The sequence below is a fragment of the Quercus suber genome, unplaced genomic scaffold, assembly GCF_002906115.3.
Source record: "Quercus suber isolate HL8 unplaced genomic scaffold, Cork oak 2.0 scaffold_212, whole genome shotgun sequence".
NCBI classification, from domain to species: domain Eukaryota; kingdom Viridiplantae; phylum Streptophyta; class Magnoliopsida; order Fagales; family Fagaceae; genus Quercus; species Quercus suber.
In genome coordinates, this window is record NW_027069670.1 from 1 (window position 1) to 72,089 (window position 72,089).

General features: G+C 38.6%; 2 protein-coding genes and 1 pseudogene across 2 annotated transcripts; all 3 read left to right on the top strand.

Annotated features, from left to right (window-relative positions):
* The first annotated feature begins 8,998 nt into the window (after positions 1 to 8,998).
* On the top strand, positions 8,999 to 9,961 carry LOC111986076 (uncharacterized; annotated as a pseudogene).
* A 15,444-nt stretch (positions 9,962 to 25,405) lies between these two features.
* LOC136070123 (uncharacterized) lies at positions 25,406 to 26,095 on the top strand. Its single transcript, XM_065779553.1, has one exon. It carries the CDS (start codon positions 25,406 to 25,408, stop codon positions 26,093 to 26,095), a length of 690 nt encoding a protein of 229 aa, XP_065635625.1.
* Positions 26,096 to 26,279: 184 nt separating this feature from the next.
* Positions 26,280 to 26,885, top strand: LOC136070124 (uncharacterized). The gene has a single exon (XM_065779554.1). It carries the CDS (start codon positions 26,280 to 26,282, stop codon positions 26,883 to 26,885), a length of 606 nt encoding a protein of 201 aa, XP_065635626.1.
* The last annotated feature ends 45,204 nt before the right edge of the window (positions 26,886 to 72,089 follow it).

Sequence of the window (72,089 nt, forward strand, 5' to 3'; positions counted from 1 at the left end):
ATTTGCCTTCACCACCTCCTTGAACTTAAAGTTCTTCTTCTACAAGGACGCAATAGCAACAAAAAAGAAGAAAAAGAGTTAAACCAACAAAGAAAGAAGCCAACAACAACAATAATAAGGGGGTTTGATTATGAAAAGACCTCATCAGTGTTGTACTTGTGGATTGCTTCCATAGAAAATTCACCAAGTTGTTTCTCATCATCATCATTAAGGACCCCTTGATTCCTATCGGCTCAATTCTACCACATGCGAAAGAGTGGGAGAAGTTGCCAACATCAAGGCCCAACGAATCAGAAAGACAAAGGAAAATGAGACAAGATTCATGGGCATCATCATGCATAAACTCAAACTCACTATATTTGATTGCTTACCCCACTCTCATCAACCTGTTGACACTGCAAAGCCAATTCAGCACAGGTCATCTTAGGGGCCTTACTTGGAAAACACTGAAGATCATCATTCTCATCGTCATTGTCACTAAGAAGTTCGTCATCCAATGGTATGCCAACTTTCTCATGATAGGGGACGTATTTTTCTTGATTTTCTTCATTTGTCTTCTTTGTGTAGCAGCCGCCATAGCCATTTTGCAATTGCAATCCTTTAACCATCAATCCTTTACCCTTAACTAAGAAATAAATCCATCTTTAAAATAAAATAAAATAAACACAAAAGACAAAAGATTCATTCTATGATACATACCTGGTTGACCCTCCCAGGTAGGAGCTTTTTACTTTATTTTATTTTTTATGATGATGAATAGATGATTTCATATGTTGTTTCTTTTATCCTTATTCCTATTTCTATTTATTTTACATTTTTACCCTTTGAGGCTTTGGCTCAAACCCAACCCATTTGTTGCATATGGCTTTAATTGCAAGGCACAAGCCCAAGTCAGCTTTGGTTGATAGCCCATTAGCCGACCTACCATACAAAAAAAGCTGCCTATAGTAGCATTTTTTTTTAGTGGCGTTTGCAAAAAACGCCACTATAAGCATATCTATGCTGCGTTCAGAGGACTTTATAATGGCGTTTTTAAACACTGGACTTATAGCAGCGTTTGTAAAACACCACTATAGATCCTAGTCCATAGTAGCATTTGTATAATGTTGCTATATATCCTTAAAAAAAAGCTAACTGAAAAAGAAAAAAAAATTAAAAAAATGAGGGGACCTATAGCAGCATTAAACGTCATTATAGGTCCTTTAAAAAAAAGCCGATTGAAAAAATTTTAAAAAGTATCCTCATATATATTTAGGACCTATAGCAGCGTTTTAGATACGCAACTATAGGTCTAGCAAAATTAAAAAAAAAAAAAACGTTAACAAAAAGTTTAGAACTAAACAAAAAAAAAATAAGGGACCTATAGCAGCGTTTGGAAACGCCACTATGGGTCCAAAAAAAAAAATTAAAAAGTTCGGAACTAAACGAAAAAAATTTAAAATAAAGGGTCTATAGCAACGTTTGCAAACGCCACTATAGGTTCTAGAAAAAAAAACCATTAGAAAAAAGTTCAAATAAGGGACCTATAGTAGCATTTGCAAATGCCACTATAGCAAACGCTACTATAGTGGCATTTTTAGGATCTATAGCTATAGTTTTTTTTTTTTTTTTTAATTTACAAGATAGAAATTTTACTCTAACCTAATCTAAGTGTATATGTGTATGAAACTCTCTCTTGGAAACTTGATTCTCGGCCCTCACACCTCACACCCCACAAGCACTTATACTTGTGGAGTGATCTATAATGTTTTTAACCCCTAATACAAATAGTAATTAAAAATTTCATTTAATAATGACTTAGTATATTCTTCTAATAATAATAATAAATAATGACTTTAGTATACTATAATAATAAATAATGACTTAGTATACTATAATAAACTCTCTAAAAAAGTCATTCTTTCTTGTGTGAATTTTGGTGAAATTCGTTTTCTGGTTGTATGTCTCATCATACTACTGCACTACTATCTATTTCGATCATTGGCAACTATTTAAAATTTATTGGACACATAAATCTCAAATTATGATAAAATATAAAATTTTAGTATTTAAAAAAATAAAATGAAAATTTTGGCCTAACATGGCTACTTTCATTTTTGATAACCTAATGAGGCTAGTTTCTATCAATGTTATGAATACTATTTCGATTTTTTTATTGGAATAGAATATTTCGGTACCAGTCTATTTTGGCATACCGTTTAGGAATTACCTATTGTATGATCCACGACTATCGGCTTGCAACGAGCTCATGACACAGTTCCTAAATGGGCTCCTCTCGCACTACTTACTAACTGAGCACCTAGCCCACTCCCTAGATGGGCTTAGCCTGAGCTCTCAACCCTTGCCAAACAACTCTACTATACTGAGGCCGAGGGATAATGCCTTGAGAAAATTCGCCTACCAAGCAATTATTGGGGCTTGGTGCAAGTTCCAAGAGTGTTATGTTAGTCATGAATAATGAGTCCCATCCAGTCAGGAATATAGCTCAGAAGGACTATCAACATGGGAAACCACCCTCTCATCATGATGACCCCACTAAGGAAGTCTATAAATATAGACTAATGGGTAGAGGGTGAAGGGCTGAAAAAATTGGGGAGAGAGTCACAAGAGTGGTAAGGAGAAAACAAATCCCAGAGAGAACGAAATCCTGCCCAAATTTCACTAATAAAGGTCATGTTCACTGAATCGCTTTGATAAGAGGAGGGCTACAAGGGAAGTAGTCTAAGACCCCTTGTCCTTTCCATCAGAAGTTGCAACACCATCTTTGTGGCCTCCCATTGTTGGATATTCCTTACCCCTACACAAATGAATTGGGCTACTCAACGAAAAGCCTTCTAACATTTGGGCCGAGCTTCCAAACCTATATAGTATATAATTATTATTATATATATATATGTGTGTGTGTACACTATAATAATGGTAATAAGATAAGAAGAGTGATTATCGAAAAATAATAATAAATATTATTATTATTGATCTAAAATATTCAAAATATTAAACTAATCCATAGATTAAATTTTTTTATTAAAAAAGAAATGGTATTTTTGTAAATAAGCAACTATGCAATGTCTTTCTAACTTATACCGCTTCCTATTTGCTTTTTGAAAAAATATACTACTCCACAATTCATGTTTACAAAGGGCATATATTAGTTTTACTTTTCCAACGTTCAATAGTTTTTACTTTGCTTCTGTTCTATCTATCTTCTTCTTTGTACTCTTTTTTCTCTCTCAAAAGGTTCTCTGCAACTCCCTCTATTCAACATTTGAATTAAGCATTTGGGGCATGTAAGGCACTTGTTTTTAACTCTTTTTTTTTTTTTTTTCCCCTCTTCAGTCAGAAGTCATTTTGGGTTTAATGGAAAAAAACTCATTCCAGACGAATCTTTCATTTTGGCCAGTATTCATTGAAATAACTCGTAACGGCCGAAACTCACTGGAATGAGCCAAAATTTTTTCCGAGGTAGAACTGGGGTGTTACCATTTTCGTTTGCATAATGGTATGAGATTTTTTGGCCATTTTGGCCAAAATGGAATGGTATTCATAACAATGGTTTCTATTAAAATACTTGAACTTTGCACATGCTCAAACCACTTACATTATTCAAAACTTACACATTCATCCAATACTATAACAACCATATAAAACAAAACTCCTAAATTTAACAATATTTTGACCAGAAAGACCAGAAAATTTATAACATATATATACATGCAGTCAAATTACATAATGCTTACAAATTTATATGCATACATCAACTGTGGAAAGTCTTGTTACTATAAGGACAAGTTGTAGCCTTATACTACAACTTTCTTTAAAAAACAAAAAACAAAATTAACATTGCTACATATGTTGAAAATCTAACAATTGGATTGCACGTTCTTTATACACTTAACACACATGTCAAATTTTGTATTAATTTGATGATATTTACTATATAATTTATAAAATTATTTTTAATGCATAATTTTAGATTACAAAAACTTGTAATTTAAAAAATTGATTGATAACTTAACTATTTATCTTTGATCTCTTGAAAAAATTTCAAGTATGGAGGATATAAGAAAATAATATAATTCAATAATAAATTTGTCAAAATTCACATTAAATAAAAAGATATTTAGTGAAGTTATAGTCTTAAATTACAACCAAGTTTGTGAACAAACTTTATTCTTATTATAACGATTTTCTTTCTTATAATGACTATTTTTTAAAATAATGATGGACACAGTAAGACAACAAAAATAAATATAAAGAAGTCCATTTAACTTGAGATACAATTATATGTAGGGTATATGAAGAGTGCCAAATATAGCATATTGTTTCTAAATCTTAATGATTATAAGCATGGTTTTAAAAATTGAACCGGTCAAAGAACTGAAAAGAGGATTGGTTCTCAGTTATCTGGTCTGACCAAGGTCAAACCGAAGGTTCAACCGGTGACGTCATAAATAATTTAATTAATAAAATTAAATAAATTTAAAATATTAATAACTTATCATATTTGATATATATATATATATATATCAAATATTTAAAAGAGTTTTTAACTATTCATGCCTTATACTAAATAAGTATAAACAATAAATAAACATTACAAAAATGATTTATTTTATAACAATTATCCCCCTATGATCCTTTACAATATAATTGAAAATTATAGATTTAATTGGACTCCCCTCAAATAAAATTTAATATGGTTTTAATTTTTTTTTTATAGATACTTTTATACTGTAAAATAAATGGTATACAATTAGATACTAGTGACTTATAAAGTTACAATTTAAAATATAGATATTATTTTATATTTATTTTGAAAAAAATAGTATTCTCGATAATGTTTGAACCACAAATCTTGCCACAATTTATTTATGAGGCAAGTTGTGAATAGTAGAGTTATGGACTCACCATTTTTACTCTACTATTTGCATCTTACCACATGAGCAAATTATGTAAAAAATTATAATCGTAACTTTTTTTCTAATATTTCACCCTGCACCATTAATATAAATTCAAGTGTAATAATATTATATATATATATATATATATATATGTAAAAAAAAAAAAGGGTAAATTTCAAGTGTAATAATATTATATATATATATATATATATATATGTAAAAAAAAAAAAGGGTAAATTCAGCAGCTGTCTCACTCACGATTTCCGACTTCCCACTGCTCACCTTAGTCACCTACCCTCTTAAAATTATACCACATTAATTATCCACCACTCATCTACCTCTCAAAAGAATACAACATTAATGATACAAAAACTACTACCATTAAGTCCTCTACTCCCCAATCCCAAAAAAAAAAAGTCCTCTACTCCCCTTGTTTTATTTTATTTACTTCTGACAAAAACAATTCAATTTAAAGTTCCAACTTCTCTCTTTGCATTTTGAAGAGTGGCGGAGATAGAGAGGACTGTCCTAAGAAATAGAAGAACATGCAATTTTTAATGATTTGATCCTTCTCTCTCTCTCTTTCTCCTTGCCTATCGTAGTTGTGGCTGTGCTCCTACAGTTTCAGATATAAGAAAAATGTAGCATTTTCTGTAGAAAAATTCACTGTTTAGCCCCTCTTCAAATATATGCAAAACCGGTTTAACCGACCGGTTTTGTGTTTCACGGTTAAACCAGCAGTTAACGATTTTTCCAGGCTAATTTTCAGTTTTTCTGAATAATTAAACCGATTGAACCGATCAGTCTGATTTTTAAAACTATGATTATAAGGACTAAGAGCATCCACTCAAAATCTTGTATAATAGAAAAAGACATCACTTTTACACATTTTGTTTCAAAATTGCTCAACATCAGTGCTTTCAAAATCTTGTATAATATTGTATATTTATCCACTAGCTATAGTAACCGTCTATATTTACATGGTTACTGCAGCTCGTCAATTTATTATTTTATTAATTTCATGTTCGCACCTTTTTTTATCTCTCTTTTCTTCGTGCACAACAAACTCAGTAACTTCTCTCCTCATCTTCTTTTTCCTCGGATGCACATAAACACACCCACACACAAACACATCCACACAGACAAATCAATACAGAGATACACAAACAAACCCACACGGACAAACCAACAAAGAGACAAATCGGTGCTTGACTAGAACGATCGGTGCTTGTGGGTCTTACTTGATCGGTGCTTGTGAGTCTTGCTTGATCGGTGCTTGATTGAGTTTGATCGAAGCTCGTGGGTCTTGCTTGATTGGAGCTCCTGGATCTTGCCTGATCGGAGCTAGGGAGATTTGACTGAGATGGGTATTGCCTGATCAGAGCTAGGGAGATCTAACCAAGAGGGTGTGTTCAAAAATGGGTATAGAGAGAGAGTAACAAATCAGAAAAAATGGGTAGAGAGAGAGAGAGAGAGAGAGAAAGCGCGTATGTAAAGGGGGTAGTTGAGATAAATAATAAAAAAAATTGAGAAAATTGATTATTTAAATAAAATTGATTGTAAAATAGATGATCTGATGTAGAGTATTTTGAGAAGTGGGTATGTAAAAAAAAAAAAAAAAGGTTTTTAGTGTAAAATAAACGGAAAATTATAGTCGAACGTATGTGAATGCTCTAAGAGGGTTTATTCTTGAAATAAGAAATGATAGAAAGCCGTTCTAAACAAAGTTACCTACCTTGCGCTATTATAATACGATTATAAAATCTCAGACTCCATTTCTTTTCCTTTTACAATCCAATATGACTAATATTCTCCAACCATCTGAACAGACCAAAGACAGTTATAACCAAACAAGTGAAGCTTGTGGAGTCCAAGAACAACAAATCAGTCTCCAGTGTCATATTAAAAAACTGCTTGTAAGTGGAGAGCCCAACCAGTGAATAAAATCATACTAAGACCATCATATCCTCCAAAGGAAATTTCTCTCACAAGACTGTTAGATACTCATTAGCAAACAGTGCTCACACTTAAGCAAACACAGAAGATTACATCAAATGAGACCAAGGTTGAAACTAAGATTTCAGCAGTCTTAACTAGAACAATACAGAGTTGCATACCAGGATGTCCCCCCACTTTTTGTGATGACATCAAACAACATTCTTGCATTAATTCCCAGTCGAGCTCCAAATGCCATTGCTTCAGCTCCTGAGGCTATATGAACTCCAGCATGCAATTGATTAACCATCTTTACACTGCTTCAGAACCAAAAAAAAAGTTCGTAATAAAAATTGACGTCCCCAGCATAACCAGATTACCGTGCCTCATGAAAATGAATAGGCAAATTACCTTTTTTTATTAGCATATATAAGGAAGCATGTGTCCACGGACTTATTATTAGATGAATGAAAATTTAATGTATGGAGACAAATATTGACCAATATGAGTCAGAAGTACCTTCCAGCCCCGCAACCTTCTCTGATAATATAAAGCTTCTCACTCAATGCTGTACAAAAAATCAGTCAAGTATTACTCACAAAGTTAATTCTGAGTCACTACACCCTCAATGAATTTCAAAAACATGCTTAGTACGTACCTGCAAGAACTAAACCAGAACTTTATGCTTGTAGGATTGATCTGTATTCCCCATAGTTCAGAATCTTCAGATCAAGATTATACTCCAATTATAGAAAAGTCTTTTGGAAACTCCAAAAAAAAAAAAAAACCTTCGTTTTATTTTGTGAGCTTAATTTTTGCTTAGAATTCTGCTTTTAAGGTAACTGAAAATTGACAAGTTCTATATTCATTGTAGTATGAATCATACTCTCTCTCCTTCTCCCTCTCTCTCACTAATGAAGTGGGTATGTAAAAAAAAAAAAAAAAGGTTTTTAGTGTAAAATAAACGGAAAATTATAGTCGAACGTATGTGAATGCTCTAAGAGGGTTTATTCTTGAAATAAGAAATGATAGAAAGCCGTTCTAAACAAAGTTACCTACCTTGCGCTATTATAATACGATTATAAAATCTCAGACTCCATTTCTTTTCCTTTTACAATCCAATATGACTAATATTCTCCAACCATCTGAACAGACCAAAGACAGTTATAACCAAACAAGTGAAGCTTGTGGAGTCCAAGAACAACAAATCAGTCTCCAGTGTCATATTAAAAAACTGCTTGTAAGTGGAGAGCCCAACCAGTGAATAAAATCATACTAAGACCATCATATCCTCCAAAGGAAATTTCTCTCACAAGACTGTTAGATACTCATTAGCAAACAGTGCTCACACTTAAGCAAACACAGAAGATTACATCAAATGAGACCAAGGTTGAAACTAAGATTTCAGCAGTCTTAACTAGAACAATACAGAGTTGCATACCAGGATGTCCCCCCACTTTTTGTGATGACATCAAACAACATTCTTGCATTAATTCCCAGTCGAGCTCCAAATGCCATTGCTTCAGCTCCTGAGGCTATATGAACTCCAGCATGCAATTGATTAACCATCTTTACACTGCTTCAGAACCAAAAAAAAAGTTCGTAATAAAAATTGACGTCCCCAGCATAACCAGATTACCGTGCCTCATGAAAATGAATAGGCAAATTACCTTTTTTTATTAGCATATATAAGGAAGCATGTGTCCACGGACTTATTATTAGATGAATGAAAATTTAATGTATGGAGACAAATATTGACCAATATGAGTCAGAAGTACCTTCCAGCCCCGCAACCTTCTCTGATAATATAAAGCTTCTCACTCAATGCTGTACAAAAAATCAGTCAAGTATTACTCACAAAGTTAATTCTGAGTCACTACACCCTCAATGAATTTCAAAAACATGCTTAGTACGTACCTGCAAGAACTAAACCAGAACTTTATGCTTGTAGGATTGATCTGTATTCCCCATAGTTCAGAATCTTCAGATCAAGATTATACTCCAATTATAGAAAAGTCTTTTGGAAACTCCAAAAAAAAAAAAAAACCTTCGTTTTATTTTGTGAGCTTAATTTTTGCTTAGAATTCTGCTTTTAAGGTAACTGAAAATTGACAAGTTCTATATTCATTGTAGTATGAATCATACTCTCTCTCCTTCTCCCTCTCTCTCACTAACTTTCCCCCCTTTCTTTAGGTGGGCACAAGGGATTTGATAAGAAGGTTTGGGAGGCAACTAATATTACGAAGGGCGAGAATCCATCCATCACTTTCAAATATCACAGTTCTGATGGGGAGGAAGGTAATTTGTCTCTCTTGCTCTTGCTCAATGTCTCTTATTCTCTCTCTCCTATTTGCTGTTCATATCTGTTTCTCCTGTCACTAGGTTACCCGGGTGATGTCTCTGTGACTGCGACTTACATGCTTACTTCAAGCACAACAATGAGATTGACATGGAAGCTGTGCCAAACAAGCCAACTGCAATCAGCTTAGCTCAGCATACATATTGGAATTTAGCTGGCCACAACTCTGGAAACATTCTTGACCATTCAATTCAGATTAGGGCAAACCATGTTACTCCTGTGGATCAGAACACAATCCCAACTGGTGAAATCATGCCAGTTAAGGGTACCCCCTTTGATTTCACTGCTGAGAAGAGGATAGGTGAGTCAATCCATGAGGTTGGTGTAGGGTATGACCACAACTATGTTCTAAACTGTGGGGAGGAAAAAGCGGGTTTTGAAACATGCTGCAAAAGTGAAGGACCCATCAAGCTGTAGGATCCTTAGCTTGTGGTGCAATGCCCCTGGGATGCAGTTTTACACTGGGAACTATGTGAATGGGGTTGTTGGTAAAGGAGGTGCCGTTTATGGAAAGCATGCCGGGCTATGTTTGGAGACTCAGGGATTCCCAAATGCCATAAACCAACCAAACTTCCCTTCTATTGTTGTTCAACCTGGTGAGAAGTATCAACACACAATGCTGTTTGAGTTTTCAGTTGAATAAAGTGGCAGTCTTTAAAGGAGCAGATGTCAGAATAAGGTTGACTTTCGGTTTTCTTGCTACCAATGAGTGTTAGAACCGGATGATGAGAACTATTCATATAATCTTTGCTTATAACAGATTTAGAGGCTGTTCTTTGTGTCGAAGTTCTGAAGAAAGCTTAATGTTATTAAAGAGTTGATTCTTTCAAAGAAATATCCACAAACCAAACCCTCCACCCCGCCCCTCCCCAAAGGGCGGGTGCTTTTCCCTCACTTTAGCTGTTTGACTGACAAAGATCACAACATAATTACTGCATTTTTCTATCAATTAGTAAAATGGTGTGGTATATGTGTTGCGTCCCTATTTTAAGGAAGCCATGAAAACAGTAATTAACTAATAATTTTGGGGCATGATATTCTTGTGTGTGTGAGTTGGGTGGGGGTGGACTGACTGAAACACTTTGCCCAACTAGGAAGAACTGTAGGATGACAAGTTCGTAAAAGTAATCTAGAATTATAGTTTTGATGTGGATAGGCTTTGATCTCCATTAGAATTAAGTGTATGGGTTTTGTTAGAGTGAATTCGGGCCATGTCTAGAGCATTTGAAGTTGAACCTGGAGCATGTATAGAGCCAGCCGACTTTGCAAAATAAGCAGTAATTTAAATAAAAAAAAAATAAAGAAAGGGAGGGGGGAGCATTTTTCAAATACCCCCCACCCCTCACAGAAGGGAAGTTTTATTTAGATATATACCTGTAGAGCACGCTCGTGCTGTGCCCAAGTATACAAGGCCCTAGACAAAACGGGACAAGTCTCATATTCTTCAACCTTGCTCTCTTGGTCGAGGCCTCTTTTTACCATAACGTCTGCATGTTAACATCACAAAAAAATTTGTCTGAGGTGGACGTTCTAGTCCCCATTTATCAAGGTCCTTCAATCAAATATCAAAATAGCAATATCCGGTACAAAAAACATAATTAGTCGTTAACTAATTAAGCACTATCTGATTGCCATTTAAGATTTAATTCATACCTTAGCAGCACACAATTGACAATTCAGCTAAATTATTTATGGCAAAACGCCAATACCTATATTGATAGAGAAGCCTTTTAGCCATTGACCTTTATTGTTTTAAATGACCCCACCTCCCCGGCTTGACATAAGAGTTAATAATGCTGTTGTTGGTGGTTAATTTCTATTTCATAAAGTATTCATCCATTCAAAAACATGTATAAATTTAAATCCTAAGTAATGTTTACACTAAATATAAGGAGTGTGAATATTGAATTTGTTAATTTTATTAGATAATAAACTAAATGTTCCATGATATATCATCATTTTAAGTAAATTTATAACTCCAATATTTAACAATAAAAAAATTCATCTCATACAACTCATTTGACTTAACATTTAAACCTTTAAATTCAGCAACCTCCTCAAAATCATAATATTAGTTAACCAAACATTTTTTTTTTGGTAAAGAAAAGATTTCATTAAAACTAAAACAACAAATCAGTCTCAGGGCAAAGCTTGTTTCCATACACCCCATTGAGGTCATTCTCATAAACAGCAAGTACATCCATAGGTGGATTGTCAAAAATAGTAAAATCGAAATTGTGACTTGATCCATTCTAGCTAGCTTATCTACACATTGATTCACTTCACGGTAGTAGTGCCTAATCCGAAATTGTGAGAAGTTTGATATCAATTGCCTGCAATCATCCAAGCTAGACTATATTATTTACATAATTAGAGTTGAGCAGCATAACGATTATAGCCTTAGCATCTAGTTCAATCTCAACACAATTAAAATTGCATCTACAGCAAATGAGGAGTCCATCCCTTAGACCCCACATCTCAGCAACAAAGCTATTCGTAATCCCTATTTTCCTGGTGAATCCCTTGATCCAACGACCCTGCTCATCCCTTAATACTCCACCACAACCAGCTACCCTCGGGTTCTCTATGGCAGACCCATCAGTATTCATTTTTATCCATCCATTTTGTGGTTTTTCCCATTTGATAGGCCTTATAGTTAAGCGAGCAGCACTCTTCGGCGAGTAGGCATAAAAGAAATACTCAACTGCTTGTTTCTTTATATCCCTTGCTAGAGTTGGGTTAGGACTTTTCCCCTTAAATACAAAATTGTTTCGACTTTTCCATGTGGTCCATATCGCAAAAAGGAAGATCACACTCCAAGGAGGCTTGCTAGCGTTGTGTGTATTTGTTGCTTGCCTATTACGCTCCAACCATTCATGAAGATTCCCAAACCAGAAGCAAGGATTTGTCCATAATATTCCAAGGTGATTCCAAATCGGTTTGATCTTTTCACAATCTCGTAAAGCATGTAGGATCGACTCAGCCCCCCTGTTGCATAGAGGACATTTTGCATCCTCCATCAGCCTCCTTCTTCAAAGACAATCCCGAACACCAATGCTATTATGGGCACACATCCAAACAAAAGTTTGAATTCTTGGCAGAATATCCAACTTCCAAATCTAGTTGACCGAAAAGCTAAGTGTTGGGTCATCCCCCATAGCCATCTTATACGCACTTTTTAAATCAAAATTTCCTTGGGGAGATTCTAACCATGCCAGTCTATCTTTTCCTACTGTTGCCAAGGCCAAAGGGGTAGCTTGAATAATGAGCTTCACATTTTGGGGTAAATCAAAATCTAGACAACTCCAATCCCACATATTATCCTTGAAGATATCTCGAATCTTCATGTTCAAATCTTCCTGTGAAAGAGGACCTATCACCAAACTTTGCAAAACTCCATGATTCGCCCAATGATCATACCAGAAGCTAAGATTGCTACTCTTTCCAACTGTTCATTTAACAGCTCTGTTGAAAACTTCTCTGCCTTTTTTCATAGCAGACCACGTTTGGGAGCATGGGAGCTTGTTTTGATTTCTCGAAGCTAACCTTCGGCTTGAGCAATTCTTGGATTTTAACATGTGCCAAAATGGAGTCTTTTTCTATATGAAAGTGCCAATTTAACTTCGCTAGAAGGGCTGTGTTTCTGCCCTTAGCTGCTTGTAAACCCAATCCTCTTTCCTTTTTGGGATTTGTTACCTTTTGCCAACCCACCTAGTGAACCTTCCTAGATGACTCTGAGGTACCCCATAGAAAATTCCTATTGACCCGATCCATTCCCTCAAGAATTCTCATACGAAGGTCAGAGCATTGCATCATGTATGATGGAATGGTTGATGAACAAGCCTGAATAAGAATAGTCCTGCCTGCTAGGGATAGTAAATTAGCCTTCCAGCCTGCAAGCTTTTGCTTTACTCTATCTAGGATGAAGTTAAAGTCTTGTGTGGAAGAGCCAGGTTGCTTAATAGGTATACCAAGGTACTTCCCTAACCCTTGAGTAGAAGCAAACTCGAGCATATCACTAAGCTCCTCCCTCGTGCCTTCATCCATATTCGGGGAAAAATAAACTTTGGACTTCACTTCACTTAATGTTTGGCCTGAAACTTCACAAAATTCATCAAGAACCTCTTTAATGGTGGAGCAATTCAAGTGATCAGCCTTTGCAAAAAGTACTAGATCATCAACAAACATTAAGTGAGAGAACACTGGCCCACTTTGAGACGCTTTAACTGGATTTCATAGATTGTTGTTGCATTTCTCTTCTATGAGCTGACCAAGGTACTCAATAGAAAGTATAAAGAGATAGGGAGAAAGGGGTCCCCTTGTCTAATTCCCCTAGATGGAAGAATTGGCTCTAGAGGTGCACCATTTAAGAGAATAGATGTGGAAACTAAGGTAACACAACTCTTGATAAGGTCTATGAGATTTCCAGGAAGATTTATTCTCAGCAGCATATTTCTGATGAAAGCCCACTCAAGCTTATCATAGGCTTTTTCCAAATCTATCTTGATGGCTATATAGCTCACCTTACCCTTCTTTTTACTGATGGAATGAATAAGCTCTTGCACTATGATAGCGTTGTCAATGCCCTTATGCCTTGGCACAAAAGCCATCTGAAGATGTGAAATAAGTTTCTCCAAATATGGTCTAAGTCTTGCTACTATTATTTTTGTAACCACCTTATAAATTGTGTTACACAAGCTAATAGGCCGATAATTCCCAATAGTCTCAGGACTTTGAATTTTTGGAATAAGAGCGATGTGGGTCTGATTTAGATACTCTAGGACTTTCTTCTCCATGAAAATTCTTTTAACTTCCCTAACTATCGAGTCACCCACCATTGGCCAAAAACTTTGGAAGAACCCTGCATGCAGCCCATCTGGACCCGGTGCCTTATAGGCTTTTAGTGACCAAAGGGCTGATCTGATCTCCTCCACAGTCACTTGCCCTCCAATGCTCTCTTTTTCCTCTTCATTAAGCCAGCCTTGCCATTGAGAAATCGCTAGCATTGCTCTTGACGAAGCTATCAGTGAAGAAGTATAAATATCCCCAAAACCATTCCTGATAAAGTTTGCAATTTCCTTCTCCTCTTGGATCCATTCCCCAACAGAGTTTTTAATTGCTAGGATTTGGTTTCTTTTTCTTTTGACCAGGGTTGACACATGATAGAACGTTGTGTTCCGATCTCCCGGTAGCATCCAATTAACCTGAGACTTTAACATCCAAAGATACTTTTCTTGCCCCATGATCACATCCAGCTCCCAAAGAAGCTCATTTTCAAGGTTAATAAGAAAGGCCGAAGGTCTGATGGATTTTTCATGTTGAATTCCATTAAGTAGGGCCATAATTATCTTTTTCTTTATAAAAATGTTACCAAAATGATTCTTATTCCACAGCGAAGCATCCTTTTGAAATTTCTCAATTACACTTTTAAGTAGAAGGGCTTGATTCCAAACATTTGCTACTAACCTAGCAAAGGTCGGATCAGAGAGCCAACACTTTTGAAATTTGAAGAGCTTAACTCAACAAGACTAAACTTTAGGCTGCATCTCCAAGAGGATCGGGCAATGATCTGAGTGACATCTAGTAAGATGGGTTACTCTCGCATCTAGATAGAGTAGGCATCAGCTGGAATTAACAAACAATTTATCAATTCTCTCTTGTATAAGCCCCTGAATATCTCTTTGGTTGATCCATGTGTATCTTGGACCCGAAAAGCCCTAATCCACCATGTTGCATTTATCCAAACATTCTTTTAAAAGAAGGGATCTATTAATACTCACAAGTTTGCCTCTAAACTTATCCTCATTTCATTAAAGTCACCCGCCATAATCCAAGATAAATTGTGCATGTCTGCAACTTGTGACAGGTTATTCCATAATATGTGCCTTTCAGCACTCCTAGAACTAGCATAAACAGCTGAGAGAAGCCATGAGGAGGTAGAGTTACATACCTTAATGGATACATGAATTTCTTGCTTTGTTTTGGTGAGTGGGGCTACCTCCATCTTATCAGAATTCCATAGCACCCAAAGGCCACCAGCGTATCCATTTGTGTCAGTATGGATCGCTCCATCAAAAGTAATCTTCTCAATAATCTCCGCCGCCCTGTCTCCACCAATCCTAGTCTCCATAACTATGAGAATCGCTAGATCATGATTGCGCACCAAATCCCTAACATGCTTTTGGAAAGAGGGCTTCAAAACATCTCTACAGTTCCAGATGATAATATTCATGATTAATGAGTGGTAAGGGGTGGGACACTCATAAACTAAAGTTAGTGACTTCGCCTCCTCTCTTAAGTTCCATCCTATCTTTCTCATCATCTCCGTTGTCTGAACTTTCCCCGGAATTAGAGTCAGATTGTGTTGCAAAAATCCTATCTCCATTTCCTACACCATTACATGGAGATTGAATTCTTCCGTGGGTTTGAGCACTTGAAACAGCTTTATTATGGGTTTGTTCCCTATGATGAATGATGCAATCAGTCTGTCCACCAGCATACACTTCTCCAATAAATCTTCGCTCGAGTCCACCTTGCATAGAAGAGGCGCTAGTGATATCTGTGGCAATTTCACCCACCTCATTCTTCGCTTTTCCATTGAGGCTGGGACATTGACGACAAAGTGCCACCATGGATTGAGAGCTTCTTGCCATGCTGGGTCCAATCGTTGACATCGTGTCTTCTTTGGCACTCGTCATCGTCAATGGAGAAACAAACTTCCACGCAATTTCTGCCCTTACCACTTCTGGTATCTTCACCACCATGCCCTCCAAATTTATAGCCCACCTCTGGCCAGGGCCCGGTTGTGAGCTGAAACTCCACAGGAGCTCTTTGTTCTAGTTTGTCATCTTCATGGGTGATAGGAAATTGGATTTTCGATGATGAGGAACGAGCGGCCTCATCAAATGTTGTCTTAAATGAAGCTTTGAAAACCCTATTACGTCCAATTACGTTATTGCCCTTACTAATTGGATTGACCTTAGTCTTCAACGGGCCTTGTTTTGTAATTGGGTATGTTTGGGCTTTTGTTTTTAGGCCTGGGCCAGCAACACTCAAATCCAGAGAAGTGCTTCCTTTCTTGATATTTTGCACCACTTCAGAGAGTTGGAGGCCCGTTGGAACTCTCAAAGGTGATAATTTCCTCTTCCCCTCTCTTGAGCTGTCAATAAAAGGAGCAGTTTTACCCATATTAGTCTCCGATCTTGTCTCATTCCCAACATCCTCACGATCCTGCAATTTGTTGTCATGCGTCCTATCAGACTCACCTCCACTACCTCTGCGAATTTTTGTCCCTTGCTTCCTACGCGTAACCACCCACCCACGGACCGTATGCATCCTCATGTGTATCCAAAATGGTCCCTCTTACCTGGTCAGAGCTCCCAGCTTCATGAGAGATGCATGAGTGTCTAGTTCATACTTCCTTCAGTTCATTACAGACAATATTCCTGCCGGTGACCAATACGACCACAAGAAAAGTAGAGTTTATGAATTCCTTCATAACTCACAAGTTGTTCCAGCCTACCAATCTAGATCGCCATGGTAAGCGGCTTCTTGATGTCTATTTGGACACATAGCCATGCAAACCTACCCATTGTTTCAGTTGCCATTTGGGTATCCACTCTTAAGACATTACCTATGGCCTTAACCTATTTGGTGTAGTGCTTCGGCATTGTAATATTCAATGGGGAGTTCATAAAGTCTCACCCATACCACGATGGATGATACATTGGTAATAAAAGGTTTGAAGTTAGGCTCCCACGGCCTAATAGATAAGAAATTCTCCCCCATGAACCAAGGTCCTTTCCTCAGCATAGCTTCAAAATCTTCCTTTAAAGAGAATTGGATGAGAAAAAAAATTGTGACCTAATGGTACACAGTCTAGACAACTTGCCAGTTTCCATAGAGAATGGATTTTTGAGTGTAGGAAGTTGAAGCCCATTGTTCTACCATAGACTTTGACAATGAGAGCTTTCGACCAAGGGTTTTTGATTTGTTGCTTAAACTCCTTTGTGAACTTTACTTCCGCTAGACCTTGCCTGAGAGGTTCTACTTCATCCTTTGATTCCACATCATCATCCATACTTTCCATAAAGTTGAAAGCCTGGGTATAAGCTCTAGGGATTTTGCCCACCAGCTTATCCTTAAAGGATAATGGTGGTGTACAGAAGTTGAAAGCCTTGCTTGCCTCCAAGGATCCTGAGCTCGACCTTTGTTCCTCCATGAAACTAGCATGCCTTACATCCTTTACTTTCTTATTACTCCTTGTGAGCTCCATTTCCTCCTCCCTCGACAGCCCTGAGGCTAGTTGTGGTGCCATTCCAAATGACGTAGGCAAAATCATAGATTGTAAGCACTATATGGAGAGAATTTTCTCTCTCCAATAGATTTTGCTTTATTTTCATTAACCAAACATTTAAACCTTTAAAGTTCAAAAAATAAATCTTAACCCTAAGGAATTTTCACACTAAATATAAGGAGTGTTAATACTGAATTTGTTAATTAAATTAGATAATAAACTAGATATTCCATGAAATTTCCTCATTTTAGGTAAAATTTATAACTCCAATTATTTAACAATCAAAAAATAATCTCATACAACTCATTTTACTTAACTTTTTTTTTTTCCCCTGAGAAACAATTTTACTTATTATTTAAATTCAGCAACTTCCTCAAATCATAATATTAAATAACCAAACACTTAAACCTTTAAAGTTCAAGAAAATCAAGTGTTGCATACACACAATTATAATAAATCATCAATCATTAAATAGAACAATATAAATTCAAAATTATAGTTGAATTTTTGCAATTTATATTCAATAAATGCTTAATAGTAAAACTACTGTAGCTTATTTAGACCTTCAATTTTAAAATTACAGCTTTATTGCTTTTAATCTACTCAACTAAGTGCAGAATAAGAGTAAACAAAGCGCAATTAACCAGACTACTACCTAGTGCATGAGCATACATAATTAATAATTAAATGTAAAGTACAAGGAGTAAGGGAAGAGAGATGCAAACACAAGATAACACGGTGATGTGTTATTGAAGAGGAAAACCAAAGTGCTCGATGTAAAAACCTCTCTACGACCCTCCAAGTCAAATCAATCCACTAGTGAATAAGTTGGAGTAAAAAGATTACAATATAGACCCACCAACCCTATACTACCCTTTGTACTTAGACTTTCTAAGTCCCTGCTACCAACAGGCTTCACCGAGCTGTGAGAGACCGTGCCCCCGACCCGTTTTAATGAATGTTGGGCCAAACCCACGTGAATGGGTGGAGTTGTGTTATTGCCTCTCAAAATGAAGGTTCGACTAATTATATTTTCCCCTTTAGATTAAGGGTTTTACAATGGAGTCGCCACTTATTTAATTATTGGGACAAAATAAAAAAACCAAAATTGAAAAATTCATCATTTTATTAATTTGAAATTGAATTTACGTTGAACATAGGAAATTACATGGCTTTGGTCCTAGATACAATCTAAGATAAAGTACATGACTTTGTTTCCTAGTTACAATCTAAAAATTGAAAATTACATGGATAAGCATTTGATCTACTAACCCTTGATCTAAATTCGGAGGCTATGTTACAAGGTGGGAAGGTGTTAGGCACCCACCTTGCTCGGTGAAACCGGTCTTCTAGATTATGGTGACCAACATTCATATCATATCATCCAATATGTCAATCAATTTGCATGTTGAATTTAATGTGTGTGTATGTGATAAACCCTAATTCCATTTACTAAGCATTGCATTGGGATTGAAAAATAAATTCTAGTGAATGTGTGTGATTAGTGATATCCTAGATTCAAGGATTTAAAAGAATTATGAAACAAACATGTTTTTTATATTTTTGATGTGAATTTAAGATTAAAACTAGTGTTATGCATGAACATGTGATAAACAACCAAGAACATGTGAAGAACATATTAGAACAACTAAGAAAATTCAAACATATTCAAAGGAATTTAAATGATCATTATCATGCTTTAATCTTAAATTCTCATCATAGCTACACAAGAAACAAGTTGCAGAAAGGGATTATACCTTCATGCAAGATCCATACGGTGGAAGAGGAGACTCTTGGTAGAGATCCTAAGGGTGGAGGAAAATAAGAGTTAGGAAAGGAAGAGTGAGTCTCACTCAATACCTTGAGTCTCACTCAATACCTTGAGTCTCAGGAAGACCAAGATATGACAAGATTACTCAACTTCACTAGAACTCAAGGGAAGGGAAGAGAAGGGGTTTTGGTGTGCCTTGGAATGAAAGAGAGGAAGGGTTTATATAGTAGTGGTGAAGGGAATATGAATGGAAGGCTATTTAATGAGAGTTGACAAGGATTATGAACCTAGACCTCATTTTAGCCTTGGGGAAAATCTGGTGCATTAAATGGAGAGATTGGTGGGAGTGGGGAGCAAGCCAAAATTAGGTTTTCCTGTAACTGCTGTAACAACTTGTAGAGCCAAATTTGAAAAATCATATCTGACTCAATTCTGATCGGAATTGTCTTGTTCTTATGCTCAAATTGAAGCCCCGGATGTCTAGTTTCTGAGAAAATTAACCTCATTCACAGATTCAAAATATTATGAGAGACATTGATGAAATGATGAGCAAAGGTCATTTGTTAGAAAATGGTTTCAGCACAATTAACATTAATAGGTCCCAAATTAGCTCCCAATTAACATTAAATGACTTCAATCACTCCCATTTCAGACTTACTTGGTTTCAAATTTACTCTAATTAAAAGATAATTGTATAAATTACTCATTGAATAATTAATGTTTAACTATCTAATTAATTAGGTATATGCAATCTCACCATAAAATGTAGTCTTAACGAATCAAATTATGAGACGTCATTAATCTCAAATTGATTACATTTATAACCAATTAAAATCAATTGTTCATAATCACATATAGTCGGACTAAATTTGTGATAGTGCATCTTAGCCATTAAAATTTGATTTAATGATAACTTTCAATATGGTGGTCCGATTAGGGCTTATGACTAGTCGATTTAATCGTTACAACATCAAGATCATTCTAGTGAAATGAGATTAAGGATCTAATAACTAGAATCAAGATGCATATTTTCAAGGCAAAATTACCCTTTTACCCTCTATGTGAGGTTAAATATGGGTTGCAAAATGGGGTGTCAACATGAGCCTTATCTTTAGTAGCTTTCTAGATCCTTTAACTATCACCAATTGCATCCACCATAGAATGGCATAACTTGATGCTTCCCAAAAAGCTCAACACTTAGAATCAGTGAGGTATGTGTTTGGGCTAAGAAACTCTCAAAGGATATGTAATTAGAGAGGTAGGAATAGAGGATCTTTAATCTAATAGGGGACATCTTCTTCTTCTTCCCTTTCTTCATCTACTTCTTCTCTTGTGGGTCTATAGAAGTAGAAATTTTGCAACCAATTACAAGATGCCACGTGCTACTTAGTGGGTTCTAGTGTCTTTATTCAAAGGCCAATTACAATATTCCAACTGTCAAAAAATAAAAAATTACAAAGAATACCTAGGAACCAATCAAATGTTAGCATGTATTAATTTAAATGACATAAGATGTCAAATCAAATATTGCCATGTGTTATTTTAAATTAAAATACTTTGGCCAATTATATAATGCCATGTGTCCTTTGGAGAACAAGATATAAAATCCTTCCATTCAAATCATGACATGTGTCACTAATATGGACCAATCATGTGCCTTCAAGATTCTTATAAATAGAGACCATTCTTAGTCTTGTAGAGGAGGATTCAAAAATCTTGAAGCTTTATCAGAATCAAGCTCCAAAGCCTCCAAGAACATCAAGAACTTCAAACTTCGAATACAAAGAACATTCAAAGCAAAAGCATTCAAGTTATTCTTCTATATCTTAAAACTCATTGGAATCAAGCTCAAAAGCCTCCATAAACACCAAGAGACTACAAATTAGTGAAGCTCTATGGAGAATTGTACCTACAAATTCATCAATACAAATTTACACTTGTGAAACATATTCAATTGTTTGATTTTCAAACTTGAGAGTTTGTGTTTACAAATTTGGCACGCTTGGTGGGACATCTCTACCTCTCATCTCTTTCTCATTTGAAAAAGAAAACTTCATCACCTTGCTATCAGCTTTAATGGCCTCTAGCAAGAACACTCAAGCTTCATCAACTATAAGTTAAACCAGACTCGATGCTTCTATCATCAACAACTATTTTGGTCCAATTGCTTGTAGCAGGCCTAAAGCTATTAATCAACTTCAATTTCAATCGATTGATGAAACTGAGTTCCAAACAATCATCTCCTTGGATTTTCTTGCAAGGGAGAAATTTTTTAACAAAGAGCTATCCACCTTGGAGCACCTCAAGTCTAGGGGCAAATCCCTTTCTTCATTCGCAAGAAGTTGTTCACATGATTCCTCATATGTCATAGGAAGGCCAAGAGCTGAACTCCCCTTGGTTCACATGGATTTGCTTTCTCCTCAATCATCATCTGAAGTCGTGTCAATCATGATGACTAAAACCTCTACTATAAAGGAAAAGATGGTTGAAATGGAGCAAAATATCATCCTTCTCACGAAAGCACTCAAAGATATGGACCTTTAAATTGCAACCCTAATGAACAAGTAGAAGTAAAAAAGTCTGGCGAATCAAGCTATGGTCCTAAGTCCTCACATGACTTCATCCCCACGAAGGAAGGCAAAGGGAAAGGAACTGAAGACACCCCTCAGTAGGAACAATCTACTTCATTTGTTTGTTATCTATTTAACATCTCTATAGTATGATAACACACACTATTCGAGCACAAGATGGAGGTTCTTCTACAAGTTCTCTTATGTACTCAAAACCCTACACAAAGCGTGTTGACAACATGAGAATGCCCAATGGGTGTCAACCTCCTAAATTCGTACAAATTTATGGCGAAGGCAATCCCAAGCAACACATTGTGAAAATCTTGGAACTCAAGGAGACCTCCTCACAAAGCAATTTGTTCAGTCTTTCAAAGAAAGTGCCTTTGTTTGGTACACAAGCTTAGAGCCTGAGTCAATAAACAGTTGGGAGCAACTCGAAAGAGAGTTTCTTAATCGGTTCTATAGCACACGCCACACGCTGAGTATGTTGGAGTTTACTAGTATCAATCAGTGGACAGATGAGCCTGTTGTTGATTATATTAACCGATGGCACTCTTTAAGTTTGGATTGCATAGATAGGATTTCTGAAATATCTGCTATAGCGATGTGCATTCAAGGTATGCATTGGGGACTTCTCTACATACTTCAAGGGATGAAACCCCGAACGTTTGAAGAACTAGCGACTCGTGCACATGATAGGGAGTTAAGTATCTCTAATCATGGCAATATGAATTCTCTTGCACTTGAGGAGAGGAAAGACATTGAAGAAGTGAAGAAGAATGACATCTCTAAAGATTTTGTGGCTGTTAACACTACCTTAGCCAAGATTTCAAGAGGAGCTGCGAAAGCAAAGGAAAATAGACTTGGCAGATGGCAATAGAAAGACGTGCGTCATTCAACTCTTAAGAAAAGAGAGCAGAAAGTTTATCCACTTCTAGATGAGGGTGTGCCAAACATGTTAGATCAATTACTCCAAATAAAGCTAATCAAATTACCAAAATGCAAGTGACCAGAAGAGATGGAGAAAGTTGATAACCCTAACTATTGCAAATATCACCACATCATGATTAGCCACCCAGTCCAAAAGTGCTTTTTTTGCTTAAAGAGATCATCATGAGGCTTACCAAAGAAAAGAAGATTGATCTAGACTATGATGAAGTAGTTGAAGCATATCATACAACTGTTGCCTGTGGGTCACCAAACGATGTACTGCCAACTCTAAAGCAAGGAGCACTTCTCCCAAATTTATTTGCTCAGAAATCAAGAGGACTAGAAAACAAGCCTCATATGTAATCAAAGAAGGAATACAAAAAGCTTGGAACCACAAAGTTCATGGTGCAATATGATCATTCATTGCCTTAAAAGTTCAAGAATCCTGTCACTCTACTAAACTTATTCCCACAAAGGCTCCTTCAAAACGATTCAACGGAAACTTATTCCCACAACGGAAACTGTTCATAAAGTTATGAAATCCATGATGTGGAAGACAATTCAAAGCCAAGTCCCAAGCATATCACTCCACTCAATTACATGCCTAAAAAGCCAGTGCGAGGGTCGGCCAGAAGACATGACACAATGAAAGCTACAAATGGCTTAGATCAAGAAGGTGCAAAATTCCCACCACGAATTTCGGTCTTTAATCGCATTAAGGCTTTGAGCTTCTCACCATCACAAATTTCAGCGTTCAAAAGGTTAAGTGCTCACCCAACACAAAAACAAAATGCTCTTGGACATAGGTCAGCCATTAATCAGTTAGGGACGACGAAAGCATCTATCATTGGTTGTTCTGAAGTTTGCACTACATCGCTTCTCTTCTAAGTTGCATCACCTTGAATCCAAGTTGTATCGCCTTGCATCTCTGAAGTTTGGACGGCATCACCTCTCGTCTAAGTTGTGTTACCTTGCATCTCCGAAGTCTGAATTGTGTCACCTTGCAATTTTGAAGTTTGCGCTACATCTCCTCTCTTCTAAATTGCATCAACTGGCATCTTTAAACTTCAAAGTCATGTTGTTATCTCCTTGCACCTTTGAAGTTTGGTAGCTTCTCTTCGCATCTTCAAAATCTTGGCACCACTCCCTTGGATCTCTAAGTCCATGGTGACAAAGTAAAGGTCTTGAATAAAACTTCACTGAGCTCGGAAGACATAATATGGCGTCATGTGCATGAGATCATAGTTCTTTAAAATAAATAAAAAATAAAAAGTAAAGAAAGAAAACCCATCATGAGAAAGTCACAAGAAGAAACAAAATGCATGCTTGGGCAAGGATAGATCACCACCACTCCTGCTACCCAAGCAACCATTAAAAAAGCGGGACAAAGAGCATAAGGTTCCAATTGAAAGGGAGAAAATACATGCTAGGATGCCTATTGTGATTGTATGGGCCGGCTACAGTCTGTGGACGTAAAGATAGACCAGCCCGTCATTTGCACGGGCCCATAAGTGGACGGATCTCATATAGACGGACCTGATATGGACGGAGCGAAGAAAGATGGACTGGTTGGCCATGGGCCTGTTGGATCCCTTAGTGGGAATATTTCGGCCCATTCTCATAAGGCCCTAAAACAGAGTCCTTGCGCTACTTGGACTCTAGAGATCTCATATATTTGGTAAAGATCTTCCCTATAAGGAGAAGATCTGTCCACCACGTTTCGGACTCTAAAAAGGAGGACTCCTACAAGGAAAAGACTTGGATGCCAAGTCTAAGAGGAAAAACTTTCGACTACTATAAAAACCCCAATACTCTCATCAATAGAGGTACGCACTATTTTTCCCTCTCTAGCACTCTAGAGTTGTGAGAATATTTTCTGACTTAACCTTCGGAGGGTATTTGGCCGTTACCACACCGGTGCCCTTTGATAGGTTATCTCCTTTGTTTTGTGTAGGTTAACATACGAGCGTGAAGGCATTGTGTGACTCACTGGTGAATTTCTCAGCTTCATCAGTTGGCGCCGTCTGTGGGAACGTGAGAAGAAAGCGGTCAGACGTTGCTTCATCCTTGAGACAGAAGGGTTGCATGGTGCTCACTTACTCGATGGCAACAACCAACGACATCCATGGAGAGGAACTACCCACGACCGCACTCGAAAGACATGTTCGGACCCTCACTGCGGCCGTGGAGCGCCTCACCAAACAAAATCATGACCTAGAAGAACAACTGCGTCAAAGAAACATAGCACCCCGTAACCAGAGGGAGGATCAGGAAGGTACCAGCGCCATGCAAAGAGACCAAGAAGGGCCTGAAGGGAGCAATGCCCCAAGCAGGCCAGAACGACAGAACACGAGCCTCCCATCCCTCATGGATGCGACTCCTCCGCCTATGTTCGCAGAGATGCAAGCGATGAAAGAACAGATGGAAGTCATGATGAACGCCTTAAAGGGACGAGTGTCCAGCGACCTGGACGACCTAGTGAACCGGACTGACTCTCCATTCACTGGCCCCGTCAACTCCTTCCCTCTACCACACAAGTTCTAGATGCCATAAATAGAGAGCTATGATGGGGTCAAGGATCCCCTAGACCACCTGGAGACATTCAAGACCTTGATGCATCTACAAGGGGTACCGGACGAAATCATGTGTAGGGCCTTCCCAACCACACTGAAAGGTCCCGCGAGGATTTGGTTCAGTCGGCTGACACCAAACTCCATCAGTACTTTCAAAGAATTAAGCGCTCAGTTCACCTCGCACTTTATAGGGGGACACAGGTACAAGAAGTCTACGACATGCTTAATAAGCATCAGGCAGAGAGAAGACGAGACACTAAGGTCCTACATAACCCGTTTTAATAAGGAAGCACTCTCGATTGATGAAGCCGACGACAAAATACTGGTGGTGGCTTTCACGAACGGGTTGTGGAAGGGCAAGTTTTTGTTTTCACTATACAAAAACGACCCCAAAACCATGTCAGAAGTACTCTACAGGGCCACCAAGTACATGAACGCGGAAGATGCGCTACTTGCACGGGAGGAAAGGCCCAGGAAAAGGGAACGCCAGGTGGACGTGCGTCAGGATCAAGGGCAGAAAAGACCAAGGACAGGAGACAGAAGGGACGAAAGGCGCCCTAAGCCCCCGGGCGGAAGGTTCACAAGTTTCACACCGCTGAACGCCCCGATTGACCAAGTTTTGATGCAAATCAAAGATGAGGAGACACTGACATTCCCGGGAAAACTAAAGAGCGACCCAAGCAAACGGCCGCGGGACAAATATTGTCATTTCCACCGAGATCATGGCCACGACACAGTCGATTGCTACGACCTGAAGTAGCAAATTGAAGCCCTCATTAAACAAGGGAAGTTGTAGAAGTTCGTCAATAAAGAGAGAGCAGATCACAATTGCCAAGAGCCGGCCCCCCGGCGGGATAATGAGCGTCCTAGACCCCCCATCGGAGACATAAGGATGATAGTGGGAGGGACCGCGGCTATCGGTTCTTCCAAAAAAAGCTTGAAAAATGTACCTCAGATCGGTCATGAACGTCCATCTAATAGGGTCTAGGCCTAATACCACGCGGGTGGAGAGCCTTATCATTGGACTCACCGAAGAAGATGCAAGGAGACTCCATCATCCGCATGACGACGCGCTGATCGTCAGCATACATGTGGGGGACTACAACGTCCACCGAGTACTAATCGACAACGGCAGCTCAGCAGACATTCTATACTATCCAGCATTCCAGCAAATGGGGATAGACAGAGCACGGTTGATGCCGGTGAGTGCTCTACTTGTCAGTTTCGGAGGGACAAGGGTATTCCCAATAGGCTCCATCACACTCCCTGTAACGGTGGGCGATTACCCGCAAGAACTTACTAGGAATGTAATGTTCCTCGTGGTAGACTGCTCCTCCGCTTACAATGGTATTCTCGGACGGCCCACACTTAACTCATGGAAGGTAGCAACATCAACATACCACCTAATGATCAAGTTCCCAACGGACTATGGGATTGGGGAATTACGAGGAAATCAGGCAACCGCCCGAGAATGCTACATTGCCATGCTAGAAATGGAAGATCATCATCAAACAATGTGCATAGAAGAGCAGCGGACGGTCGCAGAATAGGTTGAAGAGCTGGAGGAGATAACGCTCAATGAATCAAAACCAGAGCGGATGACCAGAATAGGAACATTGGCTTGCCAGCCTGTGCGCCAGGCCCTCATAACATTCCTCAAGAGGAACTAAGACGTTTTCGCATGGAACCACGAAGACATGCCTGGGATCGATCCCTCTGTCATAGTACACAAGCTGAACGTGAACCCTTCAACCCCACCCGTCTGGCAAAAAAAGCAAGTGTTCGCTCCCGAACGGGACAGAGCAATAGCGCAAGAGGTCGAAAAACTACTCGAGGCGGGTTTCATTAGGGAAGTATATTACCCGGAGTGGTTGGCGAACGTGGTCATGGTCAAGAAGGCTAGTGGAAAGTGGCGAATGTGTGTCGACTTCACGGACCTTAACAAAGTGTGCCCAAAGGATAGCTATCTCCTCTCGCGGATAGATGCGCTGGTTGACTCCACGGCCAGGCACTAGCTCCTAAGTTTCATGGATGCCTTCTCAGGCTATAACCAGATCAAGATGGAGGAATCTGATCAGGAGAAAACGTCCTTCGTCACCAGCCAAGGCCTCTTTTGCTATAAGGTGATGCCATTCGGGCTCAAGAACGCTGGGGCAACGTACCAATGGTTAATGGACAAAATATTCGCACACCAGATAGGGAGGAACGTACAGGTCTACGTCGACGACATACTGGTCAAGAGCCCATTCGAAAAAGATCACCTGAGTGACCTCCAGGAGACATTCGATACCCTACGGTCATACAACATGAAACTGAATCCGGGCAAGTGCGTATTTGGGGTAATAGCGGGAAAATTCTTGGGTTTTATGGTGTCCCAAAGAGGAATAGAGGTCAATCCAGAGAGGATACAGGCCATCATGGAGCTGGAACCGCCAAGGACAATAAAGGACGTACAGAGCTTAAACGGCAAAATTGCTGCTTTGAATAGGTTCGTCTCAAAAGCAACGGACAGGTGTCTACCGTTCTTCTGCGTCCTAAAGAAATCATTCGAGTGAACGGATGAGTGCCAGAAGGCATTTGAAGATCTGAAGAAATACCTCGCCTTGCCACCCCTGCTCAGCCCGTCCAAGCCAGGAGAAGACCTCTATTTATACCTAGCAGCTTCGCAGGTGGCAGTAAGCGCGGCCCTAGTAAGAGAAGAGGAAGGAACTCAGCGACCCGTCTATTTCATAAGCAGGGGATTCCGGGGGGTTGAAGAAAGGTACCCCTATATGGAAAAACTCACTTTCGCGCTGATAACCGCAGCCTGAAAGTTGAAACCGTACTTCCAAGCCAACAGCATCATCGTCCTGACAAATCAACCCCTAAAAAGAGCAATGAGCAGCCCTGAAGCAGCTGGACGAATGGCCCTATGGGCGATAGAGCTGAGCGAATTTGACATACATTACCGACCGCGAACCGCAATAAAGGGCCAAGCAGTGGCGGACTTCATCGCCGAATAAACGCAAACGGAGCATCAGGATCCACAAGCCCTCAGACAATGGAACATCCACACAGATGGATTATCAAATAAGCAAGCTGGAGGCGCCGGAGTGGTAATTCAAACCCCTGACGGAGATAAAATCGAATGTATGATTCGGCTGGACTTCCCGACAACCAATAATGAGGCTGAATATGAGGCATTGGTGGCAGGATTAGACCTAGCGAAAGCAGCAAGCACCGAGGCCATAGTTGTACATTGCGATTCGCAGGTAATAGTCAGTCAGATTAGCGGCGCCTATGAGTGTAGAGGGGAAAAGATGAAGAAATACTTGGAAGAGGTCAGGAGACGGATTGACACCCTCCAGGTCACATTCGTCCAAATCCCAAGGGAGGAGAACGAATGTGCTGACCGGCTCGCGAAAGCCGCCTCCGCGAAGGTCATGATGGCCCCTGATCAGGTATTGTCGTTCATCCAGAATTCCTCAATCATTAACAGTAGGGCAGAAGTGCAGGAAGTAAACCCAGAATACAATTGGACTACGCCACTGACGGCCTACCTGAAGGAAGGCACGCTCCCAGACAACAAAGACGCAGCAAGAAAACTGAAAGTCCGGGCTTCGCGATTCATAATAATCAATGATGTCCTATGCAAGAGGGGATTCTCATGACCATACCTAAGATGTTTGGGTCACGAGGAAGCAGACTATGTAATGAGAGAGGTCCATGAGGGTATCTGCGGAAACCATTCGGAGGCGTGGTCTTTAGTACACAAACTGATCCGGGCAGGATGCTATTGGCCTACAATGTAAAAGGACGCACAAGCCTACGTCAAGACTTGCCACAAATATCAAAGGTTCGGTAACCTAATTAGGCAACCAACCGAAGAACTGACACCCATGACGGCCCCATGGCCGTTCGCCCAATGGGGGCTAGACATCATGGGCCCTTTCTCGACGACTGCGTGACAGCTGAAATTTCTGGTGGTAGGGATCGACTACTTCACTAAGTGGGTGGAGGCGGAAGCTCTGGCGACTATCACGGAGAAAAACATCAGAAGTTTCGTATGGAGAAATATCATATGCAGATTCGGGATATCGAGGGTACTCATCTCCGATAACGGAAAACAGTTTGACAACAAGGTATTCCAAGATTTTTGATCGGAATTAGGCATCAGAAATCACTACTCATCACCCACACATCCGTAGGCGAATGGGCAAGTTGAAGTCATGAACCGGTCCCTGCTCAAAATCATCAAGACCCGGCTCGAGGGGGCAAAAGGCATCTGACCCGATGAGTTACCAAGTATCTTGTGGGCATATCGCATAACAGCAAGAACACCCACAGGAGAAACACCATTCAGGCTAGCATACGGGAGCAAGGCTGTCATTCCAGCAGAGATAGGGCTTGCAAGTTATCGAGTGGAGAGCTACAATGAAGACAAGATTGAAGGGGCTTTGTGGCTACAGCTAGACCTAGTCGACGAAGTCCGGGCTACAGCTGAACAAAGGATGGCCCGATACCAAAACCTCATGGCAAAATACTACAACTCCAAAGTCAGACACAGAGACTTTCAGGTCGAGGACCTTGTGCTACGGAAGGTAATGGGAGCGGCTAAAGATCCTTCACAAGGAAAACTTGGCCCAAACTGGGAAGGACCTTATAAGATCTCGTCTTGGCAGAGGAAGGGGACCTACCACCTCGAAACCATGGACGGGCGGAAATTGCAACACCCGTGGAACACAGAGCACTTACAGAGATACTACCAATAAAGACGACATGAAAGGACATCCACCTCCCTAACTTTCCAGTTTATTTCTAAAGTTTTCAGTAGTTTTGCTTTGAACAGCTATTTCCATTTATTTTTCTTTACCTTTATTTTTAACAAATCTCTCTACCAGTGCTTTTTTAAAGCCCAAGGGGGCAGACACCTTTTTTTTTTTTTCTATAAAGATTTCTTTCAGACTCTACTAAATTTTTCCTGCTTAATCTAGTTAATTCAATATCAGACGGTTAAAAAGATTGTCCACATGATGGATGGATCATCCCAAGAGGATGAAAACCTTAAGTCCAGATAAGGGATGGACAAGTAAAAGCGTCCACATGATGGACGGATCATCCTAAGAGGATGAAAACCTTAAAGTCCAGATAATGGATGGACTAGTAAGATTGTCCTCAAGTGGACGGATCATCCTAAATGGATGGTAACCACTAAGTCCACATAATGGATGAACCCAGAATAGCGTCCACAAGTGGACGGATCATCCTAAATGGATGGTAACCACTAAGTCCACATAATGGACGGACCCAGAAAAGCATCCACAAGTGGATGGATCATCCTAAATGGATGATAACTATTAAGTCCACATAATGGATGGACCCAGAATAGCGTCCACAAGTGGACGGATCATCCTAAATGGATGGTAACTACTAAGTCCACATAACGGACGAACCCAGAATAGCGTCCACAAGTGGACGGATCATCCTAAATGGATGGCAACTACTAAGTCCACATAATGGACGGACCCAGAATAACGTCCAAAAGTTGAATGGATCATCCAAAAAGGATGGAATGTGCTTAGTCTACACAATGGACGGGCTCAAAAATAACAACCACGAGATGAACGGATCATCTCAAGGGGTGATAGCACTTAAGAATTCAGGCTAAACCCACGTACTAAACGGACCATTCTAAAACAAATGATATTTCTAGAAGTCCCACAAATCATCCTAAGGGATGACGACCCTTGGTTAAACAATTAATGAACAGAGGAATCGTATAAACGGAACGGAGTTCATTTTAACATGAAATATGCTCTAAAATAAAACACATGCATTTCACAAAGATAAAAAGGTCAACAGACCTTGCAGAATGTAAACGTACTGAACGGTCAATATACATACAAAAACATGACGGGTATTAAAAATTGTTCCACATTTTGATATAAAAGAAAAAAAAGAAAAAAAAGAAAAAAAAGGATTAATTAACTAAACTTAATTATTACAAATTAGCTCCTTCTCTCTCTTTGGTTGGACGATCCCTAATGTCCTTAACCTGGCTGTCCGCAATAGTTTGATCTATAGGAGCTTCGCGGACAAGGACGTTCTCGTTGAAAAGAACATCAGTATCTTTCGACTGAACGGGCTGGACGGTTGACGGCTCGGGGGCAGTGACGGTGACGGTGGATAAGTCTATATCCGGGTACAATGCCCTCACCTGACGGAGAGCATCATCGAATCAGTCGTTATAAACGAGACTCAGTTCCGCAATAAAGGCGTCGGAGTCGCGATACTGGTGCATAGCATCCTTCTTGGCCTCACGGACCTCATCGTCTTTCTCCACCAGGGCTCTCTTCAGACGGTCCGTCTGCTGGATAGACTCGTCCAGGGCCGTTTTGGCCATCTTTAGCTTCTTCTCCTGGACGACCTTCTAGGCCCTGAGATTGAGCAGCTTCTCCTCCATCACCTTGGCTTTCCCACGAATCCGGCCAATGGTCGTCTCATGATTGAGACACCGTCCCATCATGCCTTTCATCATGATCATAGCCTGAGGGACAACAAAAATGCGTAAGTAAAATGTTTAAAGACAGAAAATGGTGAACGGATGGACCAAGGACGACGGAGTAATTACCTGAGCAATGTTGAAAAGGCCCGTCTCCCCCATCGCCTCTGTTGAGTGATTCCCCAGATCCTCGTAGTCGTCGGTTGTAATGATCGACGACAACCTCTCCAGGGCATACTTGGAGTCCTTACGGAGCAAGACGGGTGGCTTCTTTTGGCTGCCAGACGGACCCGTCATGAAACCCTTGCCCGCACCGTGTTTAGCCGGAGTGACCGACTTATTCCCCTCAGCCATCAAATCGACGATCGGATCCAGGGGGACCTTGGGCTGCTTTGGTGGATGGTCACCCTTCGCGGGCAATTTCCTCTTCAAATTCTGCTTGCTGGAGCCCGTCCCTATGGGGTCCGTCCCAGCCTCTTTGTTCTTTGCGGCCTCTTTGTTCTTTGCGGCCTGAAGTCTTATGGTTGCTCGCCTTTTTGCACCCTCCATCTCTGAAAAAGGTAGACAGATTAAGAAATAATGATAATGACGGTAAAAACAGGTCATAAGGGTCAACGGACTCACGTAGACGGGTCTGCTTCTCGTACTTTAGTGCCGCCGGGGTTGGCTTAGGCTCGTTACAATACCAGTGGATGGTGTTGAGGTTGACGAGCTTGGCTCACGTCCGCTCCTCGAGCTTTGTCTTTGAAAAAATTCTTTCAAGGAAACTGAATTCCTCAAGTGTAATCTGGGGACGCTGTCTAACTGCATCAAAGAGTTCGAACGTTAGAAACATTATAAAAATTAATAAGCTACACGGAGTCATTCACAACGGGCCATACCGGATGGGTTTAAAATGCCCTAAACTGTGTCGACGGGCATGAAGTCCGTCTCCCCTGGATGACACATTCAATTGTCTCCTTCTATGAAGAAGTAGCGACTCTTCCAGTCTCTATTTGAGTCCGGGGTTTCAAAAATAACTTTTAGGATGCGGCTCCTAGGGACGAAGCTATACATGCCCCTTGACTTGTCTATCTCGTCCGGACGGTAGCAATGGAGGAACTCTTTTATCGAAAGCCTTCTCCCGCCGTCCGACATGGCTCCGTACAGAACCTCCATCGCGATGAAAACTCTCTAAGCATTAGGAGACACTTGGCTGACGGATATACCTAGGTAGTTTAAGAGTTCGCGGTGTAACGAACTTAACGGAAATCTTAGGCCAGCCTTGAGCACTTGTTCGTACACACCTACTCCATCAACTCCTTCGTAATAACATTTTTCTGACATGTAGTGTAGACGGAGTGGGATGTGGTTTGGGATTTGGTAGCGGGCCCTAAGGGTGTTAAAATGGCCTTCCTTGATAGTAGATGTGAAGGCGTGTACCGTCCACTCTGGGAGCATGATGAACTCCCTAAGTCCATCAGCTCCCATGACGGACTTAACTACTGGCTCTTCGTCGTCGGCTGAACCCTCTTGTATTTTGATCATCTCCAAGCCCTCATTTGTTAAGGACGAGGAGGATGATGACAGACTACTCTCCTCGCTCGGGACGACGAGGTCTTTGGGACCTGATGTGTATACCCCTTCATAATCCGCCCAGTCATGGACGACCGACTGATTACTCAACGCACTAGACATGGCCTACAGGTAATGACAAAACCTAAGACTCTGACGGGTTTTGGAAAGAACGACGGGCGCATAAAGTGTAAACACAAATAAATAAGAGCTAAAATTAAAAGAGGATGGGTAGGAAACAACTCACCAAAAGATCGAAGTAAGCTAGATGTGGCAGGTGACGAGTATGTGAGTGAACAGACTGTTCTCTGACAGATGTGATGGACTCGCTCTGACAATTTCTTCCAGCAACAAGTGGAAAAATGAGGGGCGGAGGGGGCGATATTTATAAGGGATGTGCACGGAAGACGAAGCGACACCTCGTTCCAAAACAATGGCCATTGGCAGGATGACACTTGGCACATCTCATTAATGTGTTAACTCCTAATCTAGCAGTGTACGGATGAAAGTTCACGGACCTAGGTGTCATGGAAACATGATCGATATTTTGAATTTGTCACCCCATGGGTCCGTTCTCTTATGCGTGATGGACTCATCGGGTGAGGGGGCAACTGAAAGGGAGAAAATACACGCTAGGATGCCTATTGTGATTGTACGGGCCGGCTACAGTCCACGAACGTAAAGATAGACCAGCCCGTCATTTGCACGGGCCCATAAGTGGATGGATCTCATATAGACGGACCTGATACGGACGGAGCAAAGAAAGATGGACTGGTTGGCCATGGGCCTGTTGGATCCTTTAGTAGGAATATTTCTGCCCATTCTCATAAGGCCCTAAAACAGAGTCCTTGCACTACTTGGACTCTAGAGATCTCATATATTTGGTAAAGATCTTCCCTATAAGGAGAAGATCTGTCCACCATATTTCGGACTCTAAAAAGGAGGACTCCTACAAGGAAAAGACTTGGATGCCAAGTCTAAAAGGAAAAACTTTCGACTACTATAAAAGCCCCAATACTCATCAATAGAGGTACGCACTATTTTTTCCTCTCTAGCACTCTAGAGTTGTGAGAATATTTTCTGACTTGACCTTCGGAGGGTATTTGGCCGGCACCACACCGGTGCCCTTTGATAGGTTATCTCCTTTGTTTTGTGTAGGTTAACATACAAGCGTGAAGGCATTGTGTGACTCACTGGTGAATTTCTCAGCTTCATCACCAATAAAACAAAAAGGAGGATTGAAAGGGAGAAAAAGTTTCTTGAAAACGACAAAACAAAAAGAAAAGCAAAAGAAACAGAACGGTGAAAAGACCAAGTTTCGGCAAAAATAAAATCAAGGCGCCATCAGCTTTTAAAAAAAAAAAATGTCAGCTTGAAAACAGTAGAGAAAGCGAAGAAAATTGGAAAGAGGAAAAGAGCTGAATGAGAAATATTGGCCCGATTGGTAATAATGTTTAAGTATTGTTGTTTAGTTTTCAGTGTTGTAAAAATATGTGTTTGAATGTTATAGAAATATGTGTCAAAAGTGTTATTGTTGTTTAAACAACGGTTTTTAGGGTCCATTTAGTTAAAGGAGTGGAAAAGTGGAAGGATAAAAAATTGTGGAAGAATGGAAAAGTGGGAGGATAGAGAATATTTTATTTTTTCTCCATTTTGTTTGGTTGGGAGTAAAAAAGTGGAGGGATGGAAAAAATAACAATAACACTTTTGATACGTACTTTTATAACATTCCAACACGTATTTTTACAATATTAAAAATTGAACAACAATATTAGAAATCTCAAACCATACGACCCTTGGTTTCAAGTTCTCTATTTTTATTGGTGTAGTTTGTGGCTAAAACCTAAGGCAAAACAAGGTAACCACCTCTTCTTTGGAGTGTGGCCCACACAAATATTTTTAAGGCCCAACCCGCAATATGAAGTGGTGCCTGCACGTGTGGGCCTCAATTGATTTTGGCCAATAAGAGCATCCACATCAGTGGATGGAAAATCATGTATAATAGAAAAAGCCACAATTTTTACACATTTTGTCTCAAAATCACTCCACATCAGTGCTTCCAAAATCTTGTATAATCATGCATATTTATCCACGAGCTACAGTAATAGTTGATATATACATGGTTACTATAGCATGCGTATATAATATTTTAATAATTTCTGATTCGCTCATTTTTTTCTCTCTTTTCTCCCTCTGTAAAATTAACCCTCCCTCATCATGTTCTTTCTTCCTCTGATACACACTCCCACAGACACAAAATCAAAAATCAACTACAAACATAAAAAATCAACCACAAAATCAACAACAAAATCAACCACTAGAACAAAATCGTTGGATCGGTGATTGTGGATTGTGGATTGGAGAGGCGATTTGGATCGGTGATGTGGATCGGTGTTGATGGAGATCGGTGATGGGTTGACGGAGATCGGTGTTGATGGAGATCGGTTTTAATGGAGATCGGTGTTGATGGAGTTCTTGCTCTGGTGCTTCTGGGTTTTGACCGTGAGAGAAAGAAGAAGAAAGAAGAGGAAGAAAAGAAAGAGGAAACGACAGAGATAAATTCTGGGTTTTGACCGTGAGAGAAAGAAGAAGGAAAGCAGAGGAAGAAAAGAAAAAAGAAAGAGGAAATGGCAGAGATAAATTCTGGGTTTTGACCGTGAGAGAAAGAAGAAGAAAGAAGAGGAAGAAAAAAAATAGGAAACGGCAGAGATAAGGAAAAAGAAAGAAAGAAGAAAGAAAAGGAGGTATTGGAAAAATAAATGGGTAAGTAAAATAATATTAAAAAAAGAATATAAAAATATTATTTATATAGAATATTCTGTATAATAGATGAACTGATGTGGGTGTGTTGTAAAAATAGATGTGTAAAATAGAAAAAGTAGCTTTTTCTGTGTAAAATAAATGATAAATTTACATGAGCTGGTGTGGATACTCTAAGCTTCGTGGACAAAAACCATGCTTATTTGTAAACATCACGTGAAGGGTTATAGTGGGATCTAAAGAAAAAAAAAAATCTAGAAAAGTATATGCAAAGAGCTTTTGGGTACAAAACCCTAGATCTACAAAAGAGGCACAAGATGCACTCTAATCTCTCTAAAAAGCTCTGAAAACCCCTACCTAGGATTAGCTTATAATGTCCTTTAAATATTGGAAAAAACGTCTCGTGATTTGGGCTTCAAACGGATAAGTTATGGCCTTTTTATGTTTTGCTGGTTTTGCTTATTTGCGATTTTCGATCAATCGAAAATTCCTAGCATCAATTGAGTATCAATCGAACCAACCAGCTTGTAACTCATTTGTTTTTATCCCGAACTTGAGTTTTTTGTCTTGGGCTTCAATGTAGACCATTCTAAACTAATGAGACTTAGTTTTTGTCATGTTTTGTCATGGTTGCCAACATTACAAACTCAAAACCAAACAAGAGGGAATTTGTAGAAGTAGAAATTTTGCAACCAATTACAAGATACCACGTGCTACTTATTAGGTTCTATTATCAATATTCAGAGGCCAATTTCAATATTCCAAGTGTCAAAAAATAAAAATTATAAAAAATACTTAGATATCAATCAAATGTTAGTACCTATTAATTTAAATGACATAAGTAGCCAAATCAAATATTGCCATGTGTTATTTTAAATTAAAATACTTTGGCTAATCATATAATGCTATGTGTCCTTTAGAGAACAAGACATAAAGTCCCTTCATTCAAATCATGACATGTGTCGCTAATATGGACCAATCATGTGCCTTCAAATCTATTCAAGACTCTTATAAATAAAGACCATTCTCAGTCTTGTAGAGGAGGATTCAGAAATCTTGAAACTTTGTCGGAATCAAGCTCCAAAGCCTCCAAGAACATCAAGAACTTCAAACTTCGAATACAAAGAACATTCAAAGAAAAAGAATTCAAGTCATCCTTCTTGATCTCAAAGCTCATTGGAATCAAGCTCAAAAGCCTCCATAAGCACCAAGAAACTACAAATTAGCAATGCTCTATGGATCCAAGCCTCCAAAAACCCCAAAGAACTTTCACTGCAAAATTTTGAAGATGAAGAGCATTCATCCAAATCATTCTTCTAAGTCTCAAAGTTCTACTAGAATCAAGCTTAACTTCAAAGACTTTGATCCATCGAAACTTCATCGGATTCAAGCTCTAAAGTCCCAAAGAACTTTCACCAAAAATCTTTGAAGATCAAGAAAATTCGAAGAACCCACGAAGAACACGAAGAACGCAGAGAACAAGAAATCTCTAACAAGCATGTAGCCAGGGATTCATTGCAATTTTATTCCAAAAATCTTTCAATCCACTTTCCAATCCAAGTGGAAGACATCTTGTGTTCGAGTCAAGACTACATCGGCGCAATACTTGAATTAAAGACTTTTCTAAAGAGATCGAATCAGAGGATTATTCTATTGTATTAGAATATAAATATAGAGAATTGTATCTACAAATTCATCAATACAAATTTACATTTGTGAAACATATTCAATGGTTTGATTTTCAACCTTGTGTTTACAGGGTCCTTGTGCTTTCCTTAACTAGTAGTACTAGCCATAGCAGCCGCGATAGCCATTCATGCTCTTTCTGCAATTGCAATCATTTATACCTTAATCCTTATCCCTTAACTAAGAAATAAATCCATCTTTAAAATAAAATAAAGACAAAAGACTCATTCTATGATACATACCTGGTCAGTCCTCTTAGGTAGGAGCTTTTTATTTTTTATAATGATGAATATGATTTAACCTGTTGTTCCTTTTATCCCTATTCTTATTTCTATTTATTTTACATTTTTACCCTTTGCGGCTTCGGTTCAAACCCAACCCTTTTGTTGCATATGGCTTTAATTGCAAGCCACAAGCCTAAGTTGGCTTCGGTTGAAAGCCCACTAGCTAACCTATAATGTTTCTAACTCCGAATACAAATAGTAATTAAAAAGTCCACTTAATAATGACTTACTATTTCCTCAAAAAAGAAAATAACGACTTACTATATTCTTCTCAAAATAAAAAATAATAATGACTTAGTATACTATAATTTTTTTTTGCTAAAAGTATACCATAATTAAATCATTATTTCTTGTGTGAATTTTGGTGAAATTCATTTTTTGGTGGTATGTCTCATCATACTACTAGCTTTTTTTTTTTTGGATAGAATATTACTAATTATTTCGATCATTGACAACCATTTAAAATTTATTGGACACACATAAATCTCGAATTATGATAAAATATAAAATTTTAGTAGAAATGAGAAATTAGATTTTGATTTGGCATAAATATTGATGTGTATATTTGGTTATAATAAACAACATTTTTTTTTCTAGAATAGATGATTGTTAAGGAGGCTTACATGCAAATAACTCATTGCAAAAATGCACTAAGTTTAGACTTTTATGTCAGTCTTATTGCATTGCAGAAGCTTGACATGATGCTCAAAGTAAGTCAAGTTTTATTAATTTGCTTAAAGTGAAATTCTACCATGTGGCGTGTTGTATGAATAGTATTTTGTTTAGTCTTTTATGTCACCCCATCTTCTTATCAATGACTAGTTTAAGCCATAAGTGCAGAAAATTAAGAGATTTGGTTCTACCCTTTTTCCAACTTCTTGAACTCTTCCACTTTAAATTTTATTAATTTAAAAAAAAAAAATGAAAGGTTTTCTCCATTCAATGTTAATTTTTCATATTATAACAATTGTTCTCCATTCAATGAATTTGGCTTTGGTTTTAGGTGCATATGATCTACATCTGTCAACAAGACTATCAAAGCTTCATACAGTGCTTCAACGACACTTGGGGTTTCTAAAAGATATGTTTAGGGAAGACATAAAGCCTTTATATGTGTTATTTGTTTTTGTTTTTATTTTTTGGGAAGTGCTTAATTTTTGTAAGTGATTGAGATATTCAGATGTATGTAAAATTAAACTTAAGATATGAAATATTATAATTTTTTTTTTTTTTATAGTTCAATTGTTGTTATATTTTTAGTCTCTTGACATCTAATTTAGTTTTTAAAATTAAAAACTATAAACCTTAAATCTTAGGGTATGTTTGGTAGACTGTGATAGGCACTGTAATGTAATAATTATTTCTATGGTTTAGCTATTCAATAGTTTTAAGGCAAAAATCACATTTTCGTTCCTACATTTTCACGCGATTTCCATTTTGGTCCCTAAATTTTTTTTTTACCGCTTTTAGTCCCTATCCTGGAAAACGCGTCTCGTTTTTGTCCCTGCCGTTACATTAGAAACGGAAATTGCACAGGTGGCAAACGGAAGATGACGTGGCCATTAAAATAATAATAAAAAATATTATTTGACATTAAAAAATGCCACGTCAGCACCTAAATTAAAAAAAATTAATTTATTAATTTTAACTAAAGAAAAAAAAATTAAAAAGTAAAAAAAAATTAAAAACAGAAAATGAGAAAACAACAAACCAAATTTACATACTTTTCTTTTCGTTAATTTTTTGGAAGAACATGTTCATGTTCTTTGTGATCTTTCCCAGAACATGATTTTACATGTTCTTTAGAAGAACTTGTTTTATTTTCTTTTCTTTGTCTTTCTTGTATTTTCTTTACAACCAAACACACTAAAATTCAAAACTCAAATCAAACAATAATCACATCAACAAATCGATAATCTGAAATTGAAACTAAAAACCTAACCCAGAAATCGAACCCATAATTTTGAACCCAGAAATTTGAACCCAACGCACACCAATCAAAATCAATAGATTTGCATCCTCTTTGTTCACAAAATCAACACCAATCTCCAAGTTGGAAACCCACCAATCCAAATTAGAAACACAAAATCAGCTCCAACTTGGAAACACAAAAGTCAGCGATCATCAAAACACCAAAACCCAGTAAATCAAACACTCAAAAAATGCAGAAATAACCTACAAACAGCTATCCACATTCCAGACCAACAACAAACCCAGAAACTTTAAAGAAACCAGCTGATCACAACCATCCACACCAACACCAAACCCAGAAATTTCAAAGAAATCAGTTGACCACAGCTATCCACACCAAAAATAAACCCAAACTGATTCACAACCACCAACACCCACAATATCTTCCTTTCGCAACCACTAACCACCACCACTACTAACAACCTTTGATTTATGACCACCACATCCACCACCAACGATCTATGTTTCACAACACCCAGAACAACCTATCCATAACTCGCGATCTCGCCGCTTCACTAATCCACAAAGCTCCATTTTTGAAGCAGACTCGAGCTTGAGACACGATCTAGACCAAGCCCCATACCAGAGCACTCAATTGGTTGGGGAGAGAGAGATAAGAGGAGGGGAAGAGGAAGGGCCTCACCGAATCGGCGGCGGCGTGGGCAGGGAAGGCTAGGTCAGCGACGACAGGGGTAGGGAGGCGTGGGTCGGTGGTGTGTTGGGGTTAAACCAGCAACGTGGTGGGCTGAGCGACGGCGGGATTGGCATGGAGTGAAAGAGATGAGAGTGAGAGGGTTAGAGAGGGAGTTAGAGAGGGTTAGGGCATTCGTGTTTTTAAGCTTCTTTTCTTTCTTTCTTTCTTTTTTTTTTTTTTTTTTTTTTTTTTTTTTTAATTTATGGGTTTGTGTTCTTAAATCTGAGTTTGTGTTTTGAATTTTAGTGTGTTTGGTTGTAAAGAAAATACAAGAAAGACAAAGAAAAGAAAATAAAACAAGTTCTTCCAAAGAACATGTAAAATCATGTTCTGGGAAAGATCACAAAGAACATGAACATGTTCTTCCAAAAAATTAACGAAAAGAAAAGTATGTAAATTTGGTTTGTTGTTTTCTCATTTTCTGTTTTTAATTTTTTTTTAGTTTTTAATTTTTTTTTCTTTAGTTAAAATTAATAAATTAATTTTTTTTTTAATTTAGGTGCTGACGTGGCATTTTTTAATGTCAAATAATATTTATTATTATTATTTTAATGGCCACGTCATCTTCCGTTTGCCACCTGTGCAATTTCCGTTTCTAATGTAACGGCAGGGACAAAAACGAGACGCGTTTTCCAGGATAGGGACTAAAAGCGGTAAAAAAAAAATTTAGGGACCAAAATGGAAATCGCGTGAAAATGTAGGGACGAAAATGTGCTTTTCGCCTAGTTTTAAATATACTCAACCAAATGGTTTCTCTATGCTAAGAAAGATGGTTTCTCCTCCTTCTCTTAAACAATAGAATTGCTGTACCTTCTTGTAAGGTTTTCTTCTTCCCTTGCGTAATAGTGTTACGTATAGGGCTTGTCGGGCTTTCTTTTGAGGGGGGTTGGGAAACAGTCTCTTCTTTTCTTCTACTATTCCTTCAAAATACAAACGTTTGTTTTTCTTCTTTTCATGCTTTGTGGACTTATGGATGATTTGACAAGGCATTGGAACTGCCTTTCCCTGTCCGAAAAGGAGGGGGATGATGTTTATTTCAAAAAAGACCGCTGCTCAAATGAACATATTATTGCAGCCCAATTTTTCACCAAGCGAGCTTTGAGTATGGATGCTGTGGCAAAGACTTTTAAGCCACTATGGAGGGCAGATAACGGTTTTACAGTGAGTAAAGAAGGATCTCACAAGGCTTTATTCATTTTTGATAATAAGGATGATGTGGATCGGATTCTCTTTAGCGAGCCTTGGAGTTTTGATAAATATCTGGTCTTCCTAGAGAGATGAGCTTCAAACTCCTCTGGAGGATCTGAAGTTTGATAAGGTTTCTTTTTGGGTCCAACTGCATAACATCCCTATCGGCTATCAGAACAAATCAGTTGCAAAAGATATTTGTGAAGCGATAGGAAGGGTTGATCAATCAACTAAAGTTTCAGATAGCGAGGGAGACAGCTATGTTAGAGAGAGAGTTACTCTGGATGTGTACCAGCCACTGTGCCGAGGAAGAGTTGTCACTTTTGAGGGAGGCAGAAAAATATGGGTAAGTTTTAGATATGAACGTTTACCTAACATATGCTATTGGTGCAGTTGTTTTGATCATAATGAAGGGACTGTGACACCTAGGTTCAGAGCAAGGGCACGTTAAGGGTGGAAGAACTCTTGGATACGAGCTACATAGTCAGGTCTGCCAAAAAAAAAAAATGTGGTTAGGGTATTAGGGTTCTATGAAGAGAGGGCTGAAAATATGTCTACACAGTGGCGGACGGAAATGAGATTCAGTCCGGCGGTGGCGGCAAGTTTCATTCCAAAGGCAAATACAGCAAATCCAATGCATAAGGAAAGTTCCATTTCGTGCGCGGGCTATGGGGAAATAAATAAAACAAATCCCCATAATCCTGTGTCTGTAACGGGAGTTCTTTTTCAGCTACCTAGGCCTGAGGAAATCAAGGAGTGGACTTTGAGGAGCAATTAAATGAGATTGATACATAGTTAGGTATTTATGAGGAGCCAAAAAAATCGGGATCCGCTGAGGGAGCAGCACCATTGACTGAAATTTCCCAACCATTTAATATGGACACTTTAAAAAATGAGCTGGCACCTACTCAGCAGCCTGCAGAACTGCCACTTGGTGAGGCACCGAGTCACAGACCCCATGCACGTCCATTCCTAGACATGACGAATCAGAGCCATGCACCTTCAATTGTTGAACCTTCATCACAGACTAAATGGAAGCGCATAACCCATGAGTTTTCGGGTAAAACTTCCACCTTAGAAGATCAGATTGGTTTAAAATGTCCTAGCGATATGGTTATAGACATCTGTGAGTCACTATGCAAAAAACTTTTGGTTTCTAATGAAGACAAAGAAAACTATTCGATATTAGCGGAGGTTGGTTCACAACCTTGCCAAGCGCAATGAGTTGCATCGTGTGGAACTGTAGGGGGCTTGGGAACCAACTAGCAGTTCAAGAACTAGCAGAGGTAGTGACTGCAAAAGCTCCCGCTAATTGTGTTCCTGGCCAAAACACTAGCAGACAAAGCTAGGCTGGAGTACGTGAAAAATAGGATTCAATTTGATAAGAAGTTTGTTTTGGAGAGGATTAATAGGGGTGGAGGTCTCATTCTTTTCTGGAAAAATGATCTGGTGGTTGATGTGGTCTCTTCTTCTCTGAACCATATAGATGCTGTTATTAATAAGGATATTGAAGCAGCCTGGCGCTTCACCGGTTTCTATGGCAAAGCGGAAACACATAGATGGCATGAATCATGGGATTTACTTCGTGATTTACATAGCCAAAATTCACTAGCTTGGCTGTGTGCTGGGGACTTCAATGAGATCCTAAAGCAAAGTGAGAAGCTTAGGGGACGGATGAGACCTTTCGGACAAATGCAACTCTTTAGGGACATTTTGGATGAATGTGGCCTCATGGACATTGGCTTTAAGGGCTTGCCTTTTACTTGGAGCAAACATTATAACAATGGAGTTTCGATATGGGAAAGGCTAGATAGAGCAGTGGTCTTCTATGATTGGTTTTCTAAATTCCCGGATGTTCAGGTTCATCATGTAGATAGTACAACTTCGGATCACAAGATTCGGTGGATTGAGAATTCGGATTTGACTGTTCACTGATGAAGAGGCTGTTCAGGTTTGAGGAAATATGGCTAGGCGATAAGGGGTGTGGTGAGAGGGTGGAAGGTGTTTGGCAGGTCAGCTATGAAGAGGAGGGAAGCACTAGAGTAATTAAAAAGGTAGAAAATTGTGGGAAAGCTCTAACTAAGTGGAGCAAAGACTGCTTTGGCAATGTTAGAAAACAATTAGAGCAAAAAAGAAGGGAGTTAGTTCGGATAGAAAAAGTGGTCCTCCAAGGAGGGAATTCGGGCAGATTAGTGGAGCTCAAAAAAGAGATTAATTCTCTTATGGATAAGGAGGAATGAATGTGGCGTTAGAGATCACGTACCTTGTACCTTCAAGATGCAGACCGAAATACCAAAGTTTTTCACTGTCGGGCAACACAAAGAAAACGTAAAATCTTATCACCGGTATCAAAGATCAGTCCAATACCTAGTGTACAAACCCTGAAGAAGTTTCGGCCACTTTTAAATCATACTTTCAGCAACTTTTTGTTGCATCTAGCCTCGACATTACCGCGGTAGACTTGGACTCTATTCCACGGGTAGTCACAGCTGAAATGAATGAGAGCTTGACTGAGAATTTTCAGGCTTGGGAAGTTGAGCTTGCATTGAAACAAATGGCACCACTTAAAGCACTGGGACGGGATGGAATGTCGCCATTATTTTAACAGAAATTTTGGGAATTGGTAAGAGGTGATGTTATTCATGATGTTTTGTATTTTTTAAATTTGGGCTGCATCCCTAACCCTTTAAATCATACATTCATCACTTTGATTCCTAAAATAAAAAATCCTGAGTATGTTACTAAGTTCAGACCAATTAGCTTATGTAACGTGCTTTATAAGATTTTTTCAAAAGTTTTTGCAAACAGGCTGGAAAGAGTCCTTCCCAACATTATCTCAGAACACCAGAGTGCATTTATCAAGGGGCGTTTGATTCCAGATAATATTTCAATTGCATTTGAGACCTTGCACTATATGAAGAATCATAATTCTGGAAATTCAGGGTTCATGGCTTTTAAACTCGATATGAGTAAGGCATATGACTGTGTTGAATGGTCTTTCCTGAAGGTGGTGATGTCACAAATGGGGTTTAATGATCGGTGGATAGGATTGCTTATGGAGTGTGTTACCACAGTCACTTACTCAATTCTGATCAATGGGGAACCCAGTGGAGAAATCAGTCCAGGCAGGGGTATTCGCCAAGGTGATCCTTTATCACCATATTTATTCCTGCTTTGCTCAAAAGGCTTGCACAGGTTGATTAAAAAGGCAATAGAGAAAAGTGATATTCATGGGGTGTCTATATGTCGCAATGGTCCTAAACTAACCCATTTGTTTTTTGCAGATGACAACCTTTTGTTTTGCAAGGCTACCATTCAAGAGTGTGAAAAGGTGATGGAAATCCTCTCATCTTATGAGAAGGTGTCAGGGCAGAAACTAAATAGAGACAAAACAACTCTCTTTTTTAGTAAGTCTACCCCAAGTGATGTGCAAAGGCAGATTATGGAAACCCTTGGAGTTAGTGAGCTAAAGCAATATGAAGAGTATTTGGGATTTCTGGCTATGGTGAGGAGGAATAAAAGAGCTAGTTTTGATAAATTGAAGCAAAGGGTGTGGAAGAGACTACAAGGATGGGAGGATAAGCTCTTATCATAAGCCGGTAGGGAAGTACTCATCAAATCCGTTATTCAAGCAATCCCCACTTACACAATGAGTTGCTTTAAACTCCCTATTACTTTGTGTCAGGAGATTGAGACCCTTATAAGAAAATTTTGGTGGGGGCAAAGGGGGGATAGGAGGAAGATTCATTGGGTTAGATGGGAGGATATGTGTCAGCACAAAGATAAGGGAGGAATGGGTTTTAAGGATTTGACAATGTTTAATGAGGCGATGCTTGCTAAGTTAGCTTGGAGACTCCTTCATGATGACAATTCTCTTTTTTTCCAAGTGTTCAAGGCTCTTTTCTTCCCAAGATGTTCCATTCTAGAAGCCAAGGAGTCTTCTTCTGGTTCTTATGCATGGAAAAATATTCTTAAAGGTAGAGATGTCATCCAAAAAGGGGCCACTTGGAGAGTGGGTGATGGGAAGATGATTAAGATTTGGGGGGATAATTGGCTGCCTTCACATTCTTCAGCCAAAATCACAACACCGGTTCTATTTGGACAAGAGAACTCTAATGTGGAGGTGTTAATTAATCTGGTGACTAGAAGTTAGAGGGCGGAGGTAATTGAGCATGTATTCAGTTTACAAGAAGTCGAGATTATCAAAGGTATTCTATTGAGTTCTACAAGCCAAAAGGATGTACTGGTGTGGTCGTTTACACCTTCTGGCACTTATTTAGTGAAATCGGGCTACCAGTTTCTGTTTGATAATTCTGCCCAACCCCAGGTTTCAAATCAGGATACGGCTTTTTGGAAGAAGTTATGGAGTTTGGAAGTGCCGAGTAAGGTTAAAAATTTCGTGTGGAGAGCTAGCAAGGAAGCTCTACCGATGAAAGCTAATCTATGCCGAAGACGGATCACCACGGAGGGCCAGTGTGAGACTTGCAAAACAGGGGATGAAACATGTTCACATGCTATTTTCTTTTGCTCTAATGTGCAGGTAATGTGGAACTTAGACCCTCAGTGGCGATGGCTTTCGGAAATGATAGGTAGTAGCATTATGGACATCTTCAAACGAGCTTTTGAGGAGAGGATGGACGTGGAGCTGTTGGCTTTTACTAGCTGGGCCGTGTGGAATAGGCGGAACCAAGTGCGACTCAAGCAACAGGCTTGCCCCCTCAATCAGATTCATGTCTTATCTACGGATAGGAAGGATGTTACAAGAGCAATTACGACGGGGCGGTCTTCACTTAGCAAGCGAAAGCTGGTCTCGGTGTTGTTATCAGGAATGAGGAAGGTGCGGTGATGGCATCGATGACACAGCTTGTGCCACTCCTAACAACAGTGGCTCAGGTCGAAGCCTTAGCAGCGAGGAGAGCTACGGAATTTGCACTTGAACTTGGTTTAAATAGGGTTATTTTGGAGGAGACTTAGAGGTTATATGCAGGGAACTCCAAGATCACAATCCATCTCTAGCTTTGCATGGACATATTCTTCAAGATGTCAAATGTTTGGCAAGAGCTTTTCAATTTGTGGGTTTCTCTCAAGTACGCTGTCTAGGAAACAATGTAGCTCATGCGTTGGCAAGAAGGGTTGTTAGGGAACCAAATTTAACTGTCTAGATGGAAGATGTACCACCAGACATTCACCATTTTATACAGACTGATTTAGCCAATATTGAATAATAATAATAGCAAGCTTCATTCTCAAAAAAAAGAAAAAAAAAAGGGAAAGCTATTCAATAGTTTGGTTATGTTTTTATTACAGATAATAGTCATTTCTTATGAATAACTATTCTTTAAAATGAGGAATAAATATTCATCTTTAAAGGATTGTAATAACTATTCTTTGGTAGGTGTATTAATTTCTAAAATTAATATGTTTCTAAATAAAACAATTTTGCATATACACATAACAATTATGAAAATAAAAAGTCATAAAAAAATAACTAATATTTCTTTCAAATTTAAAATTATTATTTTTTAGGAAATAAAATTATATGAGTAAGATGTTTCCTAAAATATATCCTAAGTTTTATTATAATGCTATAAGTTCGACAATTTGATTTAAACATTCAATTATTTTTGGGGTTTTATTTTTATATTGTCACCAAACAAATGAATAGTAATAAGTATTATACAACATCTTGTATTCCTTGTAGTACCTATTCTTATTCCTATGTAATTACCAATACAGTCCACCAAACATGCCCTTAGATGTTCAACCTTCAAAAGTTCATGTGTTTTCTTTATATATATGAAAAAAGTAATAATAATAATAAGAATTTTTATATTGAAAATGTCAAATTTAAGAACCAAATATACACACTTGATAAAAAATATATATCAATAGGCATGTAGTGGCATTTTTAGGGTCTAATTAATTATGATTACTTATATATATATATATATTGTATATATTACAATTTTTTCTTCATTATAATTTTAGTGACATATTATACATAATCAAAATTATTTTTTCAAACATTATAACCCATATGAGTATTATAAAATTACTAATAATGAACACACGCATCGCACGAGACATCCACTAATTACAACAAATAATTGCGAATAATATGAAATGTCTTGCCATTTCCTTCATAAGTGTCAACTTTTCTTCTTATTGAATCACAAATCTAACATAGTCAATTATAAAATTGAATTGAAGAATATAATAGATCGTTGGAGATTTGTCCAGATAATATTTGTTATTGGCATTCAATAAATAGATGTACAAGCATTATTTCTTCCAACCTCACAAAGGATGTGTGTGTAAATATATATATATATATATATTTCTTTTCTTCTTCTCTTCTATGTTGATTCTGCTTCTCATCAATAACCTAGTTGGGATAGTTTACCATGCAAAAATGTCAATACTATTACTATACAACTATTCCCAAGTCAAACCGTTGAATGTTCAAAGACTGTTGCATGGTCAATCTCTCTTCTTTTTCTTTTCTTTTTTTTCTTTTTTTTTTTTTAATGGAAAAAGCTTGCAAATTTCATTAGACGTGGGTAGTACTCATAGAAATTACATCAGAAAGAATCTGTGATACAATAATAGGGGGAGTGTCCTCCACCCATATTGTACAATCTGTAATATCCTTGGCATGCTTAGTTGTTAAGTGAGCTACTACGTTGCTGTCCCGTCGAGTGAAGCTTGTTGCCCATGAAGTGAAAGTTGTCAGCCACGTTTTCGATCCAGCTATGATCTGTTCGATGGAGATTTGAGCAGGTGTCTCACGCGCAAGGGCATGAATAATGGTTTGCGAGTCTCCCTTGATTATGACCTGCCTTAGAGGCTTAGACCCAGCTCCCAATTGCATGGTCAATCCTGAGTTCCTATTCTGAGGACAAAGCTACAAGCAGAGAAGGCTTTAAAAAAGGATGCTTTAAAATTTTTTTTTTTTTAATTGAAAGAGGCAAATTTTCTAGCAATGAGCATAAAAAATGAGGTTTGAGATTGATTTTTTATTTATTAATTTGTTGGTTTTAATTTTGCTTTTGGTTGTTGAGAGAGAGAATGAAAAAAAAAAAAAAAAAACAGTTTATGAGTGTAGGAGATTATAAGTTCTCCAATCTAAAACTCTCAATCAAAAGAAATGAACAGTCAATACAACCAACGAAGAGACAAAATTTTTTTTTCTTGCTTTTAATATATTGGAAAAATTATTTTTATATATTGGTTAATATTTTGGGGCTTTAGTTTGTCTAACTTGCCAAATGCAATAGATGCCCTGATTACATCAATATCATATCTCTTAAAAACAAAACACACACACACACAAAATAAATAAATAACCGTCAATCAGAGCTCAAGTTCATACTGAAGCCCAATCAATAAATCGGAATTGAACCCTTCAATACCAAATCGGAAATCCAAAAATATGGTGTTCACTTGTATGTCCCTATTTCACCCTCTAGTATGGTTGGGACAAATTTCAATTGCTACATATTTCCATTATCTTTTCTTTCTTCTCTTCTTTGATGGACAGATGATAGTCTGATTATATTCCACAACAATGTCTAGGATTTTTTCAAACAAATTAAACTATGAAATTATCATAGTTCGTTGACAATCCATACTAGTAAGTACTTATTTTGGAATCAATAACCTAAGGCACCACTTAGCTTCCTCCATGAGAATGCACAAGATTCAACTTCCTCCCCGAGTTTAATGTAGAAAAAAAAAATGTATTTATTTTTCAACTAAGGTGTATGTTGAAGTCTATGACAGGAAAATTATTCCGACCTCAGTTAAATGAAATATTATTAAATACTTCAAGAGTAAACATGATATAGTACTATAAACTAATTAAATTTATTACGTAATCTTGTAGTGTAATTAGTTGACACATCCTAATAGATGTGTCCATGGCATCCAGGATTCAAATCCTCCATCCCATATTGTAACTATTAAACAAAAAGAAAAAAGAAAAAAGAAAAGAAAAAAAAGTAAGTCATCTGATACAAAAATTTAATTTTCACATGACTTTTTGAATTTATATTATTATTTTTAGTCGGCTTTATGTAGTAAAATAGGATTAGGATGCTAAGGAAGAAGAGAAAAAAAGAAAAGACTCTATCATTTAGCTAAAAAAAAAAAGCAAAAAAGAAAAGAAAAGACATTTTTAATTTAGAACCATATTCCCTTTTCCTTTTAGAAGAATTGCCGGTTTATTTATTTATTTTTATTTATTAAAGTGATATTCCCACGTGTTTTTAAAATGGGATTTGTTTAATATATGGGGCTGTAATTTAAAGCACTCAATAGGCTAATACCTCTTATTCAGATCTCTAATAGTTAAATAAAAGATCTGAGATATAATCCCTACTTACACTAAAAAATAATTGGTGTCTTAAAATGATGATAAAGGACTATTATCAGGAGCAGACGTCATAGGTTGAAACACTCTAAAAAAAACGATTAGCGAAAAACATACCTCTTATCCAAAAACAAATGAAGTATCTTATGTATATGTGAGGGAGTTGACAATCATACAAAGCCCATGAGTCATGACACACACAAATAATAATAATAATAATAATAATAATAATAATTGTGAGGGGTGAAAGCCCAGAGCTACTTAATGGGCCCGGGGCACCATATTAAGAAGTATCATATTTCCAAGGAGCAATAGTTGGGTAGGGACGGCCCATTTGAGGGCAAGAAGCCCATAAGTAGAGGGGGAGTACCGTCCGAAGAGATCACCACTTGTCCGAAGACGTCCCACTCATCGGCCACAAATAGTCTTGATTAAACAAACGTGAGAAGGGTCCATATAATCTTCCTAACGATCCCAATGATAATGATAAGTTCTGGGTAGGTCTGGGGATGATCAGAATGATGAGATATCCAAGGGAAAAGCTGCCACCACCGTATTTAATGCACTGCAACAGCTTTTCTAGCCGCATTTATGTGGAGAAGACCCCTGAACAGTGCAACCTCAGCTACCGCCACTCACCAAGAGCTAAAGCAGACACCTGACGTGACATGCACTTGAGTGGATACGTAGATGAAGAACAGGTGGACGGTGGAGATGATGGGAAATGATACTATATAAAGAAGAAGGGTCCCTAATGAGTAGGGGGGGAAAAAGAAAGAAAAAAGAGGGAGAGAGAAGCTGTACTGTAGCTCTGAATGTTGTAATCACTGTTCATTCAATAAAATACCTCTTCGAATATCCTTTCATGGAGTTAATTAAGCATTATTTTACGCTATCATCACGCCAAGTAACCTAACCAACCATCGTTTACTTCGTAACCAGCCCAGCTCTTGCGCCCACTCTCTACAAATTCATTGTCTTGGGTTCGTTGGACCTTTAACCCATATCTTTTGGGCTTGGGCTACGAAAACAGACCCTACAATAATAATAATAATAATAAAGAATTAAATAAATAAAATAAATGGAAAATGGTAATCTTCTTTCTTCTAATCAATTGGGTTTTTTCTAAACAGAGCCTGCATACTTCATTTTTTGGGTCTGGTCGAGCCAATTTGTCTAAACCATAAGTTATTATAAAAATAATGAAAAAAAAAAAACATAAATGAAAAATGGTAATCTTCTTTCTACCAACTTTTTAATCAAGGATGCTTCACTATCCGCTACGCACTAAAATTTTTCCAGCTAAAACAAAACAAATCCACTAAAGGATTATATAATATTTTCATAAAGCAATAGTTTTTTTTAATAGGTAGATAATGGGCAAAAAGAGGTAGAGTACAAATAAAAAAATATATGAAATACTACACCAAAAAAAAAATGTTACTATTATTGATTGGCTAACACTATTTTTTTTTTTTTTTAGAAAGAAGTTTGGCTATCACTTGAACCAATGTAATACTTAATATTGTTATATAATTTGTACTCTATGACCATTGAATTATTGTGCAATAAAATAGTGTGTACTTTTTAGCAATTCTAAGTTTCTAACTCTATTTTTCACCAGTTTCAAAAAAGTAATAATATATGAACTTTAAATTTTTCAATGAAACTTAGGTTAGGTTTAGTAATCGTTTTTATTTTTTGTTTTCCAAAACTTAAAAACAAGCTGAAAACAAAAATAGTTTTCAATTCTCAAAATACAAAGGAAATAGACAATATGCATTTACCTGTTTTCAATTTCAAGCTCTTTAAAAACACGAAGAAAATAGCTTGAAACCCACGATTAATGAATCAGCGCCTCAGTTCAAACCCCACTAGAAGCAAAACAAGGAATTTTAGCATCTTTTTTTTTTTTTTTTTTCCTCTCTCACATTGGGACTAGTTAGGACCACCTTTGCTCATTGGTGACTCTAATAGGTTATAGGGGCCTCAATTTACTTTTTGGTGGCATAAATTAGCCAAATTGAGGTTTGATTTTTTTGCTTTTTGGCACCAACAATTTGCTATTGATATATGTTTGCCTTGCTAGAAGCTCACGTTGTTGCTTATGTTTTATCTAATGTGACAGTAGCTTTTGGAAGTGGCGGCCTTAAGGTTTAATGTGTGGGTTCACCAATTCTACATTCTAATGGGAGAACTACTTATTTTGACATTTGCTAATAGATTTTTTATTTAGATAAGTGATTAACATATTCTCAAAGAACAAAAGAAAAGAGGTACTCCAATAATTTAAATATTGGTCTGATCATGGTGTATGTTATAACTTAATACAGTGAGTACATTGTCTCTGGACCAACTCAAATGAACCCATATATTAATCTTGTTGGAAGGGACTTAAACCATCAATACCAGAACTTCGGATTTTCCCTCATCTTCCATTTATTTATTTTTTTCTTCTATGCTTATGTTATAATGGATGACAAAAATACTAAAATGGGAACTTCTTTTGTATGGTGTTTTTCATTTTCAACTAAACAAATAGGTTTTTTACTTTGAAAGCTATGTTTTGTAACAATTTTTGTTTTCTAATTTTAAAAATTTGTTTTTGGGAATATGAAGAAAAATCAATTTTCTTGTATTTTTGAAATCAAAAACATGTTTGGTTAGTTGAAATTTAAAAGACAGTCTTTTGAGGAAAAAAAAAAAAAGAAAATACTAAAATAAGTTGTTAGTAGGATTTTAATTCTAATGCTAACTCATTAAATGAGATAGATTCATTAAATTAAATGCTTGTTTTCATTGACTTTTGAAAATTAGAAACTGAAAACAGTCTTTTGCATGTTTTCAGTTTCTTTTACAAATTAAGTTTTGAGTACAATTTTTATTTTCTGTACATTTTGGGTTGCTAAACAAGTTTTTTAGTCTCAAAAATAAAAAAATTATTTTTGGAAACAGAAAATAAGGAGAAAAAATAGTTGTCAAACATACCAACAAGTTTTTTGGGTAAGAAAATAGAAAACTATTCTTAAGAATAGAAAACAGGAGAAAAAAATCGTTAACAAACAGAAAACCCTTATATTTTCTGTGAAATTATATCCTATTAATTTCAGTACTCTTTAATATATTCACATATTTATGTATAAATCTAGCAATAGTTAATTAAATAACCATGCAATAGTTAAATCTTTTTATTAATATATTTTAAGGCTTTGATAACTATGCTACTAGAAGGTTTATTTCTTCTTCTTTTTAGAAGTCAAGTACGTGTATGTATGCGGGTACACCCAACATTATGTGTGCTCAAAGGACTATTTTTTTTTATATATTTAATTTTTTCATTTTTCCTTTTGCAAATTCTTTGAAAATTGGGTTATTTCAGATTAATTAATATGTTCGCTTTGACATTTATGTTGCTATTTGAAAGGGAAAAAAGGGAACAGAAAAGATTCATAAAGATTATCATTTTTAATTGAATTAATATGGATAAAAAAAAGTGGTGTTTTTTTAGAACTCTTAACGACACATGGGTAAGAAACATTTTGATTGGAATGAAGAAAAACCTCCTAAATGAAAATGATGAAGGTGTGTAACCTAAATAGTTGGGTCGATTAATAATTAGCATAGTTGTCAGTACCATTTGATACACGATACGTGTCAAGTGAAAAAAATACAATATCATAAATATATATTGAACATGTTTATAAATCGCATGATACATGGATGTAAAAAATCGTATGTTTATAAATCGTACCATAAATTATGTGTTGTATTATATAGGCAAAAAGGTATCATGAATAAAAAATCAGTCATATGATAATCAAAGTAAACTTTCCCAGATCCCATGAAAAGTTTGAATCACAACATCTAAGACATTCACATGCACATCCGAAAAGAGACCCATTGTTGTCTCTCCTTCATTGCATCCCTAGATCTAATATCTTATATTTATTTTTACCTCAAATTTCATGAACATTGCTAGTCACTTAAGCAAACACAAGCAAAAATATTAATATCATGAAGTAATTAAAAAAGTACCTGAAGACGAAGAAGTCTACCATTGTCTAGGGGATGGACAATTACAACGAACATTAAACAAGTTCCCCATAAATGACACAGATAATCAGTTAACATGCCAGACCAGTAAAGACAACGGACTAACGGGTAGAAGATCATTGAAATCTCTAATGTCCTGCCATTTATTGCCAACGGATCCAAAGTCATAAAGAAGGGCATTTAATCCCATAAATAGGGAAAATGACCTATAAAAAGGAAACGAAGAATAGACAAAAGGTATTAAGGTATGCAACAAATACACAAGAGAATTTTAGCCTATATTGTTCACTGTACGATTGAGCTTTCATCTTTTTTACTAGACCATCAAAGACTCTTTGGCACACACCACACCGGTGTGCCCCAAGTCTACCTATTCTTTTTGCAGGATTCATACAGCTGCTAGCTTCACATCATCCATCTATATTGACAAGGAGTTCAACTGACAAAGATGAATTCATACTTCATCAGTACCTATATCTTGATAGGTTAAAGCTAAAAGTCTCACGAGTAAAAACTTAGCCACAAGATAAACAATGTAAGCTTTTCATCTCCCTTGAAAAGTGCGAATAACAGCATCCAGTACTTTTGCTTGCACATTTGAATAGAGACCATCTTGTTGTTGATCAACATCTTCATGCATATCATGCGAATATAAATCAAATTTAACTTATTATCGAAAAAACAAAGAACAAAATATGAAAATAAGTAAAAGAAAAAGGGAATAGTTTAGAACTTTATCAAAGCTGCTAAAATATGTTCATGTATGTGTCAAGTCATTTCATTTGATAAAAATAGAGGGAAAATTACCAACTTTGAGGTGTGACTTTTGAGTAAGCTGTGGGATACTTTGTTTTGGAAAAATGATTTGTTTGTCTAGTCTATACATATTTTGTCTCCTTAGCAAATTATTTGTCCAGGGTTATATATATGTAACATCTACTAACGGCAATGGATATTTTTAATTTATTTCAAAAATTTTTTAAAGAAAGTTTCTACATATGATATTCGCTCTTGATGATAGCTCTATTTCAATATTGTTGATGCCAATTTTTGTAATGATGATCTTCATTATAGAAATGATAAGGATTATACAAATATGAAATACCTTAAAAACAATTAGTTACGTACACTATAACTGAATGGTATTGTATTCTAAATTTGTAGAATAATTGACTACATTGTTTTTGCCTGTTTATTGCAAATTTGTGGAATATGCTCTTAGATTAGGGTTTATCACACAACACACATATTTACCATGTCTTTTCTATTTCAATTATTTTTGAAGAGGATAAAAATAGAGGTGACGAATCCATTTATCGGAACTTGACGGTGTTGAACTGATTTGCCTATGTTGAACGAATCCTATGTAAATGGATATGGGGTGGATGGATCAAAGGGCCACGTGGCACTTAACAGGTCATTATGTGGTCTCCAAGAAACCCTAAATGGAAACGGCTTGCATCTCACGATAAACCCTAGTTTACAGAGTCCTAATATGAATAGAATTCCAGCATTAGAGGGATTCTGGAATATACGCGCATCAATGGAGATATTCCCTATAAGGAAAAGACTTGTTACGCAAGTAGGAGAGTTCGATTCTACACTACTATAAAAACCCGAGGACCCTTAGAAAACAGGTACGCATAATTCATCCAAACTTTGGCACTCTAGAGTTGTAAAAAGGTTTTCTGACTTGACCTTTGGAGGGTTTTTGGTCGATACCACATCAGTGCTCTCTTAAGGTTTTCTCTTTTCAATTATGCAGGGACTGTCTTGAGTGTGCCAGGGCCGTGTGACTCACTGGTGATTTTCTTGGCTTCATCAGTTGGCACCATCTGTGGGAAACGACAACAACTTGTAAGCCATACAAACGCTTCCCAGACAAAGAGTTGCATGCTACTTACTCGCTTGATGGCGACCGCCAACAACATCCAAGGAAACAAGCCACAACTCACTGCCCTGGAAAGGTAGGTCCAAACCCTTACAGTCACAGTGGAACGTCTCACTAGACAAAATAGAGACCTAGAAGAGTAGCTATGTCAGAAGAACACGAGACACAACACCTAGGAGGAGGACCAAGAAGGTACCAGTGCTGAGCGAAGAGACCAAGAGAGGTCGGAAGGGAGTAATGCCCCAAGCAAACTAGAAAGACAGGACATGAGCCGTCCATCAGCCACTGATACGGCTCCACCCCACATTGTAGCGAAGATGCAGATGATGAGAGAATGGATGGATTTTATGATGAACGCCCTCAAGGGACGAGTATCAAGCGACCTCGATGACTTGGTCCACCAAATGGATTCGCCATTCACAGCACCCGTTACTTTTTTCCCCCTTCCACCAAAGTTCTATATGCCATAGGTCGAAAACTATGACGGGAACAAGGATCCGCTGGATCACTTGGAATCTTTTAAGACCCTAATGCACCTTCAGGGGGTACTGGACGAGATCATGTGCAGAGCCTTCCCAACCACATTGAAGGGCCCCGCTAGGATCTGGTTTAGCAGGCTGACGCCTAACTCAATAGGCACCTTTAAGGAGTTGAGCGCCCAGTTCACCTCACATTTCATTAGTGGACATAGGTACAAAAAGTCCACTGCATGCCTGATGAATATCAAGCAACAAGAAGACGAGACACTAAGGTCTTACATCACTTGTTTTAACAATGAGGCTCTTTCGATTGATGAAACGGTCGATAAGATACTTTTGGCTGCCTTCACAAACGGACTACGAAAGGGTAAGTTCCTGTTTTCCTTATACAAGAACGACTCGAAAACTATGTTCGATGTGCTATACAGGGAAACCAAGTACATGAACACAGAAGATGCATTGTTGGCCTGAGAAGAGAGGCCTGAGAAGAGATGCCCAAGAAGAGAGAAAGACAGGAAGACACACGGTAGGACAGAAGGCCAAAGAGGGCAAGGACTAGAGAACAACGAGAGGATAGGCGCTCAAAACCCCCCATGGGGAAATTCATGATTTTCATCCCGTTGAATGCTCCGATCGACCAGGTCTTGATGCAAATCAAGGACGAAGGAGCCTTGACTTTCCCCGGTAAACTGAAGGAAGATCCCAATAAGAGGCCTAGGGATAAGTATTGCAAGTTCCACCACGATCACAGCCATGATACATCTAACTGTTACGACCTTAAGCAACAAATTGATGCCCTCATATGACAGGGAAAATTGCAGAGATTTGTCAGTAAGGAGAGGACGAACCAACCTCAAGAACAGGCCCCCAGACGAGAGAATAAGCATCCCAGGCCACCCATAGGGGACATAAGAATGATAGTAGGGGGCACAACGGCCACTGGGTCATCCAAAAAGGAAAGGAAAACTTACTTACGGATGGTCCAAAATGTTCATCTAACAGGCTCTGTACCAAAAATGCGACGGATGGACAATCCCGTCATTGGGTTCTCAGAGGAAGATGTTCGGCGTCTTCACAACCCACATGACAATGCCCTCGTAGTCAGCGTACGAGTAGGAGATTACAATATGCATTGAATTCTTGTCGACAATAGCAGCTTGGCAGACATCCTCTACTACCCGGCATTCCAATAGATGAGGATTGATAGAGAGTGACTGATTCCAACAAACACTCCGCTCATTGGATTTGGAGGAACACGGGTCTTCCCACTTGGTGTAGTCACGTTACCCGTGACGGTAGGTGGCTACCCCCAACAGATCACCAAGGACGTGACCTTTCTTGTAGTCGACTGCTCGTTCGTGTATAATGCCATCATAGGATAGCCTACCCTCAACTCATGGAAGGCTGTAACCTCAACATACCACTTAATGATCAAATTCCCTATATAGCAATGCGTAAATGCTACATAGCAATGATGGAGATGGATAACCACCTCTAGATCACCAACATAGAAGAACATTGAACCACCACAGAGCCCATGGAAGAGCTCTAATAGATACCCCTCGACGACTTTAGAAATGATCGAACGATGAGGATTGGTACCCTCGCCAGCCCAACGATTCGCCAAGCGCTGATAGCCTTTCTCAGGGATAACTGGGACATATTTGCTTGGAGTCATAATGACATGCCTGGAATAGATCTTGCCATTATGGTGCACAGACTGAACGTATCACCCACCTTCACACCTATCCATCAGAAGAAAAGAGTGTTCGCCCTGAACAGGACCAAGCTATAGTGGAGGAAGTTCGCAAGCTACAAAAGGCCAACTTCATTAGGGAAGTCTACTACCACGATTGGTTAGCAAATGTTGTAATGGTCAAGAAAGCTAGCAGAAAGTAGAGGATGTGCATTGATTTCACGGACCTCAATAAGGCATGTCCAAAAGATAGTTACCCTCTCCTGCGGATTGATATCCTGGTTGACTCTACGGCCCAACACTAGTTGCTGAGCTTCATGGACACTTTTTTGGGCTACAACCAAATCAGGATGGATAAAGCCGATCAGGAGAAGACTTCATTTGTCACCAGTCAAGGTCTCTTTTGCTATAAAGTAATGCCATTCTGCCTCAAAAATGCAGGGGCGACGTATCGGAGGCTTATGAACAAGATGTTCTCGCAGCAGATTAGGAGAAACGTCCAGGTCTATGTGGATGACATGCTGGTAAAGAGTAGAAGGGCGAAAGACCACTTGGAAGACCTCAGAGAAACATTCAACACCCTTCGCTCCTACAACATAAAACTCAACCCAAGCAAATGTGCTTTCAAAGTGGGGGGAGGAAAGTTCTTAGGGTTCATGGTGTCTTAAAAAAGCATCGAGGCCAACCTAGACAAGATCTGGGCCATAATGGAGATGGCACCTCCAAGGAATGTCAAAGAAGTCTAAAGCCTTAACGGTAAGATAGCAGCGCTCAATAGATTTGTATTAAGGGCGACAGACAAGTGCCTGCCATTCTTCCAAACACTGAAGAAGTCTTTTGAATGGACGGTCGAGTGTCAACGAGCATTCGAGGATTTGAAGGCTTACCTCTCATCTTCTCCGTTGCTAAGTCCTTCCCAACTTGGGGAAGAGCTATTCCTCTACTTAGCAGTATCCTTGGTGGCTGTCAGTGCAGTGTTGGTCAAGGAAAAAGATAAGATACAGAAGCCTGTGTGTTACACAAGTCACGCGCTCTGAGGTGCAGAAGAAAGATACCCACTAATGGAGAAGCTCATCTTTTCTTTGGTTACCGCGGTACGTAAGCTCAAACCTTACTTCCAGGCTCACACAGTGATCGCCTGACAGATAAACCCCTAAGGAAAGCAATGAATAATCTTAAAGCTGCCAGACAAGTGGTGGTATGGGCAATCAAATTGAGTGAATTCAACACATATTATCACCCCCGCACTGCCATCAAGGTACAGGTGGTCGCCGACTTCATTGCAGAGTTCACTAACATAGAAGGATAGAAGGCAGAAGAGGTTCCCAAATGGAGCAGCCACACAGACGGGTCCGCCAACAAGTAAGCAGGTGGAGCTAGCGCAGTACTTTGTAGCCTTGAAGGGGATAAGATCGAATGCATGGTCCATCTAGACTTCCCTACGACGAACAATGAAGCGGAGTATGAAGCCTTAGTAGTAGGGCTAGACCTCGCCATGGCTGCAGGAGCTGAAAATTTGGTCCTCTATTGCGATTCCCAAGTTATGATAAGCCAGGTTAATGGAGAATATGACTATAGGAATGAATGGATGAAAAGGTATCTGGATCAGGTGAATGATCGGGTCAACAATATCTAAGCCAAGTTCGTTCAAATCCCAAGGGAGGAGAACGAGCACGCTGACCAACTTGCTAAAGCAGCGTTAGCAGAACATATGGCCATCCCCAGTCAGGTATTGTCCTTCGTTCAGATTTCGCCACTAATAGACTGTATCAATGTACAGGAGGTTGGATTTGAAAATAGTTGGACAACACCGATATTGTCCTACTTGAAGGAGGGCATGATGCCAGAAGAGAAGGAAGCTGCCAGGAAATTAAAAGTCCAAGCTACCCGCTTCATCCTGATCAAAGACGTTCTCTACAAAAGAGGATTCTCTTAACCCTATCTGAGGAGTCTCGGCCTCGAAGAAGCAGATTATCTTATGAGAGAAGTTCTCGAAGGAATTTGTGGGAATCACTTGGGATTGCGCTCATTAGTACAGAAGCTGATCAGGGCAGGATATTATTGGCCAACCATGCAAAAGGATGCCCATGCATATATGAAGGCTTGCAATAGATGTCAAAGATTTGGCAACCTCATTAGGCAACCAAAAGAGGAACTTACCCCTATGACAGCCCCGTGGCCGTTCGCTCAATGGGGGTTAGATATCATGGGTCCATTCCCAACAGCAATAAGACAACTGAAATTTCTAGTGGTTGGCGTTGACTACTTCACCAAATAGGTTGAAGTGGAAGCTTTGGCCACTATTATAGAGAGGAATATACGAGATTTCGTATGGAAGAACATCATATGCAGGTATGGCATACCTAGAGTACTTGTTTCAGATAATGGGAAATAGTTCGACAACAACGCGTTCAGCAACTTCTGCTCGGAGTTGGGCATCAAGAACCATTACTCATCACCTGCCCACCCGCAGGCCAACAAGCAAGTTGAGGTGACGAACTGATCCTTGCTTAAAATCATCAAGACCCGGCTCGAAGGGGCAAAGGGTATATGGCCCGAAGAGTTGCCAAGTGTTTTGTGGGCATACAGGACAACAGTGTGAATACCTATAGGAGAAACCCTGTTTCGACTGGCATACAAGAGTGAGGCAGTCATCCTGGCAGAAGTAGAACTTATGAGCTACAGGGTAAGGAACCACGACGAAAGCAAGCACAATGAGACCATGCGCCTACAGCTTGACCTGGTGGACGAAGTGAGGGCAACGGTCAAGCAAAGATTAGCACGGTATCAAAATCTCATGGCCAAAAACTACAATTCCAAGGTCAAACATAGGGATTTCTAGGTAGGAGATCTTGTCTTAAGAAAGGTAATGGGCGCTACAAGAGACGCCTCCCAAGGAAAGCTCGGACCTAACTAGGAAGGACCATATAGAGTGGCATCGTGGCATAGGAAAGGGACCTACCATCTAGAAATGCTGGACGAACAAAAGCTACATCACCCATAGAATACGGAGCACCTGAAGAAGTACTACCAGTAGACGAGTAGCAACACCTCCTCATTAACAGTTTATTTCTTTCTAGTTTTATGGTTTTTATTATCTACTTTTTAAGCCCAAGGGCGAGTTTCTTTTTATTTTAAGAACAATTTCTACGCATGAGCTACCATCATTATAATAAGAGGAATATTTAGACACGACTAGTGTGTTTTCTAAGAAATTTATTAAGTCCATAAAGTGGACAATTCATCCTTGAAGGATGGATAATCTATTAAGTCCATAAAGTGGATGGTTCATACCTGAAGGATGAAAATTATGAAGTCCATAAAATGGATGGTTCATCCCTGAAGGATGGATAATTTATTAAGTCCATAAAGTGGACAGTTCATCCCTATAGGATGGAAATTATGAAGTCCAAAGTGGATGGTTCATCCCAGAAAGATGGATAATTTATTTAGTCCATAAAGTGGACGGTTCATCCCTGAAGGATGGATAATCTATTAAGTCCATAAAGTGGACGATTCATCCCTGAAGGATGGAAATAATGAAGTCCATAAAGTAGACGGTTCATCCCTGAAGGATGGATAATTTATTAAGTCCATAAAGTGGACAGTTCATCCCTATAGGATGGAAATTATGAAGTCCAAAGTGGATGGTTCATCCCAGAAAGATGGATAATTTATTTAGTCCATAAAGTGGACGGTTCATCCCTGAAGGATGGAAAATATGTAAGCCCATAAGGTGGACGATTCCTCCCTAAAGGATGGATAATCTATTAAGCCCATAAAACGGATGATTCATCCTAGAAGGATGAATAAGTCATAGACCATAAGTGGACAGACCTATTATTAAATAGGACCAATTCAACAAGTCCATAAATGGACGGATTTGTTTTTCAATTAAATAAGACCAACTCAACAAAATCCCAGAAAGGACGGGTCCACACAGCAGAACGGGGCTAATATCAATATAAATTTATTCCATTAAATGGCCTCTTGTGTTGACAATCAACACATAATAGAAGGGTTCAAGCAACTAAGTGGATGGATCTAACAGTTTCATTAAAATGATACCCAAAATCACATAAAGGATGGAGTTGATAATACAATGGAATCAGCATTACTGTTAGGACATATATGTTTTAACTTGATTAAAAACATATGTCACTTATTTATGTAAATTGGCTAATCCTTTGACAAAACGCACACTACTTGTAATTGGGTAGTTCTAGGTGTTTTTAATACTTCAAGAAACAATGTTTCAAGGTCAAGTGTTGAAGTCATCAAGTCTGTCCAAGAAAAAGCAAGCTGAAGTGCAAAGTTTTTAAAGCTCGACACCTGCTCGATAGCTACCTCGACACCTGGCTATCTGTCGAGCTCTTCAGCTGATTCTTATCGCAATCTCGATAGCTTCTCGATAGCTGGTCGATCGATCGAGAAAGTTTCTGTCCCCTCGACACCTCCTCGATAGCTGCTATCTGTTGAGATTCATTAAACCTCGACACCTCCTCGACACCTCTCGATCGATCGAGGTTACGGGAAATCAGAATTTTCAACTTTTTGATTTTTGGGCCAGACTTATGTATTTGAGTAGGGTTTCTTTTCTCACAACCCTAGATTTATATAAGGCTTATTTTAAAGGCCGTCACATGAGAGAATACTAGGAGAACATATGCAAAAGGTGATTGATGCCTTATTCTCTCTGAAAGAAGCTACTGCGTCTTTGCGCCTTAGGGTTTTGTAACCAAGTGCTTCTTGATCTTCATTGTTGATGAAGTGAAGAACTTTGCAGCCAACATTCTTCTTCCTTAAGTTGGTGAGTGAGTCACATACTAGGATTTGTGCAAAGGAGTTAGTCACGTACTGGGATCCGTACAACAAAAAGGGTGGCGTTCATATATTGAAGAGTTCAGAGGTTCTGAAGCGGTAGAAGGTTTCTGCTGTGAGTTCATCTACGGGGATTGTAGAGTTTAGGGACAAAGGTTTTGTACTAGATCTAAAACTTCTCTTTACTATAGTGGATTGCTTTTCGGGAAGGTTTCCCCCCAGGTTTTTTACTGTGAAACTGGTTGGTTTCATTGGTTTTCCTGGGTCATCATATCTTGTCTTATTTATTTTTTCCGCTGCATGATTTTGACATGATATTGATGTTTATTTGTTTTAACAAGTTTGATTCATAATAAATCTAATTAACAACTTGGGTTTAAAACTTGTTAATTCTATCAACCGGGGTCTATATTTCCCGACAATTACGAATCATCAATGTGGACAGAATCATTCACAAGTTGTGAAATTAAATAAAGATCCATTCATAAAAAATGAAATAGATAAAATGATTAAGCTAAAACCCATGAAAGGGGGAAGTTTAAGACGATGGTTAAGACAAACATTTAATGTTCTCCAAGGACATTAAAAAAATTATTATTATTATTATTATTACACAAATGCAGCGGGGTTTCATCCTTCCTCTCAACTAATAATTCCTCAGTATGACGGGCCTGACCATCCTTTGGTTCAGCTTGGCTTTCAACAACCGTTTCGTCACCATGGGCATCCTTAACGGGGGCATTCTCGCCAAAAAGTTCATCTGTATTCTCAGAATGAACGGGTTGAACTAACATTTGCTCCTTGATGTTGATGTTGATGGTGGACACATCCAACTCGGGGTATAAAGTTTTCACTTGACAGATGGCGTCATCAAACCTGTCACCATAAGAGAGGCCGAGCTTTACCAAAAAGGTGTCGGAGTCACAATACTCTAGTACAGCAACTTCCTTCGCAAGACGGATCTCCTCCTCCTTATTGTCTAGGACCTTCAACGGTTCCTCCATCCGTTTGTAAAACTCATCCCTAGCTTTTTTCCACCATAGTGAGTTTCTTCCCTTGGACCACCTTCTAGGCCTTTAGCTCGTCCTCCGTTAACTTTGCTTTTGCACGTATCCTGTCCAATGTCGTCTCATAACTTAGACACCGTCCCATTAGCCCCTTCATCATAATCATGGCCTGAAGAATGGAAGTGAATAATTAGTTTTAAACTAATTAAGATGTAAGGACGGATGAGAAGTGGATGGGTAAAATTACCTGGGCGATGTTAAAAAGCCCTATCTCCCTCATTGTCTCCGTCGAATGGTTGCTCAAATCCTTATAATTTTCAGTTGTTATGAGGGACAAAAGCCTCTCTAGGGCATATTTGGAGTCCTCTTGGAGAAGGATGGGTGGCTTCTCTTATGTGGTAGACGGACCCTTCATGAAGCCTTTCCCTGCTCCATGTTTTGCAAGGGTAACTGTCTTCACACCTTTAGCCTCCAGACCCACGATGGGCCCTAACACAACCTTTGGCTTTTTTTGGTGCACGGTCTTGCTTTGGCGGAACCTTTCTTTTGGTGGATGGGGTGTTTAGGTCTGTTCCTTAGGGATTTGACCTCCCTCTTCCTTGTTCTTAGCTACCTGTGCCTTAATCATGGCCCTCCTCTTAGTAGCATCCATTTCTGCAAAACAGGACAGGCATACTTAGCTCAAGTAAAGGAATAGAAAATTCAAGTATGGGTGACAGACTAACGTTCGCACACTTGGGCGTCGTAACGATGGGCTTCAGGGGTAGGTACCGGTCCGTCACAATACCAATGAATGGTATCTAGTGTGACTACCTTGGCCCAAGTCCTCTCCTCTAGTTTTGTTTTGGCAAAATTTTTTTCCAAAAAGCTCCATTGCTCTAACGAGACTTGTGGACAGGCCCAAACTGTGGAAAAGAAAAACGACGGTTAAAGTAACATTAGATAGAAACCAAAAAGAATGTATACGGATACCTATCAGACGGAGAAATTATGCCCCATGTTGTGTCGACGGTCATGTATTCAGTGTCACCAAGATGACACATCCAATTGTTACTTTCCATAAAAAAGTAACAACTCTTCTAGTCCCTGTTGGAATCTAGGGTCTCACACACAAGCCTCAGCAAAGGGTCCCTAGGCACAAAACTATACATTCCCTTTGACTGGGCAATTTCATCAGGACAGTAACAATGCATGAATTCTCACACCGTCAACCTCCTAGCACCGTCAGACATTTCCCCGTATAAAACTTCTACGCCTAGGAAGACCCTTCAAACATTTAGGGAAATTTGATTGACGGGACAGACCTAAGTGCTGGAGGAGTTGACCGTGTAGTGAACTTAAGGGGAATCGGAGCCCTGCCTTCAGCATTTGCTCATAAACCCCGACACCCTCAACACCGTCATAGTAGTACTTCTTTGACTTATAAGGAAGATGGATAGGTATGTTGTTAGGAATTTGGTATTTAGCCCTAAGTGTTTTGAAGTGAGGTTCTTTGATTGTGGAGTTGAAATCATTGATCGTCCAAATGGGTAACATGATGAACTCCTTAAGTCCATCAGGACCCACGACGGATCGAACTGGGGGTTCAGCATCATCCAAGCCTTCACTATCCTCATCCTCTAGCCTTCCTGTCTCTAAATCCTCAAACCTTGAGGAAAGAGAACTGGTAGACGGACTCCTTTCTTCGCTTGGACTATCAGGGTCTTTATGACCTAACGGGTACACTTCATCGTAGCCCGTCCCGTCACAGACAAACGACTAGTTACTCGACGCATTAGACATGACCTACATATGATGGAAAAGCCTAAGACTCTGATGGGTCTATAATGGATGAGACTAGCGTGAAGTCTAGAAATAAAAAGTGCCGGTAGATTAAGGAAGTACTTACTCAATTGTGGCTAGATGGAAAAGAAGTGTTGATGACGGATGCAATAGCTAAACAGTGCTTTCATCTGACAATGATGATGGGTGTGCTCTGATTGTAGTTTTCAATAGAAAGTAAAGAAATGAGAGGTAAAGAATTTGGTTTATATAGAGGGAACGGTGCGGAAGACGAAGGGGTGCTTCAATCCAAGTGAACAACCAATCAAAAAACACCACGTGTCCCTCGTCATTAATGACCTTAGGCTAGCCTGTCAAGCCTTGAAGAGTTCCCCAAGAAACCAGATTAAATCGTCACCCCACGGGTCCTTCCACTAAGTGATCACGGACCCATGGGGCGAAGGGGCAACTGAAGAGGATAAAAATAGAGGTGACAGATCCATTTATTGGAACCTGATGGTGCTGAACTGATTTACCTGTGTTGAACGGATCCTATGTAAATGGACATGGGTTGGATGGATCAAAGGGCCACGTGGCACTCAGGTCATTATGTGGTCTCCAAGAAACCCTAAATGGAAACAGCTTGCATTTCACAATAAACCCTAGTCTACAGAGTCCCAATATGAATAGATTTCCAGCATTAGAGGGATTCTGGAATATACGCACATCAATGGAGATCTTCCCTATAAGGAAAAGACTTGTTACGAAAGTAGCAGAGTTCGATTCTACACTACTATAAAAACCCAAGGACCCTCCGAAAACAGGTATGCATAATTCATCCCAACTCTGGCGCTCTAGAGTTGTAGAAAGGTTTTCTGACTTGAACTTCAGAGGGTTTTTGGCCGGTACCACACCGATGCTCTCTTAAGGTTTTCTTTTTTCAATTGTGCAAGGATTGTCTCGAGTGTGCTAGGGCCGTGTGACTCACTGGTGATTTTCTCGGCTTCATCAATTTTGATTTATCTTTGCATGCTTAGAATAGGGTTTCATCATGTTCTTGAATGCTTGTTTCAATCTTTGCAATCATATGTTCTTGGATGCTTTAAATTATTTGAATGATATGATATGATCATTGACCACCAAAGTTTAACACCTTCTCATCTTATAACTTAGCCTCCAAACTTAGATTAAGAGTTAGTAGATTCTAATTTCCTTGTAATTTTCAATTTCTAGATTGTAATTAGGAATCAAAACCATCTACATTTCTTAAATTGTATCCAAGCCCAAAGCTGAGTAATTTTCTAGTTATCTTCTAGAGATGTACAATTTCAATTCATTATCATTTGTTAGAAATACTGAATAATTGTACTGTACTTCTCAGTGAAAGAATATACATGAGTGTCTTTATATAGGAGGCATATGAGTGCAATACAAGAATGTGTGCTATACAAGTAATCTAATTGGGCCTAAAGCTCATAACACTATATCTGTTAACAGCCCCCCTCAAACTCAAGGTGGATGTGAGACCAACTTGAGGTTGTCAACCAAAGTACGAAGGCATCGCTTAAGATGTGACTTGATGAAGATATTTGCAAGTTGATCTTTAGAGGAGATTGAGATCAGCTTGAGAGCACCATGGACAAGTTGATAATGGATAAAATGACAATCGATCTTGATGTGTTTAGTTCGTTCATAGAAAACATCATTGTAAGCAATATGAATGACACTCTGGTTGTCATAATAAAGAGGAATAACAAAGGATGTATACACACCTAAGTCTTTGAGAAGCCATCGTAGCCAAAGGAGCTCAAATGTGGTATTCGCAAAGGCACGATATTCTGCTTTAGTACTAGAGCAGGCCACATGAGTTTGTTTCTTTCTTTGCCAAGAAATTAGAGAAGAACCAAGAAGAAAGCAATAACCAATGGTGAACTTGTGATCAGTGGAATTTCTTGTCCAATCAGCATCAGAAAATGCATGGAGAATAAGAAGAGACTGAGTAGAGTAGAAAAGACCATGGAAGAGAGTGCCCATTAGGTATCGAAGAATGCGCAGAATAGCAGCATAGGAAATGTCTAGACAAGTGACAGTGAGATAAACTAGGCTACCAACCAAGCATCTTTAAAGAGAGGGATTAGACAATGGTCCCCCCCTGAGGGAGTCAGATACGCATTAAACTCAATTGAAGTGTCAAAAGTCTTGCTATCAGTGAGTCCAGCTCGAGACAAGAGTTTAGATGCATACTTGGCTTGAGTAATATAAAGTCCATCTGTAGAATGAGTGATTTCAAGACTCAAGAAGTAGCTGAGATCTTCAAGATCTTTCATCTCAAACTGCTAACTGAGAAAATCCTTGAGTTCTTGAATGCCACTGAGGTCATCACCAGTTATGATCATATCATCCACATACAGGAGAAGTAAAATAGTGCCTTTGTTAGTACAACGAAGAAATAAGGTAGAATCATAATGACTGGTCATGTAACCCAAGCGAGAGATGGTAGAGCTGAACTTGGCAAACCAAGCTCGTGGAGCTTGTTTAGGGCCATAAAGTGCACGTCAAAGGTGACAAATCTTTGTTGATTCAACAAAGAGACCAAGAGGAGGTTGCATATAAACTTCTTCACTTAAATCCTTATTAAGGAATGCATTTTTAACATCCATCTGAAAAAGGTCCCATTTACTGGCAGCAGCAACAGCTAAGAAGAGGACACGAACAGATGAGATACAAGCAACCGAAGCAAAGGTCTCTTCATAAGCAATCCCATACTCTTATGTAAAACCTTTTGCAACAAGACGAGCTTTGTAGCACTCAATGGACCCATTAGAGTGAGTCTTAATCTTGTAGATCCACTTACAACCAACCATAGATTTCCTAGGGGGAGAGTCACCAAATCCCAAGTATGGTTTTAGATAATGCATCAAGTTCCCCTTTCATTGCAATTTGCCATAAAGGGTTAGTGGAAGCCTCACGATAGGTGTGAGGCTTGTGTAGTGTAGCAAGGGTAGGGTAAAGATGATAGTCAAGTAAATGTGCAGAAATGGATCTTACCCAAGTTGAGTGATGAGGTGGAATGTCTTGTGCAAGATCTTTAGTTGGAGTAGGAGCAGAGGACCCAAGCTCAGGGTTAGGGTTGGGTAGCTCATCTTCGACTTGTATCTTCCACCTGTTCATTAAAGGGTGAACTAGGAAATGGATCAATAATATCTGGTGGTTGGACAGAGAAGTCTACAGGAGAATCATGAGTAACTACAGAAGGATCAAGAGCAGCTACAGAAGGAATATTTGCCTCATCTAGAAAAAGATCTAAGATAGATGGGGAAGATAGGGAGGCACAAAAGTGAAAGAGCTCAACAAAGAGGCGATGTTCCCAAAAGACAACATTGCGGGAGATACGAAGACGACGAGAGACAGGATCATAACACCGATACCCCTTTTGAGTTTTGTCATAGCCAAGAAAACAACAAAGCCTTGACCGAGGCTTAAGTTTGTTATGTTCATGTGGTTGAAGAAGAACAAAACAAGTAGAACCGAAGGAGCGAAGGTGGTGATAATCTGGAAGTGACCCAAAAAGGCGCTCATATGGAGTTGATTTTGGATAATAGGACTTGGAATGCGATTAATAGCATGAAAAAAAGCTTCACCCCAAAAAGGAGCAGGAACTTTGGCAGAGAAAAAGAGAGCACGAATAGTGTTAAGAATATGATGAAGTTTTCGTTCGGCTTTACCATCTTGCTGAGAAGTACCTGGACAAGTTAGTTGATGAACAGTGTCATAGGAATGTAAAACAACTTGAAAAGCATATTGAGTGTATTTAAGAGCATTATCAAATCGAAAATTTTTGATGCATTTGGAAAACTGAGTTTCAACCATTTTTGCAAAATTAGAATATACTTGCAATAATTCAGAACGATGTTTCATATTAAAAATCCAGCTATAACGAGAGTAATCATCAACAAAGACAACAAAATATCGAGACCCACCAATACTAGAGACAGAGGAAGGCCCCCAAACATTAAAAAGAATAAGGTCAAAGATATCAGTGGATATTGATTTACTAGTATTGAAAGGCAAAGCTAGTTGTTTTCCTAACTGACATAAAACACAATCAAAATTTTCTGTAGACACTGAACCTAACAAACTTTTAGAAACCAATTATTGTACCCGAGAGGAAGATGCGTGACCAAGTCGAGCATACCAAAGTGCAAGGGAAGGAATTGAAGAAACTATTGTAGCTGCAGCAACAGAAACAAGAGCAACAAGTGGAAGACGAAGGTTGTCCACGGGAAACATACGCCCAACTTTGGGACCAGTCTCAAGCTCCTGTCCTGTCCTCGGATCCTGCACAATACATCGAGAATAATAAAATATAATGCGATAACCCAACTCAGCTAATTGTCCCACAGAAAATAAATTGTAAGAAAGGTCAGGAACATTAAAGACCCCAGGAACCGAGAGGTTGAAGGTCGAAACAAAACCTATATTATGACCAATCATTGTGGAACCATTTGCTGTGCGAATATTAAGAGGGTGTGGTGCAGGTTTGAGTTCAAAGAATAAGAACGAGCGAGGTGTCATGTGATTGCAACAAGTGAAATCCATAAGGTAAGAGGAAGGAGACATACCAGATAAAACTGAAAGAGAAGAGGAATAAGGTGCATTACTAACCATACGAATGACATTGACGATGATATTTTTAATGTCATCTGTGGACATGGTAAAAGTGCGTCCTAAAGACTTAGACTGTGCAGAGACGGGAGCTATTGGTTGGACACTTTTAGTGTTAGCAACAGTAGCAGCAGAAATTGAAACAACTGATTTGTTGTGATAATAGCAAGTCTCAAGATTATGACCAAAACGTTTGCAAAAATTATAAAACCATTTATTGGATTGTCGACGACAATTATTGCAACAAGAAGATGACATGTCTTTATTCTTCATTTAGAAGCAAAATATGCAAAAATGGACTACATAAATGAAATCTACGTGAAATATTAAATAATGAGCACTTGGATTTCATAAAAGTCAACTCTAGCAAAAAGTCAACGGTCAACTTTGCCAAAGTCAAAGTCAAAGTCAATGGTTGAAAGAGTCAACTGCCTGAAGTTAAAGTCAAGTTGGAGATGATGTCAGCGATAACATAAGTTGATAACATAACTAGGGCTGACGTGGCAGAATGATGTCAGAAATGATGTCAGCAGGTGCGGCCCAAGCACGTGAAGGTGCATGACTACGCGTGAAGGCACGTCGGCGGCGCATGAAGCGCATGGTTGAACTCACTGAAACGTTGGCCGGTGTGTGAGGGTGCATGAATAGTTGGATGGTGACAGTTCCGGTAGTTTTTAGTAGATCGTTTGACGAGCTACACGCTTATATGATTTGTGTCTTAGTTAAAGGTCAACAAAGATAGATCCAACGAAGGCAATGGTCTTGGTGGCAAAGATTGAGCTTCTGGTGGAGGAGATTCAACCCTGAGACCTTTGATGGCGGTGGGGCATTCAAGAGAGGCACTGAAGAGGCTTACTGACCGGAGAAGTTGAGACAACGAAAATTACTAACAAAGATAAGATTGCAAAACACAAAACACAAAAAAAAAATAATAATAATAATAATAAATAAATAAAATAAAAAGTTAGAGTAATGGCTCTAATACCATGTTAAAAATACTGAATAATTGTATTGTATTTCTTAGTAAAAGAATATACATGAGTGCCTTTATATAAAAGGCATATGAGTGCAGTACAAGTAAGAGTATAGTACAAGAATGTGTGCTATACAAGTAATCTAGTTGAGCCTAAAGCCCACAACACTATACACGTTGACATCATTCAAAATTTTAATTTTTTTTTTTTTTTTTTGCAATATAAAATTATGCATAAAAAATAAGTTTATGGATTGAATAATAAATAGCATTTGATTGGTACGCAATTTAACATTTATATTAAGAACATAAAAAATGTGTATTCCAACAATTAGATTTTCAAAATATATAGTCATGTTAATTTTTTTAGTAGAGTTGTAACTATTAGCTATAACAAAATTTGTAGCCAAACTTTGTTA

What these genes read in the sequence shown, in the direction of transcription:
- LOC136070123 (XM_065779553.1), top strand. Translation starts at nt 25,406, where the DNA reads ATGTGTAGGGCCTTCCCAACCACACTGAAAGGTCCCGCGAGGATTTGG.
- LOC136070124 (XM_065779554.1), top strand. Translation starts at nt 26,280, where the DNA reads ATGTACCTCAGATCGGTCATGAACGTCCATCTAATAGGGTCTAGGCCT.